The sequence below is a fragment of the Ovis canadensis genome, chromosome 23 (assembly GCF_042477335.2).
Source record: "Ovis canadensis isolate MfBH-ARS-UI-01 breed Bighorn chromosome 23, ARS-UI_OviCan_v2, whole genome shotgun sequence".
In the NCBI taxonomy this organism is placed as follows: Eukaryota; Metazoa; Chordata; class Mammalia; order Artiodactyla; family Bovidae; genus Ovis; species Ovis canadensis.
The window spans coordinates 2,855,135-2,925,033 of record NC_091267.1 but is presented as its reverse complement, the minus strand read 5'-3'; positions in this window follow the sequence as shown (position 1 = coordinate 2,925,033).

The window sequence follows — 69,899 nt, the reverse complement described above, 5'->3', positions numbered from 1 at the left end:
ACTCTTGGAATGGTGGCACGACCCTGGAGTTCCTCTCGCCTTTCCTGTGGAGAGCGCCTCCTCTTGAGATGCGACGGGAACGCCGGGAATTTTTTCCCTACGAAACATGGAAAGGATCCCTCATCTCGAGCTAGGAGGCGGAAACGGGGCTCCCCTGGATGTGTGCGGGACCCACGTGCTTCCTCTCGAGTGGAAACGGGTATGTCGGGGAACTTCTTGAGTTGCAGCAAGGGTGTGAAGGACCCTTTGGAAGTTCCAGTGGTTAGACGTGATTAGCCTCGAGAAGCCTCAGCGGAAATGGGCCTCAGCGCGCCTGGAGGGCAAAACCTCCTGGATTTTCTCGAGTTGCGGCAAGTGCTCTCGACTTACGACGGGGACCTCAGAGACCCGTTCTGGTGGCCTCAGGAAAGGCCAGTCCCCATGCGAGTTCCTCGGGGGCCTCTCGGGATTCTTCTCCCGTCGATGCCGGGGCCTAAGACCTTGTGTGGAGTCGGGCCGGAACCTGAGGATTCCTCTCCAGTGCTGACATGGATCTTGGGGTATTTCTGGAGTCTCCCCAGGGGAGTCAGTCCTCGTCTCGAATGCGGGCATGCACTTGCGCTTTCCTCCAGAGCGGTAGCAGCAGTGTCACGCAGTCCGCCGCGTGGATCAAAGAATCTATGGTTTTCCCTCGAGTCTTTCCCACGAGGCTTTCCCACGAGGCTTTCCCACAGGGCTGTCCCACGTGCACACGTGGTGGGAGTCGATCCTCGGCTTGAACGTCAAGGCAGTGCAGGGAAAACAGGTTCCTCTGGAATGGACTGACACATCTGGGGGACTCTTGGAATGGTGGCACGACCCTGGAGTTCCTCTCGCCTTTCCTGTGGAGAGCGCCTCCTCTTGAGATGCGACGGGAACGCCGGGAATTCTTTCCCTACGAAACAGGGAAAGGATCCCTCATCTCGAGCTAGGAGGCGGAAACGGGGCTCCCCTGGATGTGTGCGGGACCCACGTGCTTCCTCTCGAGTGGAAACGGGTATGTCGGGGAACTTCTTGAGTTGCAGCAAGGGTGTGAAGGACCCTTTGGAAGTTCCAGTGGTTAGACGTGATTAGCCTCGAGAAGCCTCAGCGGAAATGGGCCTCATCGCGCCTGGAGGGCAAAACCTCCTGGATTTTCTCGAGTTGCGGCAGGTGCTCTCGACTTACGACGGGGACCTCAGGGACCCGTTCTGGTGGCCTCAGGAAAGGACAGTCCCCATGCGAGTTCCTCGGGGGCCTCTCGGGATTCCTCTCCCGTCGATGCCGGGGCCTAAGACCTTGTGTGGAGTCGGGGCCGGAACCTGAGGATTCCTCTCCAGTGCTGACATGGATCTTGGGGTACTTCTGGAGTCTCCCCAGGGGAGTCAGTCCTCGTCTCGAATGCGGGCATGCACTTGCGCTTTCCTCCAGAGCGGTAGCAGCAGTGTCACGCAGTCCGCCGCGTGGATCAAAGAATCTATGGTTTTCCCTCGAGTCTTTCCCACGAGGCTTTCCCACAGGGCTGTCCCACGTGCATACGTGGTGGGAGTCGATCCTCGGCTTGAACGTCAAGGCAGTGCAGGGAAAACAGGTTCCTCTGGAATGGACTGACACATCTGGATGACTCTTGGAATGGTGGCATGACCCTGGAGTTCCTCTCGCCTTTCCTGTGGAGAGCGCCTCCTCTTGAGATGCGACGGGAACGCCGGGAATTCTTTCCCTACGAAACAGGGAAAGGATCCCTCATCTCGAGCTTGGAGGGGGAAACGGGGCTCCCCTGGATGTGTGCGGGACACCACGTACTTCCTCTCGAGTGCAGACGGGTATGTCGGGGAACTTCTTGAGTTGCAGCAAGGGTGTGAAGGACCCTTTGGAAGTTCCAGTGGTTAGACGTGATTGGCCTCAAGAAGCCTCAGCGGAAATGGGCCTCATCTCGCCTGGAGGGCAAAACCTCCTGGATTTTCTCGAGTTGCGGCAGGTGCTCTCGACTTACGACGGGGACCTCAGGGACCCGCTCTGGTGGCCTCAGGAAAGGCCAGTCCCCATGCGAGTTCCTCGGGGGCCTCTCGGGATTCCTCTCCCGTCGATGCCGGGGCCTAAGACCTTGTGTGGAGTCGGGGCCGGAACCTGAGGATTCCTCTCCAGTGCTGACATGGATCTTGGGGTACTTCTGGTGTCTCCCCAGGGGAGTCAGTCCTCGTCTCCAATGCGGGCATGCATTTGCGCTTTCCTCCAGAGCGGTAGCAGCAGTGTCACGCAGTCCGCCGCGTGGATCAAAGAATCTATGGTTTTCCCTCGAGTCTTTCCCACGAGGCTTTCCCACGAGGCTTTCCCACAGGGCTGTCCCACGTGCACACGTGGTTGGAGTCGTTCCTCGGCTTTACCGTCAAGGCAGTGCAGGGAAAACAGGTTCCTCTGGAATGGACTGACACATCTGGGGGACTCTTGGAATGGTGGCACGACCCTGGAGTTCCTCTCGCCTTTCCTGTGGAGAGAGCCTCCTCTTGAGATGCGACGGGAACGCCGGGAATTCTTTCCCTACGAAACAGGGAAAGGATCCCTCATCTCGAGCTAGGAGGCGGAAACGGGGCTCCCCTGGATGTGTGCGGGACCCACGTGCTTCCTCTCGAGTGGAGACGGGTATGTCGGGGAACTTCTTGAGTTGCAGCAAGGTTGTGAAGGACCCTTTGGAAGTTCCAGTGGTTAGACGTGATTAGCGTCGAGAAGCCTCAGCGGAAATGGGCCTCATCGCGCCTGGAGGGCAAAACCTCCTGGATTTTCTCGAGTTGCGGCAGGTGCTCTCGACTTACGACGGGGACCTCAGGGACCCGCTCTGGTGGCCTCAGGAAAGGCCAGTCCCCATGCGAGTTCCTCGGGGGCCTCTGGGGATTCCTCTCCCGTCGATGCCGGGGCCTAAGACCTTGTGTGGAGTCGGGGCCGGAACCTGAGGATTCCTCTCCAATGCTGACATGGATCTTGGGGTACTTCTGGAGTCTCCCCAGGGGAGTCAGTCCTCGTCTCGAATGCGGGCATGCACTTGCGCTTTCCTCCAGAGCGGTAGCAGCAGTGTCACGCAGACCGCCGCGTGGAACAAAGGATCTATGTTTTTCCCTCGAGTCTTTCCCACGAGGCTTTCCCACGAGGCTTTCCCACAGGGCTGTCCCACGTGCACACGTGGTGGGAGTCGATCCTCGGCTTGAACGTCAAGGCAGTGCAGGGAAAACTGTTTCCTCTGGAATGGACTGACACATCTGGGGGACTCTTGGAATGGTGGCATGACCCTGGAGTTCCTCTCGCCTTTCCTGTTGAGAGCGCCTCCTCTTGAGAGGCGACGGGAACGCCGGGAATTCTTTCCCTACGAAACAGGGAAAGGATCCCTCATCTCGAGCTAGGAGGCGGAAACGGGTCTCCCCTGGATGTGTGCGGGACACCACGTGCTTCCTCTCGAGTGGAGACGGGTATGTCGGGGAACTTCTTGAGTTGCAGCAAGGGTGTGAAGGACCCTTTGGAAGTTCCAGTGGTTAGATGTGATTGGCCTCGAGAAGCCTCAGCGGAAATGGGCCTCATCTCGCCTGGAGGGCAAAACCTCCTGGATTTTCTCGAGTTGCGGCAGGTGCTCTCGACTTACGACGGGGACCTCAGGGACCCGCTCTGGTGGCCTCAGGAAAGGCCAGTCCCCATGCGTTTTCCTCGGGGGCCTCTCCGGATTCCTCTCCCGTCGATGCCGGGGCCTAAGACCTTGTGTGGAGTCGGGGCCGGAACCTGAGGATTCCTCTCCAGTGCTGACATGGATCTTGGGGTACTTCTGGAGTCTCCCCAGGGGAGTCAGTCCTCGTCTCGGATGCGGGCATGCACTTGCGCTTTCCTCCAGAGCGGTAGCAGCAGTGTCACGCAGTCCGCCGTGTGGACCAAAGGATCTATGGTTTTCCCTAGAGTCTTTCCCACGAGGCTTTCCCACGAGGCTTTCCCACAGGGCTGTCCCACGTGCACACGTGTTGGGAGTCGATCCTCGGCTTGAACGTCAAGGCAGTGCAGGGAAAACAGGTTCCTCTGGAATGGACTGACACATCTGGGGGACTATTGGAATGGTGGCACGACCCTGGAGTTCCTCTCGCCTTTCCTGTGGAGAGCGCCTCCTCTTGAGATGCGACGGGAACGCCGGGAAATCTTTCCCTACGAAACAGGGAAAGGATCCCTCATCTCGAGCTTGGAGGGGGAAACGGGGCTCCCCTGGATGTGTGCGGGACACCACGTACTTCCTCTCGAGTGCAGACGGGTATGTCGGGGAACTTCTTGAGTTGCAGCAAGGGTGTGAAGGACCCTTTGGAAGTTCCAGTGGTTAGACGTGATTGGCCTCGAGAAGCCTCATCGGAAATGGGCCTCATCTCGCCTGGAGGGCAAAACCTCCTGGATTTTATCGAGTTGCGGCAGGTGCTCTCGACTTACGACGGGGACCTCAGGGAACCGCTCTGGTGGCCTCAGGAAAGGCCAGTCCCCATGCGAGTTCCTCGGGGGCCTCTGGGGATTCCTCTCCCGTCGATGCCGGGGCCTATGACCTTGTGTGGAGTCGGGGCCGGAACCTGAGGATTCCTCTCCAGTGCTGACATGGATCTTGGGGTACTTCTGGAGTCTCCCCAGGGGAGTCAGTCCTCGTCTCGAATGCGGGCATGCACTTGCGCTTTCCTCCAGAGCGGTAGCAGCAGTGCCACGCAGTCCGTCGCGTGGATCAAAGAATGTATGGTTTTCCCTCGAGTCTTTCCCACGAGGCTTTCCCACAGGGCTGTCCCACGTGCACACGTGGCGGGAGTCGATCCTCGGCTTGAACGACAAGGCACTGCAGGGAAAACAGGTTCCTCTGGAATGGACTCACACATCTGGGGGACTCTTGGAATGGTGGCACGACCCTGGAGTTCCTCTCGCCTTTCCTGTGGAGAGCGCCTCCTCTTGAGATGCGACGGGAACGCCGGGAATTCTTTCCCTACGAAACAGGGAAAGGATCCCTCATCTCGAGCTAGGAGGCGGAAACGGGGCTCCCCTGGATGTGTGCGGGACCCCACGTGCTTCCTCTCGAGTGGAGACGGGTATGTCGGGGAACTTCTTGAGTTGCAGCAAGGGTGTGAAGGACCCTTTGGAAGTTCCAGTGGTTAGATGTGATTAGCCTCGAGAAGCCTCAGCGGAAATGGGCCTCATCTCGCCTGGAGGGCAAAACCTCCTGGATTTTCTCGAGTTGCGGCAGGTGCTCTCGACTTACGACGGGGACCTCATGGACCCGCTCTGGTGGCCTCAGGAAAGGCCAGTCCCCATGCGAGTTCCTCGGGGGCCTCTCGGCATTCCTCTCCCGTCGATGCCGGGGCCTAAGACCTTGTGTGGAGTCGGGGCCGGAACCTGAGGATTCCTCTCCAGTGCTGACATGGATCTTGGGGTACTTCTGGAGTCTCCCCAGGGGAGTCAGTCCTCGTCTCGAATGCGGGCATGCACTTGCGCATTCCTCCAGAGCTGTACCAGCAGTGTCACGCAGTCCGCCGCGTGGATCAAAGGATCTATGGTTTTCCCTCGAGTCTTTCCCACGAGGCTTTCCCACGAGGCTTTCCCACAGGGCTGTCCCACGTGCACACGTGGTGGGAGTCGATCCTCGGCTTGAACGTCAAGGCAGTGCAGGGAAAACAGGTTCCTCTGGAATGGACTAACACATCTGGGGGTCTCTTGGAATGGTGGCACGACACTGGAGTTCCTCTCGCCTTTCCTGTGGAGAGCGCCACCTCTTGAGATGCGACGGGAACGCCGGGAATTCTTTCCCTACGAAACAGGGAAAGGAACCCTCATCTCGAGCTAGGAGGCGGAAACGGGGCTCCCCTGGATGTGTGCGGGACCCCACGTGCTTCCTCTCGAGTGGAGACGGGTATGTCGCGGAACTGCTTCAGTTGCAGCAAGGGTGTGAAGGACCCTTTGGAAGTTCCAGTGGTTAGACGTGATTGGCCTCGAGAAGCCTCAGTGGAAATGGGCCTCATCTCGCCTGGAGGGCAAAACCTCCTGGATTTTCTCGAGTTGCGGCAGGTGCTCTCGACTTACGACGGGGACCTCAGGGACCCGCTCTGGTGGCCTCAGGAAAGGCCAGTCCCCATGCGAGTTCCTCGGGGGCCTCTCGGCATTCCTCTCCCGTCGATGCCGGGGCCTAAGACCTTGTGTGGAGTCGGGCCGGAACCTGAGGATTCCTCTCCAGTGCTGACATGGATCTTGGGGTACTTCTGGAGTCTCCCCAGGGGAGTCAGTCCTCGTCTCGAATGCAGGCATGCACTTGCGCTTTCCTCCAGAGAGGTAGCAGCAGTGTCACGCAGTCCGCCGCGTGGATCAAAGGATCTATGGTTTTCTCTCGAGTCTTTCCCACGAGGCTTTCCCACGAGGCTTTCCCACAGGGCTGTCCCACGTGCACACGTGGTGGGAGTCGATCATCGGCTTGAAAGACAAGGCAGTGCAGGGAAAACAGGTTCCTCTGGAATGGACTGACACATCTGGGGGACTCTTGGAATGTGGCACGACCCTGGAGTTCCTCTCGCCTTTCCTGTGGAGAGCGCCTCCTCTTGAGATGCGACGGGAACGCCGGGAATTCTTTCCCTACGAAACAGGGAAAGGATCCCTCATCTCGAGCTAGGAGGCGGAAACGGGGCTCCCCTGGATGTGTGCGGGACCCCACGTGCTTCCTCTCGAGTGGAGACGGGTATGTCGGGGAACTTCTTGAGTTGCAGCAAGGGTGTGAAGGACCCTTTGGAAGTTCCAGTGGTTAGACGTGATTAGCCTCGAGAAGACTCAGCGGAAAGGGGCCTCATCTCGCCTGGAGGGCAAAACCTCCTGTATTTTCTCGAGTTGCGGCAGGTGCTCTCGACTTACGACGGGGACCTCAGGGACCCGCTCTGGTGGCCTCAGGAAAGGCCAGTCCACATGCGAGTTCCACGGGGGCCTCTCGGGATTCCTCTCCAGTCGATGCCGGGGCCTAAGACCTTGTGTGGAGTCGGGGCCGGAACCTGAGGATTCCTCTCCAGTGCTGACATGGATCTTGGGGTACTTCTGGAGTCTCCCCAGGGGAGTCAGTCCTCGTCTCGAATGCGAGCATGCACTTGCGCTTTCCTCCAGAGCGGTAGCAGCAGTGTCCCGCAGTCCTCCGCGTGGATCAAAGGATCTATGGTTTTCGCTCGAGTCTTTCCCACGAGGCTTTCCCACGAGGCTTTCCCACAGGGCTGTCCCACGTGCACACGTGGTGGGAGTCGATCCTCGGCTTGAACGTCAAGGCAGTGCAGTGAAAACAGGTTCCTCTGGAATGGACTGACACATCTGGGGGACTCTTGGAATGGTGGCACGACCCTGGCGTTCCTCTCACCTTTCCTGTGTAGAGCGCCTCCTCTTGAGATGCGACGGGAACGCCGGGAATTCTTTCCCTACGAAACAGGGAAAGGATCCCTCATCTCGAGCTAGGAGGCGGAAACGGGGCTCCCCTGGATGTGTGCGGGACCCACGTGCTTCCTCTCGAGTGGAGACGGGTATGTCGGGGAACTTCTTGAGTTGCAGCAAGGGTGTGAAGGACCCTTTGGAAGTTCCAGTGGTTATACGTGATTAGCCTCGAGAAGCCTCAGAGGAAATGGGCCTCATCGCGCCTGGAGGGCAAAACCTCCTGGATTTTCTCGAGTTGCGGCAGGTGCTCTCGACTTACGACGGGGACCTCAGGGACCCGCTCTGGTGGCCTCAGGAAAGGCCAGTCCCCATGCGAGTTCCTCGGGGGCCTCTCGGGATTCCTCTCCCGTCGATGCCGGGGCCTAAGACCTTGTGTGGAGTCGGGCCGGAACCTGAGGATTCCTCTCCAGTGCTGACATGGATCTTGGGGTACTTCTGGAGTCTCCCCAGGGGAGTCAGTCCTCGTCTCGAATGCGGGCATGCACTTGCGCTTTCCTCCAGAGCGGTAGCAGCAGTGTTACGCAGTCCGCCGCGTGGATCAAAGGATCTATGGTTTTGCCTCGAGTCTTTCCCACGAGGCTTTCCCACGAGGCTTTCCCACAGGGCTGTCCCACGTGCACACGTGGTGGGAGTCGATCCTCGGCTTGAACGACAAGGCAGTGCAGGGAAAACAGGTTCCTCTGGAATGGACTGACACATCTGGGGGACTCTTGGAATTGTGGTACGACCCTGGAGTTCCTCTCGCCTTTCCTGTGGAGAGCGCCTCCTCTTGAGATGCGACGGGAACGCCGGGAATTCTTTCCCTACGAAACAGGGAAAGGATCCCTCATCTCGAGCTAGGAGGGGGAAACGGGGCTCCCCTGGATGTGTGCGGGACCCACGTGCTTCCTCTCGAGTGGAGACGGGTATGTCGGGGAACTTCTTGAGTTGCAGCAAGGGTGTGAAGGACCCTTTGGAAGTTCCAGTGGTTATACGTGATTAGCCTCGAGAAGCCTCAGCGGAAATGGGCCTCATCGCGCCTGGAGGGCAAAACCTCCTGGATTTTCTCGAGTTGCGGCAGGTGCTCTCGACTTACGACGGGGACCTCAGGGACCCGCTCTGGTGGCCTCAGGAAAGGCCAGTCCCCATGCGAGTTCCTCGGGGGCCTCTGGGGATTCCTCTCCCGTCGATGCCGGGGCCTAAGACCTTGTGTGGAGTCGGGGCCGGAACCTGAGGATTCCTCTCCAGTGCTGACATGGATCTTGGGGTACTTCTGGAGTCTCCCCAGGGGAGTCAGTCCTCGTCTCGAATGCGGGCATGCACTTGCGCTTTCCTCCAGAGCGGTAGCAGCAGTGTCACGCAGTCCGCCGCGTGGATCAAAGAATGTATGGTTTTCCCTCGAGTCTTTCCCACGAGGCTTTCCCACAGGGCTGTCCCACGTGCACACGTGGCGGGAGTCGATCCTCGGCTTGAACGACAAGGCAGTGCAGGGAAAACAGGTTCCTCTGGAATGGACTGACACATCTGGGGGACTCTTGGAATGGTGGCACGACCCTGGAGTTCCTCTCGCCTTTCCTGTGGAGAGCGCCTCCTCTTGAGATGCGACGGGAACGCCGGGAATTCTTTCCCTACGAAACAGGGAAAGGATCCCTCATCTCGAGCTAGGAGGGGGAAACGGGGCTCCCCTGGATATGTGCGGGACACCACGTGCTTCCTCTAGAGTGCAGACGGGTATGTCGGGGAACTTCTTGAGTTGCAGCAAGGGTGTGAAGGACCCTTTGGAAGTTCCAGTGGTTAGACGTGATTGGCCTCGAGAAGCCTCAGCGGAAATGGGCCTCATCTCGCCTGGAGGGCAAAACCTCCTGGATTTTCTCGAGTTGCGGCAGGTGCTCTCGACTTACGACGGGGACCTCAGGGACCCGCTCTGGTGGCCTCAGGAAAGGCCAGTCCCCATGCGAGTTCCTCGGGAGCCTCTCGGGATTCCTCTCCCGTCGATTCCGGGGCCTAAGACCTTGTGTGGAGTCGGGGCCGGAACCTGAGGATTCCTCTCCAGTGCTGACATGGATCTTGGGGTACTTCTGGAGTCTCCCCAGGGGGGTCAGTCCTCGTCTCGAATGCGGGCATGCACTTGCACTTTCCTCCAGAGCGGTAGCAGCAGTGTCACGCAGTCCGCCGCATGGATAAAAGGATCTATGGTTTTCCCTCGAGTCTTTCCCACGAGTCTTTCCCACGAGGCTTTCCCACAGGGCTGTCCCACGTGCACACGTGGTGGGAGTCGATCCTCGGCTTGAACGTCAAGGCAGTGCAGGGAAAACAGGTTCCTCTGGAATGGACTGACACATCTGGGGGACTCTTGGAATGGTGGCACGACCCTGGAGTTCCTCTCGCCTTTCCTGTGGAGAGCGCCTCGTCTTGAGATGTGACGGGAACGCCGGGAATTCTTTCCCGACGAAACAGGAAAAGGATCCCTCATCTCGAGCTAGGAGGCGGAAACGGGGCTCCCCTGGATGTGTGGGGGACCCCACGTGCTTCCTCTCGAGTGGAGACGGGTATGTCGGGGAACTTCTTGAGTTGCAGCAAGGGTGTGAAGGACCCTTTGGAAGTTCCAGTGGTTAGATGTGATTGGCCTCGAGAAGCCTCAGCGGAAATGGGCCTCATCTCGCCTGGAGGGCAAAACCTCCTGGATTTTCTCGAGTTGCGGCAGGTGCTCTCGACTTACGACGGGGACCTCAGGGAACCGCTCTGGTGGCCTCAGGAAAGGCCAGTCCCCATGCGAGTTCCTCGGGGGCCTCTCGGGATTCTTCTCCCGTCGATGCCGGGGCCTAAGACCTTGTGTGGAGTCGGGCCGGAACCTGAGGATTCCTCTCCAGTGCTGACATGGATCTTGGGGTACTTCTGGAGTCTCCCCGGGGGAGTCAGTCCTCGTCTCGAATGCGGGCATGCACTTGCGCTTTCCTCCAGAGCGGTAGCAGCAGTGTCACGCAGTCCGCCGCGTGGATCAAAGAATCTATAGTTTTCCCTCGAGTCTTTCCCACGAGGCTTTCCCACGAGGCTTTCCCACAGGGCTGTCCCACGTGCACACATGGTGGGAGTCGATCCTCGGCTTGAACGTCAAGGCAGTGCAGGGAAAACAGGTTCCTCTGGAATGGACTGACACATCTGGGGGACTCTTGGAATGGTGGCACGACCCTGGAGTTCCTCTCGCCTTTCCTGTGGAGAGCGCCTCCTCTTGAGATGCGACGGGAACGCCGGGAATTCTTTCCCTACGAAACAGGGAAAGGATCCCTCATCTCGAGCTAGGAGGCGGAAACGGGGCTCCCCTGGATGTGTGCGGGACCCACGTGCTTCCTCTCGAGTGGAAACGGGTATGTCCGGGAACTTCTTGAGTTGCAGCAAGGGTGTGAAGGACCCTTTGGAAGTTCCAGTGGTTAGACGTGATTAGCCTCGAGAAGCCTCAGCGGAAATGGGCCTCATCGCGCCTGGAGGGCAAAACCTCCTGGATTTTCTCGAGTTGCGGCAAGTGCTCTCGACTTACGACGGGGACCTCAGAGACCCGTTCTGGTGGCCTCAGGAAAGGCCAGTCCCCATGCGAGTTCCTCGGGGGCCTCTCGGGATTCTTCTCCCGTCGATGCCGGGGCCTAAGACCTTGTGTGGAGTCGGGCCGGAACCTGAGGATTCCTCTCCAGTGCTGACATGGATCTTGGGGTACTTCTGGTGTCTCCCCAGGGGAGTCAGTCCTCGTCTCCAATGCGGGCATGCATTTGCGCTTTCCTCCAGAGCGGTAGCAGCAGTGTCACGCAGTCCGCCGCGTGGATCAAAGAATCTATGGTTTTCCCTCGAGTCTTTCCCACGAGGCTTTCCCACGAGGCTTTCCCACAGGGCTGTCCCACGTGCACACGTGGTTGGAGTCGTTCCTCGGCTTTACCGTCAAGGCAGTGCAGGGAAAACAGGTTCCTCTGGAATGGACTGACACATCTGGGGGACTCTTGGAATGGTGGCACGACCCTGGAGTTCCTCTCGCCTTTCCTGTGGAGAGAGCCTCCTCTTGAGATGCGACGGGAACGCCGGGAATTCTTTCCCTACGAAACAGGGAAAGGATCCCTCATCTCGAGCTAGGAGGCGGAAACGGGGCTCCCCTGGATGTGTGCGGGACCCACGTGCTTCCTCTCGAGTGGAGACGGGTATGTCGGGGAACTTCTTGAGTTGCAGCAAGGTTGTGAAGGACCCTTTGGAAGTTCCAGTGGTTAGACGTGATTAGCGTCGAGAAGCCTCAGCGGAAATGGGCCTCATCGCGCCTGGAGGGCAAAACCTCCTGGATTTTCTCGAGTTGCGGCAGGTGCTCTCGACTTACGACGGGGACCTCAGGGACCCGCTCTGGTGGCCTCAGGAAAGGCCAGTCCCCATGCGAGTTCCTCGGGGGCCTCTCGGGATTCCTCTCCCGTCGATGCCGGGGCCTAAGACCTTGTGTGGAGTCGGGGCCGGAACCTGAGGATTCCTCTCCAGTGCTGACATGGATCTTGGGGTACTTCTGGAGTCTCTCCAGGGGAGTCAGTCCTCGTCTCGAATGCGGGCATGCACTTGCGCTTTCCTCCAGAGCGGTAGCAGCAGTGTCACGCAGACCGCCGCGTGGAACAAAGGATCTATGTTTTTCCCTCGAGTCTTTCCCACGATGCTTTCCCACGAGGCTTTCCCACAGGGCTGTCCCACGTGCACACGTGGTGGGAGTCGATCCTCGGCTTGAACGTCAAGGCAGTGCAGGGAAAACTGTTTCCTCTGGAATGGACTGACACATCTGGGGGACTCTTGGAATGGTGGCATGACCCTGGAGTTCCTCTCGCCTTTCCTGTTGAGAGCGCCTCCTCTTGAGAGGCGACGGGAACGCCGGGAATTCTTTCCCTACGAAACAGGGAAAGGATCCCTCATCTCGAGCTAGGAGGCGGAAACGGGTCTCCCCTGGATGTGTGCGGGACACCACGTGCTTCCTCTCGAGTGGAGACGGGTATGTCGGGGAACTTCTTGAGTTGCAGCAAGGGTGTGAAGGACCCTTTGGAAGTTCCAGTGGTTAGATGTGATTGGCCTCGAGAAGCCTCAGCGGAAATGGGCCTCATCTCGCCTGGAGGGCAAAACCTCCTGGATTTTCTCGAGTTGCGGCAGGTGCTCTCGACTTACGACGGGGACCTCAGGGACCCGCTCTGGTGGCCTCAGGAAAGGCCAGTCCCCATGCGTTTTCCTCGGGGGCCTCTCCGGATTCCTCTCCCGTCGATGCCGGGGCCTAAGACCTTGTGTGGAGTCGGGGCCGGAACCTGAGGATTCCTCTCCAGTGCTGACATGGATCTTGGGGTACTTCTGGAGTCTCCCCAGGGGAGTCAGTCCTCGTCTCGGATGCGGGCATGCACTTGCGCTTTCCTCCAGAGCGGTAGCAGCAGTGTCACGCAGTCCGCCGTGTGGACCAAAGGATCTATGGTTTTCCCTAGAGTCTTTCCCACGAGGCTTTCCCACGAGGCTTTCCCACAGGGCTGTCCCACGTGCACACGTGTTGGGAGTCGATCCTCGGCTTGAACGTCAAGGCAGTGCAGGGAAAACAGGTTCCTCTGGAATGGACTGACACATCTGGGGGACTATTGGAATGGTGGCACGACCCTGGAGTTCCTCTCGCCTTTCCTGTGGAGAGCGCCTCCTCTTGAGATGCGACGGGAACGCCGGGAAATCTTTCCCTACGAAACAGGGAAAGGATCCCTCATCTCGAGCTTGGAGGGGGAAACGGGGCTCCCCTGGATGTGTGCGGGACACCACGTACTTCCTCTCGAGTGCAGACGGGTATGTCGGGGAACTTCTTGAGTTGCAGCAAGGGGGTGAAGGACCCTTTGGAAGTTCCAGTGGTTAGACGTGATTAGCCTCGAGAAGCCTCAGCGGAAATGGGCCTCATCGCGCCTGGAGGGCAAAACCTCCTGGATTTTCTCGAGTTGCGGCAGGTGCTCTCGACTTACGACGGGGACCTCAGGGACCCGTTCTGGTGGCCTCAGGAAAGGACAGTCCCCATGCGAGTTCCTCGGGGGCCTCTCGGGATTCCTCTCCCGTCGATGCCGGGGCCTAAGACCTTGTGTGGAGTCGGGGCCGGAACCTGAGGATTCCTCTCCAGTGCTGACATGGATCTTGGGGTACTTCTGGAGTCTCCCCAGGGGAGTCAGTCCTCGTCTCGAATGCGGGCATGCACTTGCGCTTTCCTCCAGAGCGGTAGCAGCAGTGTCACGCAGTCCGCCGCGTGGATCAAAGAATCTATGGTTTTCCCTCGAGTCTTTCCCACGAGGCTTTCCCACAGGGCTGTCCCACGTGCATACGTGGTGGGAGTCGATCCTCGGCTTGAACGTCAAGGCAGTGCAGGGAAAACAGGTTCCTCTGGAATGGACTGACACATCTGGATGACTCTTGGAATGGTGGCATGACCCTGGAGTTCCTCTCGCCTTTCCTGTGGAGAGCGCCTCCTCTTGAGATGCGACGGGAACGCCGGGAATTCTTTCCCTACGAAACAGGGAAAGGATCCCTCATCTCGAGCTTGGAGGCGGAAACGGGGCTCCCCTGGATGTGTGCGGGACACCACGTACTTCCTCTCGAGTGCAGACGGGTATGTCGGGGAACTTCTTGAGTTGCAGCAAGGGTGTGAAGGACCCTTTGGAAGTTCCAGTGGTTAGACGTGATTGGCCTCAAGAAGCCTCAGCGGAAATGGGCCTCATCTCGCCTGGAGGGCAAAACCTCCTGGATTTTCTCGAGTTGCGGCAGGTGCTCTCGACTTACGACGGGGACCTCAGGGACCCGCTCTGGTGGCCTCAGGAAAGGCCAGTCCCCATGCGAGTTCCTCGGGGGCCTCTCGGGATTCCTCTCCCGTCGATGCCGGGGCCTAAGACCTTGTGTGGAGTCGGGGCCGGAACCTGAGGATTCCTCTCCAGTGCTGACATGGATCTTGGGGTACTTCTGGTGTCTCCCCAGGGGAGTCAGTCCTCGTCTCCAATGCGGGCATGCATTTGCGCTTTCCTCCAGAGCGGTAGCAGCAGTGTCACGCAGTCCGCCGCGTGGATCAAAGAATCTATGGTTTTCCCTCGAGTCTTTCCCACGAGGCTTTCCCACGAGGCTTTCCCACAGGGCTGTCCCACGTGCACACGTGGTTGGAGTCGTTCCTCGGCTTTACCGTCAAGGCAGTGCAGGGAAAACAGGTTCCTCTGGAATGGACTGACACATCTGGGGGACTCTTGGAATGGTGGCACGACCCTGGAGTTCCTCTCGCCTTTCCTGTGGAGAGAGCCTCCTCTTGAGATGCGACGGGAACGCCGGGAATTCTTTCCCTACGAAACAGGGAAAGGATCCCTCATCTCGAGCTAGGAGGCGGAAACGGGGCTCCCCTGGATGTGTGCGGGACCCACGTGCTTCCTCTCGAGTGGAGACGGGTATGTCGGGGAACTTCTTGAGTTGCAGCAAGGTTGTGAAGGACCCTTTGGAAGTTCCAGTGGTTAGACGTGATTAGCGTCGAGAAGCCTCAGCGGAAATGGGCCTCATCGCGCCTGGAGGGCAAAACCTCCTGGATTTTCTCGAGTTGCGGCAGGTGCTCTCGACTTACGACGGGGACCTCAGGGACCCGCTCTGGTGGCCTCAGGAAAGGCCAGTCCCCATGCGAGTTCCTCGGGGGCCTCTGGGGATTCCTCTCCCGTCGATGCCGGGGCCTAAGACCTTGTGTGGAGTCGGGGCCGGAACCTGAGGATTCCTCTCCAATGCTGACATGGATCTTGGGGTACTTCTGGAGTCTCCCCAGGGGAGTCAGTCCTCGTCTCGAATGCGGGCATGCACTTGCGCTTTCCTCCAGAGCGGTAGCAGCAGTGTCACGCAGACCGCCGCGTGGAACAAAGGATCTATGTTTTTCCCTCGAGTCTTTCCCACGAGGCTTTCCCACAGGGCTGTCCCACGTGCACACGTGGTGGGAGTCGATCCTCGGCTTGAACGTCAAGGCAGTGCAGGGAAAACTGTTTCCTCTGGAATGGACTGACACATCTGGGGGACTCTTGGAATGGTGGCATGACCCTGGAGTTCCTCTCGCCTTTCCTGTTGAGAGCGCCTCCTCTTGAGAGGCGACGGGAACGCCGGGAATTCTTTCCCTACGAAACAGGGAAAGGATCCCTCATCTCGAGCTAGGAGGCGGAAACGGGTCTCCCCTGGATGTGTGCGGGACACCACGTGCTTCCTCTCGAGTGGAGACGGGTATGTCGGGGAACTTCTTGAGTTGCAGCAAGGGTGTGAAGGACCCTTTGGAAGTTCCAGTGGTTAGATGTGATTGGCCTCGAGAAGCCTCAGCGGAAATGGGCCTCATCTCGCCTGGAGGGCAAAACCTCCTGGATTTTCTCGAGTTGCGGCAGGTGCTCTCGACTTACGACGGGGACCTCAGGGACCCGCTCTGGTGGCCTCAGGAAAGGCCAGTCCCCATGCGTTTTCCTCGGGGGCCTCTCCGGATTCCTCTCCCGTCGATGCCGGGGCCTAAGACCTTGTGTGGAGTCGGGGCCGGAACCTGAGGATTCCTCTCCAGTGCTGACATGGATCTTGGGGTACTTCTGGAGTCTCCCCAGGGGAGTCAGTCCTCGTCTCGGATGCGGGCATGCACTTGCGCTTTCCTCCAGAGCGGTAGCAGCAGTGTCACGCAGTCCGCCGTGTGGACCAAAGGATCTATGGTTTTCCCTAGAGTCTTTCCCACGAGGCTTTCCCACGAGGCTTTCCCACAGGGCTGTCCCACGTGCACACGTGTTGGGAGTCGATCCTCGGCTTGAACGTCAAGGCAGTGCAGGGAAAACAGGTTCCTCTGGAATGGACTGACACATCTGGGGGACTATTGGAATGGTGGCACGACCCTGGAGTTCCTCTCGCCTTTCCTGTGGAGAGCGCCTCCTCTTGAGATGCGACGGGAACGCCGGGAAATCTTTCCCTACGAAACAGGGAAAGGATCCCTCATCTCGAGCTTGGAGGGGGAAACGGGGCTCCCCTGGATGTGTGCGGGACACCACGTACTTCCTCTCGAGTGCAGACGGGTATGTCGGGGAACTTCTTGAGTTGCAGCAAGGGTGTGAAGGACCCTTTGGAAGTTCCAGTGGTTAGACGTGATTGGCCTCGAGAAGCCTCATCGGAAATGGGCCTCATCTCGCCTGGAGGGCAAAACCTCCTGGATTTTATCGAGTTGCGGCAGGTGCTCTCGACTTACGACGGGGACCTCAGGGAACCGCTCTGGTGGCCTCAGGAAAGGCCAGTCCCCATGCGAGTTCCTCGGGGGCCTCTGGGGATTCCTCTCCCGTCGATGCCGGGGCCTATGACCTTGTGTGGAGTCGGGGCCGGAACCTGAGGATTCCTCTCCAGTGCTGACATGGATCTTGGGGTACTACTGGAGTCTCCCCAGGGGAGTCAGTCCTCGTCTCGAATGCGGGCATGCACTTGCGCTTTCCTCCAGAGCGGTAGCAGCAGTGCCACGCAGTCCGTCGCGTGGATCAAAGAATGTATGGTTTTCCCTCGAGTCTTTCCCACGAGGCTTTCCCACAGGGCTGTCCCACGTGCACACGTGGCGGGAGTCGATCCTCGGCTTGAACGACAAGGCAGTGCAGGGAAAACAGGTTCCTCTGTAATGGACTGACACATCTGGGGGACTCTTGGAATGGTGGCACGACCCTGGAGTTCCTCTCGCCTTTCCTGTGGAGAGCGTCTCCTCTTGAGATGCGACGGGAACGCCGGAAATTCTTTCCCTACGAAACAGGGAAAGGATCCCTCATCTCGAGCTAGGAGGCGGAAACGGGGCTCCCCTGGATGTGTGCGGGACCCACGTGCTTCCTCTCGAGTGGAGACGGGTATGTCGGGGAACTTCTTGAGTTGCAGCAAGGGTGTGAAGGACCCTTTGGAAGTTCAAGTGGTTAGACGTGATTAGCCTCGAGAAGCCTCAGCGGAAATGGGCCTCATCGCGCCTGGAGGGCAAAACCTCCTGGATTTTCTCGAGTTGCGGCAGGTGCTCTCGACTTACGACGGGGACCTCAGGGACCCGCTCTGGTGGCCTCAGGAAAGGCCAGTCCCCATGCGAGTTCCTCGGGGCCGTCTCGGGATTCCTCTCCCGTCGATGCTGGGGCCTAAGACCTTGTGTGGAGTCGGGGCCGGAACCTGAGGATTCCTCTCCAGTGCTGACACGGATATTGGGGTACTTCTGGAGTCTCCCCAGGGGAGTCAGTCCTCGTCTCGGATGCGGGCATGCACTTGCGCTTTCCTCCAGAGCGGTAGCAGCAGTGTCACGCAGTCCGCCGCGTGGATCAAAGGATCTATGGTTTTCCCTCGAGTCTTTTCCACGAGGCTTTCCATCGAGGCTTTCCCACAGGGCTGTCCCACGTGCCCACGTGTTGGGAGTCGATCCTCGGCTTGAACGTCAAGGCAGTGCAGGGAAAACAGGTTCCTCTTGAATGGACTGACATATCTGGGGGACTCTTGGAATGGTGGCACGACCCTGGAGTTCCTCTCGCCTTTCCTGTGGAGAGCGCCTCCTCTTGAGATGCGACGGGAACGCCGGGAATTCTTTCCCTACGAAACAGGGAAAGGATCCCCCATCTCGAGCTAGGAGGCGGAAACGGGGCTCCCCTGAATGTGTGCGGGACCCCACGTGCTTTCTCTCGAGTGGAGACGGGTATGTCGGGGAACTTCTTGAGTTGCAGCAAGGGTGTGAAGGACCCTTTGGAAGGTCCAGTGGTTAGATGTGATTGGCCTCGAGAAGCCTCAGCGGAAATGGGCCTCATCTCGCCTGGAGGGCAAAACCTCCTGGATTTTCTCGAGTTGCGGCAGGTGCTCTCGACTTACGACGGGGACCTCAGGGACCCGCTCTGGTGGCCTCAGGAAAGGCCAGTCCCCATGCGAGTTCCTCGGGGGCCTCTCGGGATTCCTCTCCCGTCGATGCCGGGGCCTAAGACCTTGTGTGGAGTCGGGGCCGGAACCTGAGGATTCCTCTCCAGTGCTGACATGGATCTTGGGGTACTTCTGGAGTCTCCCCAGGGGAGTCAGTCCTCGTCTCGAATGCGGGCATGCACTTGCGCTTTCCTCCAGAGCGGTAGCAGCAGTGTCACGCAGTCCGCCGCGTGGATCAAAGAATGTATGGTTTTCCCTCGAGTCTTTCCCACGAGGCTTTCCCACGAGGCTTTCCCACAGGGCTGTCCCACGTGCACACGTGCTGGGAGTCGATCCTCGGCTTGAACGACAAGGCAGAGCAGGGAAAACAGGTTCCTCTGGAATGGACTGACACATCTGGGGGACTCTTGGAATGGTGGTACGACCCTGGAGTTCCTCTCGCCTTTCCTGTGGAGAGCGCCTCCTCTTGAGATGCGACGGGAACGCCGGGAATTCTTTCCCTACGAAACAGGGAAAGGATCCCTCATCTCGAGCTAGGAGGGGGAAACGGGGCTCCCCTGGATGTGTGCGGGACCCACGTGCTTCCTCTCGAGTGGAGACGGGTATGTCGGGGAACTTCTTGAGTTGCAGCAAGGGTGTGAAGGACCCTTTGGAAGTTCCAGTGGTTATACGTGATTAGCATCGAGAAGCCTCAGCGGAAATGGGCCTCATCGCGCCTGGAGGGCAAAACCTCCTGGATTTTCTCGAGTTGCGGCAGGTGCTCTCGACTTACGACGGGGACCTCAGGGACCCGCTCTGGTGGCCTCAGGAAAGGCCAGTCCCCATGCGAGTTCCTCGGGGGCGTCTCGGGATTCCTCTCCCGTCGATGCCGGGGCCTAAGACCTTGTGTGGAGTCGGGGCCGGAACCTGAGGATTCCTCTCCAGTGCTGACATGGATCTTGGGGTACTTCTGGAGTCTCCCCAGGGGAGTCAGTCCTCGTCTCGAATGCGGGCATGCACTTGCGCTTTCCTCCAGAGCGGTAGCAGCAGTGTCACGCAGTCCGCCGCGTGGACCAAAGGATCTATGGTTTTCCCTCGAGTCTTTCCCACGAGGCTTTCCCAGGAGGCTTTCCCACAGGGCAGTCCCACGTGCACACGTTGTGGGAGTCGATCCTCGGCTTGAACGTCAAGGCAGTGCAGGGAAAACTGTTTCCTCTGGAATGGACTGACACATCTGGGGGACTCTTGGAATGGTGGCATGACCCTGGAGTTCCTCTCGCCTTTCCTGTGGAGAGCGCCTCCTCTTGAGATGCGACGGGAACGCCGGGAATTCTTTCCCTCCGAAACAGGGAAAGGATCCCTCATCTCGAGCTAGGAGGCGGAAACGGGTCTCCCCTGGATGTGTGCGGGACACCACGTGCTTCCTCTCGAGTGGAGACGGGTATGTCGGGGAACTTCTTGAGTTGCAGCAAGGGTGTGAAGGACCCTTTGGAAGTTCCAGTGGTTAGATGTGATTGGCCTCGAGAAGCCTCAGCGGAAATGGGCCTCATCTCGCCTGGAGGGCAAAACCTCCTGGATTTTCTCGAGTTGCGGCAGGTGCTCTCGACTTACGACGGGGACCTCAGGGACCCGCTCTGGTGGCCTCAGGAAAGGCCAGTCCCCATGCGTGTTCCTCGGGGGCCTCTCCGAATTCCTCTCCCGTCGATGCCGGGGCCTAAGACCTTGTGTGGAGTCGGGGTCGGAACCTGAGGATTCCTCTCCAGTGCTGACATGGATGTTGGGGTACTTCTGGAGTCTCCCCAGGGGAGTCAGTCCTCGTCTCGGATGCGGGCATGCACTTGCCCTTTCCTCCAGAGCGGTAGCAGCAGTGTCACGCAGTCCGCCGTGTGGACCAAAGGATCTATGGTTTTCCCTCGAGTCTTTCCCACGAGGCTTTCCCACGAGGCTTTCCCACAGGGCTGTCCCACGTGCACACGTGTTGGGAGTCGATCCTCGGCTTGAACGTCAAGGCAGTGCAGGAAAAACTGTTTCCTCTGGAATGGACTGACACATCTGGTGGACTCTTGGAATGGTGGCACGACCCTGGAGTTCCTCTCGCCTTTCCTGTGGAGAGAGCCTCCTCTTGAGATGCGACGGGAACGCCGGGAATTCTTTCCCTACGAAACAGGGAAAGGATCCCTCATCTCGAGCTAGGAGGCGGAAACGGGGCTCCCCTGAATGTGTGCGGGACCCCACGTGCTTCCTCTCGAGTGGAGACGGGTATGTCGGGGAACTTCTTGAGTTGCAGCAAGGGTGTGAAGGACCCTTTGGTAGGTCCAGTGGTTAGATGTGATTGGTCTGGAGAAGCCTCAGCGGAAATGGGCCTCATCTCGCCTGGAGGGCAAAACCTCCTGGATTTTATCGAGTTGCGGCAGGTGCTCTCGGCTTACGACGGGGACCTCAGGGAACCGCTCTGGTGGCCTCAGGAAAGGCCAGTCCCCATGCGAGTTCCTCGGGGGCCTCTGGGGATTCCTCTCCCGTCGATGCCGGGGCCTAAGACCTTGTGTGGAGTCGGGGCCGGAACCTGAGGATTCCTCTCCAGTGCTGACATGGATCTTGGGGTACTTCTGGAGTCTCCCCAGGGGAGTCAGTCCTCGTCTCGAATGCGGGCATGCACTTGCGCTTTCCTCCAGAGCGGTAGCAGCAGTGTCACGCAGTCCGCCGCGTGGATCAAAGAATGTATGGTTTTCCCTCGAGTCTTTCCCACGAGGCTTTCCCACAGGGCTGTCCCACGTGCACACGTGGCGGGAGTCGATCCTCGGCTTGAACGACAAGGAAGTGCAGGGAAAACAGGTTCCTCTGGAATGGACTGACACATCTGGGGGACTCTTGGAATGGTGGCACGACCCTGGAGTTCCTCTCGACTTTCCTGTGGAGAGCGCCTTCTCTTGAGATGCGACGGGAACGCCGGGAATTCTTTCCCTACGAAACAGGGAAAGGATCCCTCATCTCGAGCTAGGAGGCGGAAACGGGTCTCCCCTGGATGTGTGCGGGACACCACGTGCTTCCTCTCGAGTGCAGACGGGTATGTCGGGGAACTTCTTGAGTTGCAGCAAGGGTGTGAAGGACCCTTTGGAAGTTCCAGTGGTTAGACGTGATTGGCCTCGAGAAGCCTCAGCGGAAATGGGCCTCATCTCGCCTGGAGGGCAAAACCTCCTGGATTTTCTCGAGTTGCGGCAGGTGCTCTCGACTTACGACGGGGACCTCAGGGACCCGCTCTGGTGGCCTCAGGAAAGGCCAGTCCCCATGCGAGTTCCTCGGGGGCCTCTCGGGATTCCTCTCCCGTCGATGCCGGGGCCTAAGACCTTGTGTGGAGTCGGGGCCGGAACCTGAGGATTCCTCTCCAGTGCTGACATGGATCTTGGGGTACTTCTGGAGTCTCCCAAGGGGGGTCAGTCCTCGTCTCGAATGCGGGCATGCACTTGCACTTTCCTCCAGAGCGGTAGCAGCAGTGTCACGCAGTCCGCCGTGTGGATAAAAGGATCTATGGTTTTCCCTCGAGTCTTTCCCACGAGTCTTTCCCACGAGGCTTTCCCACAGGGCTGTCCCACGTGCACACGTGGTGGGAGTCGATCCTCGGCTTGAACGTCAAGGCAGTGCAGGGAAAACAGGTTCCTCTGGAATGGACTGACACATCTGGGGGACTCTTGGAATGGTGGCACGACCCTGGAGTTCCTCTCGCCTTTCCTGTGGAGAGCGCCTCGTCTTGAGATGTGACGGGAACGCCGGGAATTCTTTCCCTACGAAACAGGGAAAGGATCCCTCATCTCGAGCTAGGAGGCGGAAACGGGGCTCCCCTGGATGTGTGCGGGACCCCACGTGCTTCCTCTCGAGTGGAGACGGGTATGTCGGGGAACTTCTTGAGTTGCAGCAAGGGTGTGAAGGACCCTTTGGAAGTTCCAGTGGTTAGATGTGATTGGCCTCGAGAAGCCTCAGCGGAAATGGGCCTCATCTCGCCTGGAGGGCAAAACCTCCTGGATTTTCTCGAGTTGCGGCAGGTGCTCTCGACTTACGACGGGGACCTCAGGGAACCGCTCTGGTGGCCTCAGGAAAGGCCAGTCCCCATGCGAGTTCCTCGGGGGCCTCTCGGGATTCTTCTCCCGTCGATGCCGGGGCCTAAGACCTTGTGTGGAGTCGGGCCGGAACCTGAGGATTCCTCTCCAGTGCTGACATGGATCTTGGGGTACTTCTGGAGTCTCCCCAGGGGAGTCAGTCCTCGTCTCGAATGCGGGCATGCACTTGCGCTTTCCTCCAGAGCGGTAGCAGCAGTGTCACGCAGTCCGCCGCGTGGACCAAAGGATCTATGGTTTTCCCTCGAGTCTTTCCCACGAGGCTTTCCCACAGGGCTGTCCCACGTGCACACGTGGTGGGAGTCGATCCTCGGCTTGAACGTCAAGGCAGTGCAGGGAAAACAGGTTCCTCTGTAATGGACTGACACATCTGGGTGACTCTTGGAATGGTGGCATGACCCTGGAGTTCCTCTCGCCTTTCCTGTGGAGAGCGCCTCCTCTTGAGATGCGACGGGAACGCCGGGAATTCTTTCCCTACGAAACAGGGAAAGGATCCCTCATCTCGAGCTTGGAGGGGGAAACGGGGCTCCCCTGGATGTGTGCGGGACACCACGTACTTCCTCTCGAGTGCAGACGGGTATGTCGGGGAACTTCTTGAGTTGCAGCAAGGGTGTGAAGGACCCTTTGGAAGTTCCAGTGGTTAGACGTGATTGGCCTCGAGAAGCCTCAGCGGAAATGGGCCTCATCTCGCCTGGAGGGCAAAACCTCCTGGATTTTCTCGAGTTGCGGCAGGTGCTCTCGACTTACGACGGGGACCTCAGGGACCCGCTCTTGTGGCCTCAGGAAAGGCCAGTCCCCATGCGAGTTCCTCGGGGGCCTCTCGGGATTCCTCTCCCGTCGATGCCGGGGCCTAAGACCTTGTGTGGAGTCGGGGCCGGAACCTGAGGATTCCTCTCCAGTGCTGACATGGATCTTGGGGTACTTCTGGAGTCTCCCCAGGGGAGTCAGTCCTCCTCTCGAATGCGGGCATGCACTTGCGCTTTCCTCCAGAGCGGTAGCAGCAGTGTCACGCAGTCCGCCGCGTGGATCAAAGAATCTATGGTTTTCCCTCGAGTCTTTCCCACGAGTCTTTCCCACGAGGCTTTCCCACAGGGCTGTCCCACGTGCACACGTGGTGGGAGTCGTTCCTCGGCTTGAACGTCAAGGCAGTGCAGGGAAAACAGGTTCCTCTGGAATGGACTGACACATCTGGGGGACTCTTGGAATGGTGGCACGACCCTGGAGTTCCTCTCGCCTTTCCTGTGGAGAGAGCCTCCTCTTGAGATGCGACGGGAACGCCGGGAATTCTTTCCCTACGAAACAGGGAAAGGATCCCTCATCTCGAGCTAGGAGGCGGAAACGGGGCTCCCCTGGATGTGTGCGGGACCCACGTGCTTCCTCTCGAGTGGAGACGGGTATGTCGGGGAACTTCTTGAGTTGCAGCAAGGTTGTGAAGGACCCTTTGGAAGTTCCAGTGGTTAGACGTGATTAGCGTCGAGAAGCCTCAGAGGAAATGGGCCTCATCGCGCCTGGAGGGCAAAACCTCCTGGATTTTCTCGAGTTGCGGCAGGTGCTCTCGACTTACGACGGGGACCTCAGGGACCCGCTCTGGTGGCCTCAGGAAAGGAAAGTCCCCATGCGAGTTCCTCGGGGGCCTCTCGGGATTCCTCTCCCGTAGATGCCGGGGCCTAAGACCTTGTGTGGAGTCGGGGTCGGAACCTGAGGATTCCTCTCCAGTGCTGATATGGATCTTGGGGTACTTCTGGAGTCTCCCCAGGGGAGTCAGTCCTCGTCTCGGATGCGGGCATGCACTTGCCCTTTCCTCCAGAGCGGTAGCAGCAGTGTCACGCAGTCCGCCGTGTGGACCAAAGGATCTATGGTTTTCCCTCGAGTCTTTCCCACGAGGCTTTCCCACGAGGCTTTCCCACAGGGCTGTCCCACGTGCACACGTGTTGGGAGTCGATCCTCGGCTTGAACGTCAAGGCAGTGCAGGGAAAACAGGTTCCTCTGGAATGGACTGACACATCTGGGGGACTCTTGGAATGGTGGCACGACCCTGGAGTTCCTCTCGCCTTTCCTGTGGAGAGCGCCTCCTCTTGAGATGCGACGGGAACGCCGGGAATTCTTTCCCTACGAAACAGGGAAAGGATCCCTCATCTCGAGCTAGGAGGCGGAAACGGGGCTCCCCTGAATGTGTGCGGGACCCCACGTGCTTCCTCTCGAGTGGAGACGGGTATGTTGGGGAACTTCTTGAGTTGCAGCAAGGGTGTGAAGGACCCTTTGGAAGGTCCAGTGGTTAGATGTGATTGGTCTGGAGAAGCCTCAGCGGAAATGGGCCTCATCTCGCCTGGAGGGCAAAACCTCCTGGATTTTATCGAGTTGCGGCAGGTGCTCTCGGCTTACGACGGGGACCTCAGGGAACCGCTCTGGTGGCCTCAGGAAAGACCAGTCCCCATGCGAGTTCCTCGGGGGCCTCTGGGGATTCCTCGCCCGTCGATGCCGGGGCCTAAGACCTTGTGTGGAGTCGGGGCCGGAACCTGAGGATTCCTCTCCAGTGCTGACATGGATCTTGGGGTACTTCTGGAGTCTCCCCAGGGGAGTCAGTCCTCGTCTCGAATGCGGGCATGCACTTGCGCTTTCCTCCAGAGCGGTAGCAGCAGTGTCACGCAGTCTGCCGCGTGGATCAAAGAATGTATGGTTTTCCCTCGAGTCTTTCCCACGAGGCTTTCCCACAGGGCTGTCCCACGTGCACACGTGGCGGGAGTCGATCCTCGGCTTGAACGACAAGGCAGTGCAGGGAAAACAGGTTCCTCTGGAATGGACTGACACATCTGGGGGACTCTTGGAATGGTGGCACGACCCTGGAGTTCCTCTCGCCTTTCCTGTGGAGAGCGCCTCCTCTTGAGATGCGACGGGAACCCCGGGAATTCTTTCCCTTCGAAACAGGGAAAGGATCCCTCATCTCGAGCTAGGAGGGGGAAACGGGGCTCCCCTGGATGTGTGCGGGACACCACGTGCTTCCTCTAGAGTGCAGACGGGTATGTCGGGGAACTTCTTGAGTTGCAGCAAGGGTGTGAAGGACCCTTTGGAAGTTCCAGTGGTTAGACGTGATTGGCCTCGAGAAGCCTCAGCGGAAATGGGCCTCATCGCGCCTGGAGGGCAAAACCTCCTGGATTTTCTCGAGTTGCGGCAGGTGCTCTCGACTTACGACGGGGACCTCAGGGACCCGCTCTGGTGGCCTCAGGAAAGGCCAGTCCCTATGCGAGTTCCTCGGGGGCCTCTCGGGATTCCTCTCCCGTCGATGCCGGGGCCTAAGACCTTGTGTGGAGTCGGGGCCGGAACCTGAGGATTCCTCTCCAGTGCTGACATGGATCTTGGGGTACTTCTGGAGTCTCCCCAGGGGAGTCAGTCCTCCTCTCGAATGCAGGCATGCACTTGCGCTTTCCTCCAGAGCGGTAGCAGCAGTGTCACGCAGTCCGCCGCGTGGATCAAAGGATCTATAGTTTTGCCTCGAGTCTTTCCCACGAGGCTTTCCCACGAGGCTTTCCCACAGGGCTGTCCCACGTGCACACGTGGTGGGAGTCGATCCTCGGCTTGAACGACAAGGCAGTGCAGGGAAAACAGGTTCCTCTGGAATGGACTGACACATCTGGGGGACTCTTGGAATGGTGGCACGACCCTGGAGTTACTCTCGCCTTTCCTGTGGAGAGCGCCTCCTCTTGAGATGCGACGGTAACGCCGGGAATTCTTTCCCTACGAAACAGGGAAAGGATCCCTCATCTCGAGCTAGGAGGCGGAAACGGGTCTCCCCTGGATGTGTGCGGGACACCACGTGCTTCCTCTCGAGTGGAGACGGGTATGTCGGGGAACTTCTTGAGTTGCAGCAAGGGTGTGAAGGACCCTTTGGAAGTTCCAGTGGTTATACGTGATTAGCCTCGAGAAGCCTCAGCGGAAATGGGCCTCATCGCGCCTGGAGGGCAAAACCTCCTGGATTTTCTCGAGTTGCGGCAGGTGCTCTCGACTTACGACGGGGACCTCAGGGACCCGCTCTGGTGGCCTCAGGAAAGGCCAGTCCCCATGCGAGTTCCTCGGGGGCGTCTCGGGATTCCTCTCCCGTCGATGCCGGGGCCTAAGACCTTGTGTGGAGTCGGGGCCGGAACCTGAGGATTCCTCTCCAGTGCTGACATGGATCTTGGGGTACTTCTGGAGTCTCCCCAGGGGAGTCAGTCCTCGTCTCGAATGCGGGCATGCACTTGCGCTTTCCTCCAGAGCGGTAGCAGCAGTGTCACGCAGTCCGCCGCGTGGACCAAAGGATCTATGGTTTTCCCTCGAATCTTTCCCACGAGGCTTTCCCACGAGGCTTTCCCACAGGGCTGTCCCACGTGCACACGTGGCGGGAGTCGATCCTCGGCTTGAACGACAAGGCAGTGCAGGGAAAACAGGTTCCTCTGTAATGGACTGACACATCTGGGGGACTCTTGGAATGGTGGCACGACCCTGGAGTTCCTCTCGCCTTTCCTGTGGAGAGAGCCTCCTCTTGAGATGCGATGGGAACGCCGGGAATTCTTTCCCTACGAAACAGGGAAAGGATCCCTCATCTCGAGCTAGGAGGCGGAAACGGGGCTCCCCTGGATGTGTGCGGGACCCACGTGCTTCCTCTCGAGTGGAGACGGGTATGTCGGGGAACTTCTTGAGTTGCAGCAAGGTTGTGAAGGACCCTTTGGAAGTTCCAGTGGTTAGACGTGATTAGCGTCGAGCAGCCTCAGCGGAAATGGGCCTCATCGCGCCTGGAGGGCAAAACCTCCTGGATTTTCTCGAGTTGCGGCAGGTGCTCTCGACTTACGACGGGGACCTCAGGGACCCGCTCTGGTGGCCTCAGGAAAGGCCAGTCCCCATGCGAGTTCCTCGGGGGCCTCTCGGGATTCCTCTCCCGTCGATGCCGGGGCCTAAGACCTTGTGTGGAGTCGGGGCCGGAACCTGAGGATTCCTCTCCAGTGCTGACATGGATCTTGGGGTACTTCTGGAGTCTCCCCAGGGGAGTCAGTCCTCGTCTCGAATGCGGGCATGCACTTGCGCTTTCCTCCAGAGCGGTAGCAGCAGTGTCACGCAGTCCGCCGCGTGGATCAAAGGATCTATGGTTTTCCCTCGAGTCTTTCCCACGAGGCTTTCCCACGAGGCTTTCCCACAGGGCTATCCCACGTGCACACGTGGTGGGAGTCGATCCTCGGCTTGAACGTCAAGGCAGTGCAGGGAAAACAGGTTCCTCTGGAATGGACTGACACATCTGGGGGACTCTTGGAATGGTGTCACGACCCTGGAGTTCCTCTCGCCTTTCCTGTGGAGAGCGCCTCCTCTTGAGATGCGACGGGAACGCCGGGAATTCTTTCCCTACGAAACAGGGAAAGGATCCCTCATCTCGAGCTAGGAGGCGGAAACGGGGCTCCCCTGGATGTGTCCGGGACCCCACGTGCTTCCTCTCGAGTGCAGACGGGTATGTCGGGGAACTTCTTGATTTTCAGCAAGGGTGTGAAGGTCCATTTGGAAGTTCCAGTGGTTAGCCGTGATTGGCCTCGAGAATCCTCAGCGGAAATGGGCCTCATCTCGCCTGGAGGGCAAAACCTCCTGGATTTTCTCGAGTTGCGGCAGGTGCTCTCGACTTACAACGGGGACCTCAGGGACCCGCTCTGGTGGCCTCAGGAAAGGCCAGTCCCCATGCGAGTTCCTCGGGGGCCTCTCGGGATTCCTCTCCCGTCGATGCCGGGGCCTAAGACCTTGTGTGGAGTCGGGGCCGGAACCTGAGGATTCCTCTCCAGTGCTGACATGGATCTTGGGGTACTTCTGGAGTCTCCCCAGGGGAGTCAGTCCTCGTCCCGAATGCGGGCATGCACTTACGCTTTCCTCCAGAGCGGTAGCAGCAGTGTCACGCAGTCCGCCACGTGGATCAAAGAATCTATGGTTTTCCCTCGAGTCTTTCCCACGAGGCTTTCCCACGAGGCTTTCCCACAGGGCTGTCCCACGTGCACACGTGGTGGGAGTCGATCCTCGGCTTGAACGTCAAGGCAGTGCAGGGAAAACAGGTTCCTCTGGAATGTACTGACACATCTGGGGGACTCTTGGAATGGTGGCACGACCCTGGAGTTCCTCTCGCCTTTCCTGTGGAGAGCGCCTCCTCTTGAGATGCGACGGGAACGCCGGGAATTCTTTCCCTACGAAACAGGGAAAGGATCCCTCATCTCGAGCTAGGAGGCGGAAACGGGTCTCACCTGGATGTGTGCGGGACACCACGTGCTTCCTCTCGAGTGCAGACGGGTATGTCGGGGAACTTCTTGAGTTGCAGCAAGGGTGTGAAGGACCCTTTGGAAGTTCCAGTGGTTAGATGTGATTGGCCTCGAGAAGCCTCAGCGGAAATGGGCCTCATCTCGCCTGGAGGGCAAAACCTCCTGGATTTTCTCGAGTTGCGGCAGGTGCTCTCGACTTTCGACGGGGACCTCAGGGACCCGCTCTGGTGGCCTCAGGAAAGGCCAGTCCCCATGCGAGTTCCTCGGGGTCCTCTCGGGATTCCACTCCCGTCGATCCCGGGGCCTAAGACCTTGTGTGGAGTCGGGGCCGGAACCTGAGGATTCCTCTCCAGTGCTGACATGGATCTTGGGGTACTTCTGGAGTCTCCCCAGGGGAGTCAGTCCTCGTCTCGAATGCGGGCATGCACTTGCGCTTTCCTCCAGAGCGGTAGCAGCAGTGTCACGCAGTCCGCCGCGTGGAGCAAAGGATCTATGGTTTTCCCTCGAGTCTTTCCCACGAGGCTTTCCCAGGAGGCTTTCCCACAGGGCTGTCCCATGTGCACACGTGGTGGGAGTCGTTCCTCGGCTTCAACGTCAATGCAGTGCAGGGAAAACAGGTTCCTCTGGAATGGACTGACACATCTGGGGGACTCTTGGAATGGTGTCACGACCCTGGAGTTCCTCTCGCCTGTCCTGTGGAGAGCGCCTCCTCTTGAGATGCGACGGGAACGCCGGGAATTCTTTCCCTACGAAACAGGGAAAGGATCCCTCATCTCGAGCTAGGAGGCGGAAACAGGGCTCCCCTGGATGTGTGCGGGACCCCACGTGCTTCCTCTCGAGTGGAGACGGGTATGTCGGGGAACTTCTTGAGTTGCAGCAAGGGTGTGAAGGACCCTTTGGAAGTTCCAGTGGTTAGACGTGATTGGCCTCGAGAAGCCTCAGCGGAAATGGGCCTCATCTCGCCTGGAGGGCAAAACCTCCTGGATTTTCTCGAGTTGCGGCAGGTGCTCTCGACTTACGACGGGGACCTCAGGGACCCGCTCTGGTGGCCTCAGGAAAGGCCAGTCCCCATGCGAGTTCCTCGGGGGCCTCTTGGGATTCCTCTCCCGTCGATGCCGGGGCCTACGACCTTGTGTGGAGTTGGGGCCGGAACCTGAGGATTCCTCTCCAGTGCTGACATGGATCTTGGGGTACTTCTGGAGTCTCCCCGGGGGAGTCAGTCCTCGTCTCGAATGCGGGCATGCACTTGCGCTTTCCTCCAGAGCGGTAGCAGCAGTGTCACGCAGTCCGCCGCGTGGATCAAAGGATCTATGGTTTTCCCTCGAGTCTTTCCCACGAGGCTTTCCCACGAGGCTTTCCCACAGGGCTGTCCCACGTGCACACGTGGTGGGAGTCGATCCTCGGCTTGAACGTCAAGGCAGTGCAGGGAAAACAGGTTCCTCTGGAATGGACTGACACATCTGGGGGACTCTTGGAATGGTGGCACGACCCTGGAGTTCCTCTCGCCTTTCCTGTGGAGAGCGCCTCCTCTTGAGATGCGACGGGAACGCCGGGAATTCTTTCCCTACGAAACAGGGAAAGGATCCTTCATCTCGAGCTAGGAGGCGGAAACGGGTCTCACCTGGATGTGTGCGGGACACCACGTGCTTCCTCTCGAGTGCAGACGGGTATGTCGGGGAACTTCTTGAGTTGCAGCAAGGGTGTGAAGGACCCTTTGGAAGTTCCAGTGGTTAGATGTGATTGGCCTCGAGAAGCCTCAGCGGAAATGGGCCTCATCTCGCCTGGAGGGCAAAACCTCCTGGATTTTCTCGAGTTGCGGCAGGTGCTCTCGACTTTCGACGGGGACCTCAGGGACCCGCTCTGGTGGCCTCAGGAAAGGCCAGTCCCCATGCGAGTTCCTCGGGGTCCTCTCGGGATTCCACTCCCGTCGATCCCGGGGCCTAAGACCTTGTGTGGAGTCGGGGCCGGAACCTGAGGATTCCTCTCCAGTGCTGACATGGATCTTGGGGTACTTCTGGAGTCTCCCCAGGGGAGTCAGTCCTCGTCTCGAATGCGGGCATGCACTTGCGCTTTCCTCCAGAGCGGTAGCAGCAGTGTCACGCAGTCCGCCGCGTGGAGCAAAGGATCTATGGTTTTCCCTCGAGTCTTTCCCACGAGGCTTTCCCAGGAGGCTTTCCCACAGGGCTGTCCCATGTGCACACGTGGTGGGAGTCGTTCCTCGGCTTCAACGTCAATGCAGTGCAGGGAAAACAGGTTCCTCTGGAATGGACTGACACATCTGGGGGACTCTTGGAATGGTGTCACGACCCTGGAGTTCCTCTCGCCTGTCCTGTGGAGAGCGCCTCCTCTTGAGATGCGACGGGAACGCCGGGAATTCTTTCCCTACGAAACAGGGAAAGGATCCCTCATCTCGAGCTAGGAGGCGGAAACAGGGCTCCCCTGGATGTGTGCGGGACCCCACGTGCTTCCTCTCGAGTGGAGACGGGTATGTCGGGGAACTTCTTGAGTTGCAGCAAGGGTGTGAAGGACCCTTTGGAAGTTCCAGTGGTTAGACGTGATTGGCCTCGAGAAGCCTCAGCGGAAATGGGCCTCATCTCGCCTGGAGGGCAAAACCTCCTGGATTTTCTCGAGTTGCGGCAGGTGCTCTCGACTTACGACGGGGACCTCAGGGACCCGCTCTGGTGGCCTCAGGAAAGGCCAGTCCCCATGCGAGTTCCTCGGGGGCCTCTTGGGATTCCTCTCCCGTCGATGCCGGGGCCTACGACCTTGTGTGGAGTTGGGGCCGGAACCTGAGGATTCCTCTCCAGTGCTGACATGGATCTTGGGGTACTTCTGGAGTCTCCCCGGGGGAGTCAGTCCTCGTCTCGAATGCGGGCATGCACTTGCGCTTTCCTCCAGAGCGGTAGCAGCAGTGTCACGCAGTCCGCCGCGTGGATCAAAGGATCTATGGTTTTCCCTCGAGTCTTTCCCACGAGGCTTTCCCACGAGGCTTTCCCACAGGGCTGTCCCACGTGCACACGTGGTGGGAGTCGATCCTCGGCTTGAACGTCAAGGCAGTGCAGGGAAAACAGGTTCCTCTGGAATGGACTGACACATCTGGGGGACTCTTGGAATGGTGGCACGACCCTGGAGTTCCTCTCGCCTTTCCTGTGGAGAGCGCCTCCTCTTGAGATGCGACGGGAACGCCGGGAATTCTTTCCCTACGAAACAGGGAAAGGATCCCTCATCTCGAGCTAGGAGGCGGAAACGGGTCTCACCTGGATGTGTGCGGGACACCACGTGCTTCCTCTCGAGTGCAGACGGGTATGTCGGGGAACTTCTTGAGTTGCAGCAAGGGTGTGAAGGACCCTTTGGAAGTTCCAGTGGTTAGATGTGATTGGCCTCGAGAAGCCTCAGCGGAAATGGGCCTCATCTCGCCTGGAGGGCAAAACCTCCTGGATTTTCTCGAGTTGCGGCAGGTGCTCTCGACTTTCGACGGGGACCTCAGGGACCCGCTCTGGTGGCCTCAGGAAAGGCCAGTCCCCATGCGAGTTCCTCGGGGGCCTCTTGGGATTCCTCTCCCGTCGATGCCGGGGCCTACGACCTTGTGTGGAGTTGGGGCCGGAACCTGAGGATTCCTCTCCAGTGCTGACATGGATCTTGGGGTACTTCTGGAGTCTCCCCGGGGGAGTCAGTCCTCGTCTCGAATGCGGGCATGCACTTGCGCTTTCCTCCAGAGCGGTAGCAGCAGTGTCACGCAGTCCGCCGCGTGGAGCAAAGGATCTATGGTTTTCCCTCGAGTCTTTCCCACGAGGCTTTCCCACGAGGCTTTCCCACAGGGCTGTCCCACGTGCACACGTGGTGGGAGTCGATCCTCGGCTTGAACGTCAAGGCAGTGCAGGGAAAACAGGTTCCTCTGGAATGGACTGACACATCTGGTGGACTCTTGGAATGGTGGCACGACCCTGGAGTTCCTCTCGCCTTTCCTGTGGAGAGCGCCTCCTCTTGAGATGCGACGGGAACGCCGGGAATTCTTTCCCTATGAAACAGGGAAACGATCCCTCATCTCGAGCTAGGAGGCGGAAACGGGGCTCCCCTGGATGTGTGCGGGACACCACGTGCTTCCTCTCGAGTGGAGACGGGTATGTCGGGGAACTTCTTGAGTTGCAGCAAGGGTGTGAAGGACCCTTTGGAAGTTCCAGTGGTTAGATGTGATTGGCCTCGAGAAGCCTCAGCGGAAATGGGCCTCATCTCGCCTGGAGGGCAAAACCTCCTGGATTTTCTCGAGTTGCGGCAGGTGCTCTCGACTTACGACGGGGACCTCAGGGACCCGCTCTGGAGGCCTCAGGAAAGGCCAGTCCGCATGCGAGTTCCTCGGGGGCCTCTCGGGATTCCTCTCCCGTCGATGGAGGGGCCTAAGACCTTGTGTGGAGTCGGGGCCGGAACCTGAGGATTCCTCTCCAGTGCTGACATGGATCTTGGGGTACTTCTGGAGTCTCCCTAGGGAGTCAGTCCTCGTCTCGAATGCGGGCATGCACTTGCGCTTTCCTTCATAGCGGTAACAGCAGTGTCACGCAGTCCGCCGCGTGGATCAAAGGATCTATGGTTTTCCCTCGAGTCTTTCCCATGAGGCTTTCCCACGAGGCTTTCCTACAGGGCTGTCCCACGTGCACACGTGGTGGGAGTCGATCCTCGGCTTGAACATCAAGGCAGTGCAGGGAAAACAGGTTCCTCTGGAATGGACTGACACATCTGGGGGACTCTTGGAATGGTGTCACGACCCTGGAGTTCCTCTCGCCTTTCCTGTGGAGAGCGCCTCCTCTTGAGATGCGACGGGAACGCCGGGAATTCTTTCCCTACGAAACAGGGAAAGGATCCCTCATCTCGAGCTAGGAGGCGGAAACGGGGCTCCCCTGGATGTGTGCGGGACCCCACGTGCTTCCTCTCGAGTGGAGACGGGTATGTCGGGGAACTTCTTGAGTTGCAGCAAGGGTGTGAAGGACCCTTTGGAAGTTCCAGTGGTTAGATGTGATTGGCCTCGAGAAGCCTCAGCGGAAATGGGCCTCATCTCGCCTGGAGGGCAAAACCTCCTGGATTTTCTCGAGTTGCGGCAGGTGCTCTCGACTTACGACGGGGACCTCAGGGAACCGCTCTGGTGGCCTCAGGAAAGGCCAGTCCCCATGCGAGTTCCTCGGCGGCCTCTCGGGATTCTTCTCCCGTCGATGCCGGGGCCTAAGTCCTTGTGTGGAGTCGGGCCGGAACCTGAGGATTCCTCTCCAGTGCTGACATGAATCTTGGGGTACTTCTGGAGTCTCCCCAGGGGAGTCAGTCCTCGTCTCGAATGCGGGCATGCACTTGCGCTTTCCTCCAGAGCGGTAGCAGCAGTGTCACGCAGTCCGCAGCGTGGATCAAAGAATCTATGGTTTTCCCTCGAGTCTTTCCCACGAGGCTTTCCCACGAGGCTTTCCCACAGGGCTGTCCCACGTGCACTCGTGGTGGGAGTCGATCCTCGGTTGAACGTCAAGGCAGTGCAGGGAAAACAGGTTCCTCTGGAATGGACTGACACATCTGGGGGACTCTTGGAATGGTGGCACGACCCTGGAGTTCCTCTCGCCTTTCCTGTGGAGAGCGCCTCCTCTTGAGATGCGACGGGAACGCCGGGAATTCTTTCCCTACGAAACAGGGAAAGGATCCCTCATCTCGAGCTAGGAGGCGGAAACGGGGCTCCCCTGGATGTGTGCGGGACACCACGTGCTTCCTCTCGAGTGGAGACGGGTATGTCGGGGAACTTCTTGAGTTGCAGCAAGGGTGTGAAGGACCATTTGGAAGTTCCAGTGGTTAGACGTGATTAGCCTCGAGAAGCCTCAGCGGAAATGGGCCTCATCGCGCCTGGAGTGCAAAACCTCCTGGATTTTCTCGAGTTGCGGCAGGTGCTCTCGACTTACGACGGGGACCTCAGGGACCCGCTCTGGTGGCCTCAGGAAAGGACATTCCCCATGCGAGTTCCTCGGGGGCCTCTCGGGATTACTCTCCCGTCGATGCCGGGGCCTAAGACCTTGTGTGGAGTCGGGGCCGGAACCTGAGGATTCCTCTCCAGTGCTGACATGGATCTTGGGGTACTTCTGGAGTCTCCCCAGGGGAGTCAGTCCTCGTCTCGAATGCGGGCATGCACTTGCGCTTTCCTCCAGAGCGGTAGCAGCAGTGTCACGCAGTCCGCAGCATGGATCAAAGAATCTATGGTTTTCCCTCGAGTCTTTCCCACGAGGCTTTCCCACAGGGCTGTCCCACGTGCACACGTGGTGGGAGTCGATCCTCGGCTTGAACGTCAAGGCAGTGCAGGGAAAACAGGTTCCTCTGGAATGGACTGACACATCTGGGGGACTCTTGGAATGGTGGCACGACCCTGGAGTTCCTCTCGCCTTTCCTGTGGAGAGCGCCTCCTCTTGAGATGCGACGGGAACGCCGGGAATTCTTTCCCTACGAAACAGGGAAAGGATCCCTCATCTCGAGCTAGGAGGCGGAAACGGGTCTCCCCTGGATGTGTGCGGGACACCACGTGCTTCCTCTCGAGTGCAGACGGGTATGTCGGGGAACTTCTTGAGTTGCAGCAAGGGTGTGAAGGACCCTTTGGAAGTTCCAGTGGTTAGATGTGATTGGCCTCGAGAAGCCTCAGCGGAAATGGGCCTCATCGCGCCTGGAGGGCAAAACCTCCTGGATTTTCTCGAGTTGCGGCAGGTGCTCTCGACTTTCGACGGGGACCTCAGGGACCCGCTCTGGTGGCCTCAGGAAAGGCCAGTCCCCATGCGAGTTCCTCGGGGTCCTCTCAGGATTCCACTCCCGTCGATGCCGGGGCCTAAGACCTTGCGTGGAGTCGGGGCCGGAACCTGAGGATTCCTCTCCAGTGATGACATGGATCTTGGGGTACTTCTGGAGTCTCCCCAGGGGAGTCAGTCCTCGTCTCGAATGCGGGCATGCACTTGCGCTTTCCTCCAGAGCGGTAGCAGCAGTGTCACGCAGTCCGCCGCGTGGAGCAAAGGATCTATGGTTTTCCCTCGAGTCTTTCCCACGAGGCTTTCCCAGGAGGCTTTCCCACAGGGCTGTCCCATGTGCACACGTGGTGGGAGTCGTTCCTCGGCTTCAACGTCAAGGAAGTGCAGGGAAAACAGGTTCCTCTGGAATGGACTGACACATCTGGGGGACTCTTGGAATGGTGTCACGACCCTGGAGTTCCTCTCGCCTGTCCTGTGGAGAGCGCCTCTTCTTGAGATGCGACGGGAACGCCGGGAATTCTTTCCCTACGAAACAGGGAAAGGATCCCTCATCTCGAGCTAGGAGGCGGAAACAGGGCTCCCCTGGATGTGTGCGGGACCCCACGTGCTTCCTCTCGAGTGGAGACGGGTATGTCGGGGAAATTCTTGAGTTGCAGCAAGGGTGTGAAGGACCCTTTGGAAGTTCCAGTGGTTAGACGTGATTGGCCTCGAGAAGCCTCAGCGGAAATGGGCCTCATCTCGCCTGGAGGGCAAAACCTCCTGGATTTTCTCGAGTTGCGGCAGGTGCTCTCGACTTACGACGGGGACCTCAGGGACCCGCTCTGGTGGCCTCAGGAAAGGCCAGTCCCCATGCGAGTTCCTCGGGGGCCTCTCGGGATTCCTCTCCCGTCGATGCCGGGGCCTAAGACCTTGTGTGGAGTTGGGGCCGGAACCTGAGGATTCCTCTCCAGTGCTGACATGGATCTTGGGGTACTTCTGGAGTCTCCCCGGGGGAGTCAGTCCTCGTCTCGAATGCGGGCATGCACTTGCGCTTTCCTCCAGAGCGGTAGCAGCAGTGTCACGCAGTCCGCCGCGTGGATCAAAGGATCTATGGTTTTCCCTCGAGTCTTTCCCACGAGGCTTTCCCACGAGGCTTTCCCACAGGGCTGTCCCACGTGCACACGTGGTGGGAGTCGATCCTCGGCTTGAACATCAAGGCAGTGCAGGGAAAACAGGTTCCTCTGGAATGGACTGGCACATCTGGGGGACTCTTGGAATGGTGTCACGACCCTGGAGTTCCTCTCGCATTTCCTGTGGAGAGCGCCTCCTCTTGAGATGCGACGGGAACGCCGGGATTTCTTTCCCTACGAAACAGGGAAAGGATCCCTCATCTCGAGCTAGGAGGCGGAAACGGGGCTCCCCTGGATGTGTGCGAGACCCCACGTGCTTCCTCTCGAGTGGAGACGGGTATGTCGGGGAACTTCTTGAGTTGCAGCAAGGGTGTGAAGGACCCTTTGGAAGTTCCAGTGGTTAGATGTGATTGGCCTCGAGAAGCCTCAGCGGAAATGGGCCTCATCTCGCCTGGAGGGCAAAACCTCCAGGATTTTCTCGAGTTGCGGCAGGTGCTCTCGACTTACGACGGGGACCTCAGGGAACCGCTCTGGTGGCCTCAGGAAAGGCCAGTCCCCATGCGAGTTCCTCGGGGGCCTCTCGGGATTCTTCTCCCGTCGATGCCGGGGCCTAAGTCCTTGTGTGGAGTCGGGCCGGAACATGAGGATTCCTCTCCAGTGCTGACATGAATCTTGGGGTACTTCTGGAGTCTCCCCAGGGGAGTCAGTCCTCGTCTCGAATGCGGGCATGCACTTTCGCTTTCCTCCAGAGCGGTAGCAGCAGTGTCACGCAGTCCGCAGCGTGGATCAAAGAATATATGGTTTTCCCTCGAGTCTTTCCCACGAGGCTTTCCCACGAGGCTTTCCCACAGGGCTGTCCCACGTGCACTCGTGGTGGGAGTCGATCCTCGGTTGAACGTCAAGGCAGTGCAGGGAAAACAGGTTCCTCTGGAATGGACTGACACATCTGGGGGACTCTTGGAATGGTGGCACGACCCTGGAGTTCCTCTCGCCTTTCCTGTGGAGAGCCCCTCCTCTTGAGATGCGACGGGAACGCCGGGAATTCTTTCCCTACGAAACAGGGAAAGGATCCCTCATCTCGAGCTAGGAGGCGGAAACGGGGCTCCCCTGGATGTGTGCGGGACCCACGTGCTTCCTCTCGAGTGGAGACGGGTATGTCGGGGAACTTCTTGAGTTGCAGCAAGGGTGTGAAGGACCCTTTGGAAGTTCCAGTGGTCATACGTGATTAGCCTCGAGAAGCCTCAGCGGAAATGGGCCTCATCGCGCCTGGAGGGCAAAACCTCCTGGATTTTCTCGAGTTGCGGCAGGTGCTCTCGACTTACGACGGGGACCTCAGGGACCCGCTCTGGTGGCCTCAGGAAAGGCCAGTCCCCATGCGAGTTCCTCGGGGGCCTCTGGGGATTCCTCTCCCGTCGATGCCGGGGCCTAAGACCTTGTGTGGAGTCGGGGCCGGAACCTGAGGATTCCTCTCCAGTGCTGACATGGATCTTGGGGTACTTCTGGAGTCTCCCCAGGGGAGTCAGTCCTCGTCTCGAATGCGGGCATGCACTTGCGCTTTCCTCCAGAGCGGTAGCAGCAGTGTCACGCAGTCCGCAGCGTGGAACAAAGAATCTATGGTTTTCCCTCGAGTCTTTCCCACGAGGCTTTCCCACAGGGCTGTCCCACGTGCACACGTGGTGGGAGTCGATCCTCGGCTTGAACGTCAAGGCAGTGCAGGGAAAACAGGTTCCTCTGGAATGGACTGACACATCTGGGTGACTCTTGGAATGGTGGCATGACCCTGGAGTTCCTCTCGCCTTTCCTGTGGAGAGCGCCTCCTCTTGAGATGCGACGGGAACGCCGGGAATTCTTTCCCTACGAAACAGGGAAAGGATCCCTCATCTCGAGCTAGGAGGGGGAAACGGGGCTCCCCTGGGTGTGTGCGGGACACCACGTGCTTCCTCTCGAGTGCAGACGGGTATGTCGGGGAACTTCTTGAGTTGCAGCAAGGGTGTGAAGGACCCTTTGGAAGTTCCAGTGGTTAGACGTGATTGGCCTCGAGAAGCCTCAGCGGAAATGGGCCTCATCTCGCCTGGAGGGCAAAACCTCCTGGATTTTCTCGAGTTGCGGCAGGTGCTCTCGACTTACGACGGGGACCTCAGGGACGCGCTCTGGTGGCCTCAGGAAAGGCCAGTCCCCATGCGAGTTCCTCGGGGGCCTCTCGGGATTCCTCTCCCGTCGATGCCGGGGCCTAAGACCTTGTGTGGAGTCGGGGCCGGAACCTGAGGATTCCTCTCCAGTGCTGACATGGATCTTGGGGTACTTCTGGAGTCTCCCCAGGGGAGTCAGTCCTCGTCTCGAATGCGGACATGCACTTGCGCTTTCCTCCAGAGCGGTAGCAGCAGTGTCACGCAGTCCGCCGCGTGGATCTAAGAATCTATGGTTTTCCCTCGAGTCTTTCCCACGAGGCTTTCCCACGAGGCTTTCCCACAGGGCTGTCCCACGTGCACACGTGGTGGGAGTCGATCCTCGGCTTGAACGTCAAGGCAGTGCAGGGAAAACAGGTTCCTCTGGAATGGACTGACACATCTGGGTGACTCTTGGAATGGTGGCATGACCCTGGAGTTCCTCTCGCCTTTCCTGTGGAGAGCGCCTCCTCTTGAGATGCAACGGGAACGCCGGGAATTCTTTCCCTACGAAACAGGGAAAGGATCCCTCATCTCGAGCTTGGAGGGCGAAACGGGGCTCCCCTGGATGTGTGCGGGACACCACGTACTTCCTCTCGAGTGCAGACGGGTATGTCGGGGAACTTCTTGAGTTGCAGCAAGGGTGTGAAGGACCCTTTGGAAGTTCCAGTGGTTAGACGTGATTGGCCTCGAGAAGCCTCAGCGGAAATGGGCCTCATCGCGCCTGGAGGGCAAAACCTCCTGGATTTTCTCGAGTTGCGGCAGGTGCTCTCGACTTACGACGGGGACCTCAGGGACCCGCTCTTGTGGCCTCAGGAAAGGCCAGTCCCCATGCGAGTTCCTCGGGGGCCTCTCGGGATTCCTCTCCCGTCGATGCCGGGGCCTAAGACCTTGTGTGGAGTCGGGGCCGGAACCTGAGGATTCCTCTCCAGTGCTGACATGGATCTTGGGGTACTTCTGGAGTCTACCCAGGGGGGTTAGTCCTCGTCTCGAATGCGGGCATGCACTTGCGCTTTCCTCCAGAGCCGTAGCAGCAGTGTCACGCAGTCCGCCGCGTGTATCAAAGGATCTATGGTTTTCCCTCGAGTCTTTCCCACGAGGCTTTCCCACGAGGCTTTCCCACAGGGCTGTCCCACGTGCACACGTGGTGGGAGTCGATCCTCGGCTTGAACGTCAAGGCAGTGCAGGGAAAACAGGTTCCTCTGGAATGGACTGACACATCTGGGGGACTCTTGGAATGGTGGCACGACCCTGGAGTTCCTCTCGCCTTTCCTGTGGAGAGCGCCTCCTCTTGAGATGTGACGGGAACGCCGGGAATTCTTTCCCTACGAAACAGGGAAAGGATCCCTCATCTCGAGCTAGGAGGCGGAAACGGGGCTCCCCTGGATGTGTGCGGTACCCCACGTGCTTCCTCTCGAGTGGAGACGGGTATGTCGGGGAACTTCTTGAGTTGCAGCAAGGGTGTGAAGGACCCTTTGGAAGTTCCAGTGGTTAGATGTGATTGGCCTCGAGAAGCCTCAGCGGAAATGGGCCTCATCTCGCCTGGAGGGCAAAACCTCCTGGATTTTCTCGAGTTGCGGCAGGTGCTCTCGACTTACGACGGGGACCTCAGGGAACCGCTCTGGTGGCCTCAGGAAAGGCCAGTCCCCATGCGAGTTCCTCGGGGGCCTCTCGGGATTCTTCTCCCGTCGATGCCGGGGCCTAAGACCTTGTGTGGAGTCGGGCCGGAACCTGAGGATTCCTCTCCAGTGCTGACATGGATCTTGGGGTACTTCTGGAGTCTCCCCAGGGGAGTCAGTCCTCGTCTCGAATGCGGGCATGCACTTGCGCTTTCCTCCAGAGCCGTAGCAGCAGTGTCACGCAGTTCGCCGCGTGGATCAAAGAATCTATGGTTTTCCCTCGAGTCTTTCCCACGAGGCTTTCCCACGAGGCTTTCCCACAGGGCTGTCCCACGTGCACACGTGGTTGGAGTCGTTCCTCGGCTTTAACGTCAAGGCAGTGCAGGGAAAACAGGTTCCTCTGAAATGGACTGACACATCTGGGGGACTCTTGGAATGGTGGCACGACCCTGGAGTTCCTCTCGCCTTTCCTGTGGAGAGAGCCTCCTCTTGAGATGCGACGGGAACGCCGGGAATTCTTTCCCTACGAAACAGGGAAAGGATCCCTCATCTCGAGCTAGGAGGCGGAAACGGGGCTCCCCTGGATGTGTGCGGGACCCACGTGCTTCCTCTCGAGTGGAGACGGGTATGTCGGGGAACTTCTTGAGTTGCAGCAAGGTTGTGAAGGACCCTTTGGAAGTTCCAGTGGTTAGACGTGATTAGCCTCGAGAAGCCTCAGCGGAAATGGGCCTCATCGCGCCTGGAGGGCAAAACCTCCTGGATTTTCTCGAGTTGCGGCAGGTGCTCTCGACTTACGACGGGGACCTCAGGGACCCGCTCTGGTGGCCTCAGGAAAGGCCAGTCCCCATGCGAGTTCCTCGGGGGCCTCTGGGGATTCCTCTCCCGTCGATGCCGGGGCCTAAGACCTTGTGTGGAGTCGGGGCCGGAACCTGAGGATTCCTCTCCAGTGCTGACATGGATCTTGGGGTACTTCTGGAGTCTCCCCAGGGGAGTCAGTCCTCGTCTCGAATGCGGGCATGCACTTGCGCTTTCCTCCAGAGCGGTAGCAGCAGTGTCACGCAGACCGCCGCGTGGAACAAAGGATCTATGGTTTTCCCTCGAGTCTTTCCCACGAGGCTTTCCCACGAGGCTTTCCCACAGGGCTGTCCCACGTGCACACGTGGTGGGAGTCGATCCTCGGCTTGAACGTCAAGGCAGTGCAGGGAAAACAGGTTCCTCTGGAATGGACTGACACATCTGGGGGACTCTTGGAATGGTGGCACGACCCTGGAGTTCCTCTCGCCTTTCCTGTGGAGAGCGCCTCCTCTTGAGATGCGACGGGAACGCCGGGAATTCTTTCCCTACGAAACAGGGAAAGGATCCCTCATCTCGAGCTAGGAGGCGGAAACGGGGCTCCCCTGGATGTGTGCGGGACCCCACGTGCTTCCTCTCGAGTGGAGACGGTTATGTCGGGGAACTTCTTGAGTTGCAGCAATGGTGTGAAGGACCCTTTGGAAGTTCCAGTGGTTAGATGTGATTGGCCTCGAGAAGCCTCAGCGGAAATGGGCCTCATCTCGTCTGGAGGGTAAAACCTCCTGGATTTTCTCGAGTTGCGGCAGGTGCTCTCGACTTACGACGGGGACCTCAGGGACCCGCTCTGGTGGCCTCAGGAAAGGCCAGTCCCTATGCGAGTTCCTCGGGGGCCTCTCGGGATTCCTCTCCCGTCGATGCCGGGGCCTAAGACCTTGTGTGGAGTCGGGGCCGGAACCTGAGGATTCCTCTCCAGTGCTGACATGGATCTTGGGGTACTTCTGGAGTCTCCCCAGGGGAGTCAGTCCTCGTCTCGAATGCAGGCATGCACTTGCGCTTTCCTCCAGAGCGGTAGCAGCAGTGTCACGCAGTCCGCCGCGTGGATCAAAGGATCTATAGTTTTGCCTCGAGTCCTTCCCACGAGGCTTTCCCACGAGGCTTTCCCACAGGGCTGTCCCACGTGCACAGGTGGTGGGAGTCGATCCTCGGCTTGAACGACAAGGCAGTGCAGGGAAAACAGGTTCCTCTGGAATGGACTGACACATCTGGGGGACTCTTGGAATGGTGGCACGACCCTGGAGTTCCTCTCGCCTTTCCTGTGGAGAGCGCCTCCTCTTGAGATGCGACGGGAACGCCGGGAATTCTTTCCCTACGAAACAGGGAAAGGATCCCTCATCTCGAGCTAGGAGGCGGAAACGGGGCTCCCCTGGATGTGTGCGGGACCCACGTGCTTCCTCTCGAGTGGAGACGGGTATGTCGGGGAACTTCTTGAGTTGCAGCAAGGGTGTGAAGGACCCTTTGGAAGTTCCAGTGGTTATACGTGATTAGCCTCGAGAAGCCTCAGCGGAAATGGGCCTCATCGCGCCTGGAGGGCAAAACCCCCTGGATTTTCTCGAGTTGCGGCAGGTGCTCTCGACTTACGACGGGGACCTCAGGGACCCGCTCTGGTGGCCTCAGGAAAGGCCAGTCCCCATGCGAGTTCCTCGGGGGCCTCTCGGGATTCCTCTCCCGTCGATGCCGGGGCCTAAGACCTTGTGTGGAGTCGGGGCCAGAACCTGAGGATTCCTCTCCAGTGCTGACATGGATCTTGGGGTACTTCTGGAGTCTCCCCAGGGGAGTCAGTCCTCATCTCGAATGCGGGCATGCACTTGCGCTTTCCTCCAGAGCGGTAGCAGCAGTGTCACGCAGTCCGCCGCGTGGACCAAAGGATCTATGGTTTTCCCTCGAGTCTTTCCCACGAGGCTTTCCCACGAGGCTTTCCCACAGGGCTGTCCCACGTGCACACGTGGTGGGAGTCGATCCTCGGCTTGAACGTCAAGGCAGTGCAGGGAAAACTGTTTCCTCTGGAATGGACTGACACATCTGGGGGACTCTTGGAATGGTGGCATGACCCTGGAGTTCCTCTCGCCTTTCCTGTGGAGAGCGCCTCCTCTTGAGATGCGACGGGAACGCCGGGAATTCTTTCCCTACGAAACAGAGAAAGGATCCCTCATCTCGAGCTAGGAGGCGGAAACGGGTCTCCCCTGGATGTGTGCGGGACACCACGTGCTTCCTCTCGAGTGGAGACGGGTATGTCGGGGAACTTCTTGAGTTGCAGCAAGGGTGTGAAGGACCCTTTGGAAGTTCCAGTGGTTAGATGTGATTGGCCTCGAGAAGCCTCAGCGGAAATGGGCCTCATCTCGCCTGGAGGGCAAAACCTCCTGGATTTTCTCGAGTTGCGGCAGGTGCTCTCGACTTACGACGGGGACCTCAGGGACCCGCTCTGGTGGCCTCAGGAAAGGCCAGTCCCCATGCGTTTTCCTCGGGGGCCTCTCCGGATTCCTCTCCCGTCGATGCCGGGGCCTAAGACCTTGTGTGGAGTCGGGGCCGGAACATGAGGATTCCTCTCCAGTGCTGACATGGATCTTGGGGTACTTCTGGAGTCTCCCCAGGGGAGTCAGTCCTCGTCTCGAATGCGGGCATGCACTTGCGCTTTCCTCCGGAGCGGTAGCAGGAGTGTCACGCAGTCCGTCGCGTGGATCAAAGAATGTATGGTTTTCCCTCGAGTCTTTCCCACGAGGCTTTCCCACAGGGCTGTCCCACGTGCACACGTGGTGGGAGTCGATCCTCGGCTTCAACGACAAGGCAGTGCAGGGAAAACAGGTTCCTCTGTAATGGACTGACACATCTGGGGGACTCTTGGAATGGTGGCACGACCCTGGAGTTCCTCTCGCCTTTCCTGTGGAGAGCGTCTCCTCTTGAGATGCGACGGGAACGCCAGGAATTCTTTCCCTACGAAACAGGGAAAGGATCCCTCATCTCGAGCTAGGAGGCGGAAACGGGGCTCCCCTGGATGTGTGCGGGACCCACGTGCTTCCTCTCGAGTGGAGACGGGTATGTCGGGGAACTTCTTGAGTTGCAGCAAGGGTGTGAAGGACCCTTTGGAGGTTCAAGTGGTTAGACGTGATTAGCCTCGAGAAGCCTCAGCGGAAATGGGCCTCATCGCGCCTGGAGGGCAAAACCTCCTGGATTTTCTCGAGTTGCGGCAGGTGCTCTCGACTTACGACGGGGACCTCAGGGACCCGCTCTGGTGGCCTCAGGAAAGGCCAGTCCCCATGCGAGTTCCTCGGGGGCGTCTCGGGATTCCTCTCCCGTCGATGCCGGGGCCTAAGACCTTGTGTGGAGTCGGGGCCGGAACCTGAGGATTCCTCTCCAGTGCTGACACGGATCTTGGGGTACTTCTGGAGTCTCCCCAGGGGAGTCAGTCCTCGTCTCGGATGCGGGCATGCACTTGCGCTTTCCTCCAGAGCGGTAGCAGCAGTGTCACGCAGTCCGCCGCGTGGACCAAAGGATCTATGGTTATCCCTCGAGTCTTTCCCACGAGGCTTTCCCTCGAGGCTTTCCCACAGGGCTGTCCCACGTGCACACGTGTTGGGAGTCGATCCTCGGCTTGAACGTCAAGGCAGTGCAGGGAAAACAGGTTCCTCTTGAATGGACTGAAACATCTGGGGGACTCTTGGAATGATGGCACGACCCTGGAGTTCCTCTCGCCTTTCCTGTGGAGAGCGCCTCCTCTTGAGATGCGACGGGAACGCCGGGAATTCTTTCCCTACGAAACAGGGAAAGGATCCCTCATCTGGAGCTAGGAGGCGGAAACGGGGCTCCCCTGGATGTGTGCGGGACCCACGTGCTTCCTCTCGAGTGGAGACGGGTATGTCGGGGAACTTCTTGAGTTGCAGCAATGGTGTGAAGGACCCTTTGGAAGTTCCAGTGGTTAGATGTGATTGGCCTCGAGAAGCCTCAGCGGAAATGGGCCTCATATCGCCTGGAGGGCAAAACCTCCTGGATTTCCTCGAGTTGCGGCAGGTGCTCTCGACTTACGACGGGGACCTCAGGGACCCGCTCTGGTGGCCTCAGGAAAGGCCAGTCCCCATGCGAGTTCCTCGGGGGCCTCTCGGGATTCCTCTCCCGTCGATGCCGGGGCCTAAGACCTTGTGTGGAGTCGGGGCCGGAACCTGAGGATTCCTCTCCAGTGCTGACATGGATCTTGGGGTACTTCTGGAGTCTCCCCAGGGGAGTCAGTCCTAGTCTCGAATGCGGGCATGCACTTGCGCTTTCCTCCAGAGCGGTAGCAGCAGTGTCACGCAGTCCGCCGCGTGGATCAAAGGATCTATGGGTTTCCCTCGAGTCTTTCCCACGAGGCTTTCCCACGAGGCTTTCCCACAGGGCTGTCCCACGTGCACACGTTGTAGGAGTCGATCCTCGGCTTGAACGTCAAGGCAGTGCAGGGAAAACAGGTTCCTCTGGAATGGACTGACACATCTGGGGGACTCTTGGAATGGTGGCACGACCCTGGAGTTCCTCTCGCCTTTCCTGTGGAGAGCGCCTCCTCTTGAGATGCGACGGGAACGCCGGGAATTCTTTCCCTACGAAACAGGGAAAGGATCCCTCATCTCGAGCTAGGAGGCGGAAACGGGGCTCCCCTGGATGTGTGCGAGACACCACGTGCTTCCTCTCGAGTGGAGACGGGTATGTCGGGGAACTTCTTGAGTTGCAGCAAGGGTGTGAAGGACCCTTTGGAAGTTCCAGTGGTTAGATGTGATTGGCCTCGAGAAGCCTCAGCGGAAATGGGCCTCATCTCGCCTGGAGGGCAAAACCTCCTGGATTTCCTCGAGTTGCGGCAGGTGCTCTCGACTTACGACGGGGACCTCAGGGACCCGCTCTGGTGGCCTCAGGAAAGGCCAGTCCCCATGCGAGTTCCTCGGGGGCGTCTCGGGATTCCTCTCCCGTCGATGCCGGGGCCTAAGACCTTGTGTGGAGTCGGGGCCGGAACCTGAGGATTCCTCTCCAGTGCTGACATGGATCTTGGGGTACTTCTGGAGTCTCCCCAGGGGAGTCAGTCCTAGTCTCGAATGCGGGCATGCACTTGCGCTTTCCTCCAGAGCGGTAGCAGCAGTGTCACGCAGTCCGCCGCGTGGATCAAAGGATCTATGGTTTTCCCTCGAGTCTTTCCCACGAGGCTTTCCCACGAGGCTTTCCCACAGGGCTGTCCCACGTGCACACGTTGTAGGAGTCGATCCTCGGCTTGAACGTCAAGGCAGTGCAGGGAAAACAGGTTCCTCTGGAATGGACTGACACATCTGGGGGACTCTTGGAATGGTGGCACGACCCTGGAGTTCCTCTCGCCTTTCCTGTGGAGAGCGCCTCCTCTTGAGATGCGACGGGAACGCCGGGAATTCTTTCCCTACGAAACAGGGAAAGGATCCCTCATCTCGAGCTAGGAGGCGGAAACGGGGCTCCCCTGGATGTGTCCGAGACACCACGTGCTTCCTCTCGAGTGGAGACGGGTATGTCGGGGAACTTCTTGAGTTGCAGCAAGGGTGTGAAGGACCCTTTGGAAGTTCCAGTGGTTAGATGTGATTGGCCTCGAGAAGCCTCAGCGGAAATGGGCCTCATCTCGCCTGGAGGGCAAAACCTCCTGGATTTTCTCGAGTTGCGGCAGGTGCTCTCGACTTACGACGGGGACCTCAGGGACCCGCTCTGGTGGCCTCAGGAAAGGCCAGTCCCCATGCGAGTTCCTCGGGGGCCTCTCGGGATTCCTCTCCCGTCGATGCCGGGGCCTAAGACCTTGTGTGGAGTCGGGGCCGGAACCTGAGGATTCCTCTCCAGTGCTGACATGGATCTTGGGGTACTTCTGGAGTCTCCCCAGGGGAGTCAGTCCTCGTCTCGAATGCGGGCATGCACTTGCGCTTTCCTCCAGAGCGGTAGCAGCAATGTCACGCAGTCCGCCGCGTGGATCAAAGGATCTATGGTTTTCCCTCGAGTCTTTCCCACGAGGCTTTCCCACGAGGCTTTCCCACAGGGCTGTCCCACCTGCACACGTGGTGGGATTCGATCCTCGGCTTGAACGTCAAGGCAGTGCAGGGAAAACAGGTTCCTCTGGAATGGACTGACACATCTGGGGGACTCTTGGAATGGTGGCACGACCCTGGAGTTCCTCTCGCCTTTCCTGTGGAGAGCGTCTCCTCTTGAGATGCGACGGGAACGCCGGGAATTCTTTCCCTCCGAAACAGGGAAAGGATCCCTCATCTCGAGCTAGGAGGCGGAAACGGGGCTCCCCTGGATGTGTGCGGGACACCACGTGCTTCCTCTCGAGTGGAGACGGGTATGTAGGGGAACTTCTTGAGTTGCAGCAAGGGTGTGAAGGACCCTTTGGAAGTTCCAGTGGTTAGATGTGATTGGCCTTGAGAAGCCTCAGCGGAAATGGGCCTCATCGCGCCTGGAGGGCAAAACCTCCTGGATTTTCTCGAGTTGCGGCAGGTGCTCTCGACTTACGACGGGGACCTCAGGGACCCGCTCTGGTGGCCTCAGGAAAGGCCAGTCCCCATGCGAGTTCCTCGGGGGCGTCTCGGGATTCCTCTCCCGTCGATGCCGGGGCCTAAGACCTTGTGTGGAGTCGGGGCCGGAACCTGAGGATTCCTCTCCAGTGCTGACACGGATCTTGGGGTACTTCTGGAGTCTCCCCAGGGGAGTCAGTCCTCGTCTCGGATGCGGGCATGCACTTGCGCTTTCCTCCAGAGCGGTAGCAGCAGTGTCACGCAGTCCGCCGAGTGGACCAAAGGATCTATGGTTTTCCCTCGAGTCTTTCCCACGAGGCTTTCCCTCGAGGCTTTCCCACAGGGCTGTCCCACGTGCACACGTGTTGGGAGTCGATCCTCGGCTTGAACGTCAAGGCAGTGCAGGGAAAACAGGTTCCTCTGGAATGGACTGACACATCTGGGGGACTCTTGGAATGGTGGCACGACCCTGGAGTTCCTCTCGCCTTTCCTGTGGAGAGCGCCTCCTCTTGAGATGCGACGGGAACGCCGGGAATTCTTTCCCTACGAAACAGGGAAAGGATCCCTCATCTCGAGCTAGGAGGTGGAAACGGGGCTCCCCTGAATGTGTGCGGGACCCCACGTGCTTGCTCTCGAGTGGAGACGGGTATGTCGGGGAACTTCTTGAGTTGCAGCAAGGGTGTGAAGGACCCTTTGGAAGGTCCAGTGGTTAGATGTGATTGGCCTCGAGAAGCCTCAGCGGAAATGGGCCTCATCTCGCCTGGAGGGCAAAACCTCCTGGATTTTCTCGAGTTGCGGCAGGTGCTCTCGACTTACGACGGGGACCTCAGGGACCCGCTCTGGTGGCCTCAGGAAAGGCCAGTCCCCATGCGAGTTCCTCGGGGGCCTCTCGGGATTCCTCTCCCGTCGATGCCGGGGCCTAAGACCTTGTGTGGAGTCGGGGCCGGAACCTGAGGATTCCTCTCCAGTGCTGACATGGATCTTGGGGTACTTCTGGAGTCTCCCCAGGGGAGTCAGTCCTCGTCTCGAATGCGGGCATGCACTTGCGCTTTCCTCCAGAGCGGTAGCAGCAGTGTCACGCAGTCCGCCGCGTGGATCAAAGAATCTATGGTTTTCCCTCGAGTCTTTCCCACGAGGCTTTCCCACTAGGCTTTCCCACAGGGCTGTCCCACGTGCACACGTGGTGGGAGTCGATCCTCGGCTTGAACGTCAAGGCAGTGCAGGGAAAACAGGTTCCTCTGGAATGGACTGACACATCTGGGGGACTCTTGGAATGGTGGCACGACCCTGGAGTTCCTCTCGCCTTTCCTGTGGAGAGCGCCTCCTCTTGAGATGCGACGGGAACGCCGGGAATTCTTTCCCTACGAAACAGGGAAAGGATCCCTCTTCTCGAGCTAGGAGGCGGAAACGGGGCTCCCCTGGATGTGTGCGGGACACCACGTGCTTCCTCTCGAGTGGAGACCGGTATGTCGGGGAACTTCTTGAGTTGCAGCAAGGGTGTGAAGGACCCTTTGGAAGTTCCAGTGGTTAGACGTGATTAGCCTCCAGAAGCCTCAGCGGAAATGGGCCTCATCGCGCCTGGAGGGCAAAACCTCCTGGATTTCCTCGATTTGCGGCAGGTGCTCTCGACTTACGACGGGGACCTCAGGGACCCTCTCTGGTGGCCTCAGGAAAGGCCAGTCCCCATGCGAGTTCCTCGGGGGCGTCTCGGGATTCCTCTCCCGTCGATGCCGGGGCCTAAGACCTTGTGTGGAGTCGGGGCCGGAACCTGAGGATTCCTCTCCAGTGCTGACATGGATCTTGGGGTACTTCTGGAGTCTCCCCATGGGAGTCAGTCCTCGTCTCGAATGCGGGCATGCACTTGCGCTTTCCTCCAGAGCGGTAGCAGCAGTGTCACGCAGTCCGCCGCGTGGATCAAAGGATCTATGGTTTTCCCTCGAGTCTTTCCCACGAGGCTTTCCCACGAGGCTTTCCCACAGGGCTGTCCCACGTGCACACGTTGTAGGAGTCGATCCTCGGCTTGAACGTCAAGGCAGTGCAGGGAAAACAGGTTCCTCTGGAATGGACTGACACATCTGGGGGACTCTTGGAATGGTGGCACGACCCTGGAGTTCCTCTCGCCTTTCCTGTGGAGAGCGCCTCCTCTTGAGATGCGACGGGAACGCCGGGAATTCTTTCCCTACGAAACAGGGAAAGGATCCCTCATCTCGAGCTAGGAGGTGGAAACGGGGCTCCCCTGAATGTGTGCGGGACCCCACGTGCTTCCTCTCGAGTGGAGACGGGTATGTCAGGGAACTTCTTGAGTTGCAGCAAGGGTGTGAAGGACCCTTTGGAAGGTCCAGTGGTTAGATGTGATTGGCCTCGAGAAGCCTCAGCGGAAATGGGCCTCATCTCGCCTGGAGGGCAAAACCTCCTGGATTTTCTCGAGTTGCGGCAGGTGCTCTCGACTTACTACGGGGACCTCAGGGACCCGCTCTGGTGGCCTGAGGAAAGGCCAGTCCCCATGCGAGTTCCTCGGGGGCCTCTCGGGATTCCTCTCCCGTCGATGCCGGGGCCTAAGACCTTGTGTGGAGTCGGGGCCGGAACCTGAGGATTCCTCTCCAGTGCTGACATGGATCTTGGGGTACTTCTGGAGTCTCCCCAGGGGAGTCAGTCCTAGTCTCGAATGCGGGCATGCACTTGCGCTTTCCTCCAGAGCGGTAGCAGCAGTGTCACGCAGTCCGCCGCGTGGATCAAAGAATCTATGGTTTTCCCTCGAGTCTTTCCCACGAGGCTTTCCCACGAGGCTTTCCCACAGGGCTGTCCCACGTGCACACGTGGTGGGAGTCGATCCTCGGCTTGAACGTCAAGGCAGTGCAGGGAAAACAGGTTCCTCTGGAATGGACTGACACATCTGGGGGACTCTTGGAATGGTGGCACGACCCTGGAGTTCCTCTCGCCTTTCCTGTGGAGAGCGCCTCCTCTTGAGATGCGATGGGAACGCCGGGAATTCTTTCCCTACGAAACAGGGAAAGGATCCCTCTTCTCGAGCTAGGAGGCGGAAACGGGGCTCCCCTGGATGTGTGCGGGACACCACGTGCTTCCTCTCGAGTGGAGACGGGTATGTCGGGGAACTTCTTGAGTTGCAGCAAGGGTGTGAAGGACCCTTTGGAAGTTCCAGTGGTTAGACGTGATTAGCCTCGAGAAGCCTCAGCGGAAATGGGCCTCATCGCGCCTGGAGGGCAAAACCTCCTGGATTTACTCGAGTTGCGGCAGGTGCTCTCGACTTACGACGGGGACCTCAGGGACCCGCTCTGGTGGCCTCAGGAAAGGCCAGTCCCCATGCGAGTTCCTCGGGGGCCTCTCGGGATTCCTTTCCCGTCGATGCCGGGGCCTAAGACCTTGTGTGGAGTCGGGGCCGGAACCTGAGGATTCCTCTCCAGTGCTGACATGGATCTTGGGGTACTTCTGGAGTCTCCTCAGGGGAGTCAGTCCTCGTCTCGAATGCGGGCATGCACTTGCGCTTTCCTCCAGAGCGGTAGCAGCAGTGTCACGCAGTCCGCCACGTGGATCAAAGAATGTATGGTTTTCCCTCGAGTCTTTCCCACGAGGCTTTCCCACAGGGCTGTCCCACGTGCACACGTGGTGGGAGTCGATCCTCGGCTTGAACGTCAAGGCAGGGCAGGGAAAACAGGTTCCTCTGGAATGGACTGACACATCTGGGTGACTCTTGGAATGGTGCCATGACCCTGGAGTTCCTCTCGCCTTTCCTGTGGAGAGCGCTTCCTCTTGAGATGCGACGGGAACGCCGGGAATTCTTTCCCTACGAAACAGGGAAAGGATCCCTCATCTCGAGCTAGGAGGCGGAAACGGGGCTCCCCTGGATGTGTGCGGGACCCCACGTGCTTCCTCTCGAGTGGAGACGGGTATGTCGGGGAACTTCTTGAGTTGCAGCAATGATGTGAAGGACCCTTTGGAAGTTCCAGTGGTTAGACGTGATTAGCCTCGAGAAGCCTCAGCGGAAATGGGCCTCATCTCGCCTGGAGGGCAAAACCTCCTGGATTTCCTCGAGTTGCGGCAGGTGCTCTCGACTTACGACGGGGACCTCAGGGACCCGCTCTGGTGGCCTCAGGAAAGGCCAGTCCCCATGCGAGTTCCTCGGGGGCGTCTCGGGATTCCTCTCCCGTCGATGCCGGGGCCTAAGACCTTGTGTGGAGTCGGGGCCGGAACCTGAGGATTCCTCTCCAGTGCTGACATGGATCTTGGGGTATTCTGGAGTCTCCCCAGGGGAGTCAGTCCTAGTCTCGAATGCGGGCATGCACTTGCGCTTTCCTCCAGAGCGGTAGCAGCAGTGTCACGCAGTCCGCCGCGTGGATCAAAGGATCTATGGTTTTCCCTCGAGTCTTTCCCACGAGGCTTTCCCACGAGGCTTTCCCACAGGGCTGTCCCACGTGCACACGTTGTAGGAGTCGATCCTCGGCTTGAACGTCAAGGCAGTGCAGGAAAAACAGGTTCCTCTGGAATGGACTGACACATCTGGGGGACTCTTGGAATGGTGGCACGACCCTGGAGTTCCTCTCGCCTTTCCTGTGGAGAGCGCCTCCTCTTGAGATGCGACGGGAACGCCGGGAATTCTTTCCCTACGAAACAGGGAAAGGATCCCTCATCTCGAGCTAGGAGTCGGAAACGGGGCTCCCCTGGATGTGTGCGAGACACCACGTGCTTCCTCTCGAGTGGAGACGGGTATGTCGGGGAACTTCGTGAGTTGCAGCAAGGGTGTGAAGGACCCTTTGGAAGTTCCAGTGGTTAGATGTGATTGGCCTCGAGAAGCCTCAGCGGAAATGGGCCTCATCTCGCCTGGAGGGCAAAACCTCCTGGATTTTCTCGAGTTGCGGCAGGTGCTCTCGACTTACGACGGGGACCTCAGGGACCCGCTCTGGTGGCCTCAGGAAAGGCCAGTCCCCATGCGAGTTCCTCGGGGGCCTCTCGGGATTCCTCTCCCGTCGATGCCGGGGCCTAAGACCTTGTGTGGAGTCGGGGCCGGAACCTGAGGATTCCTCTCCAGTGCTGACATGGATCTTGGGGTACTTCTGGAGTCTCCCCAGGGGAGTCAGTCCTCGTCTCGAATGCGGGCATGCACTTGCGCTTTCCTCCAGAGCGGTAGCAGCAGTGTCACGCAGTCCGCCGCGTGGATCAAAGGATCTATGGTTTTCCCTCGAGTCTTTCCCACGAGGCTTTCCCACGAGGCTTTCCCACAGGGCTGTCCCACGTGCACACGTGGTGGGAGTCGATCCTCGGCTTGAACGTCAAGGCAGGGCAGGGAAAACAGGTTCCTCTGGAATGGACTGACACATCTGGGGGACTCTTGGAATGGTGGCACGACCCTGGAGTTCCTCTCGCCTTTCCTGTGGAGAGCGCCTCCTCTTGAGATGCGACGGGAACGCCGGGAATTCTTTCCCTACGAAACAGGGAAAGGATCCCTCATCTCGAGCTAGGAGGCGGAAACGGGGCTCCCCTGGATGTGTGCGGGATACCACGTGCTTCCTCTCGAGTGGAGACGGGTATGTCGGGGAACTTCTTGAGTTGCAGCAAGGGTGTGAAGGACCCTTTGGAAGTTCCAGTGGTTAGATGTGATTGGCCTTGAGAAGCCTCAGCGGAAATGGGCCTCATCGCGCCTGGAGGGCAAAACCTCCTGGATTTTCTCGAGTTACGGCAGGTGCTCTCGACTTACGACGGGGACCTCAGGGACCCGCTCTGGTGGCCTCAGGAAAGGCCAGTCCCCATGCGAGTTCCTCGGGGGCGTCTCGTGATTCCTCTCCCGTCGATGCCGGGGCCTAAGACCTTGTGTGGAGTCGGGGCCGGAACCTGAGGATTCCTCTCCAGTGCTGACACGGATCTTGGGGTACTTCTGGAGTCTCCCCAGGGGAGTCAGTCCTCGTCTCGGATGCGGGCATGCACTTGCGCTTTCCTCCAGAGCGGTAGCAGCAGTGTCACGCAGTCCGCCGCGTGGATCAAAGGATCTATGGTTTTCCCTCGAGTCTTTCCCACGAGGCTTTCCCTCGAGGCTTTCCCACAGGGCTGTCCCACGTGCACACGTGTTGGGAGTCGATCCTCGGCTTGAACGTCAAGGCAGTGCAGGGAAAACAGGTTCCTCTTGAATGGACTGACACATCTGGGGGACTCTTGGAATGGTGGCACGACCCTGGAGTTCCTCTCGCCTTTCCTGTGGAGAGCGCCTCCTCTTGAGATGCGACGGGAACGCCGGGAATTCTTTCCCTACGAAACAGGGAAAGGATCCCTCATCTCGAGCTAGGAGGCGGAAACGGGGCTCCCCTGAATGTGTGCGGGACCCCACGTGCTTCCTCTCGAGTGGAGACGGGTATGTCGGGGAACTTCTTGAGTTGCAGCAAGGGTGTGAAGGACCCTTTGGAAGGTCCAGTGGTTAGATGTGATTGGCCTCGAGAAGCCTCAGCGGAAATGGGCCTCATCTCGCCTGGAGGGCAAAACCTCCTGGATTTTCTCGAGTTGCGGCAGGTGCTCTCGACTTACGACGGGGACCTCAGGGACCCGCTCTGGTGGCCTCAGGAAAGGCCAGTCCCCATGCGAGTTCCTCGGGGGCGTCTCGGGATTCCTCTCCCGTCGATGCCGGGGCCTAAGACCTTGTGTGGAGTCGGGGCCGGAACCTGAGGATTCCTCTCCAGTGATGACATGGATCTTGGGGTACTTCTGGAGTCTCCCCAGGGGAGTCAGTCCTCGTCTCGAATGCGGGCATGCACTTGCGCTTTCCTCCAGAGCGGTAGCAGCAGTGTCACGCAGTCCGCCGCGTGGATCAAAGGATCTATGGTTTTCCCTCGAGTCTTTCCCACGAGGCTTTCCCACGAGGCTTTCCCACAGGGCTGTCCCACGTGCACACGTGGTGGGAGTCGATCCTCGGCTTGAACGTCAAGGCAGTGCAGGGAAAACAGGTTCCTCTGGAATGGACTGACACATCTGGGGGACTCTTGGAATGGTGGCACGACCCTGGAGTTCCTCTCGCCTTTCCTGTGGAGAGCACCTCCTCTTGAGATGCGACGGGAACGCCGGGAATTCTTTCCCTAGGAAACAGGGAAAGGATCCCTCATCTCGAGCTAGGAGGCGGAAACGGGGCTCCCCTGGATGTGTGCGAGACCCCACGTGCTTCCTCTCGAGTGGAGACGGGTATGTCGGGGAACTTCTTGAGTTGCAGCAAGGGTGTGAAGGACCCTTTGGAAGTTCCATTGGTTAGATGTGATTGGCCTCGAGAAGCCTCAGCGGAAATGGGCCTCATCTCGCCTGGAGGGCAAAACCTCCTGGATTTTCTCGAGTTGCGGCAGGTGCTCTCGACTTACGACGGGGACCTCAGGGACCCGCTCTGGTGGCCTCAGGAAAGGCCAGTCCCCATGCGAGTTCCTCGGGGGCCTCTCGGGATTCCTCTCCCGTCGATGCCGGGGCCTAAGACCTTGTGTGGAGTCGGGGCCGGAACCTGAGGATTCCTCTCCAGTGCTGACATGGATCTTGGGGTACTTCTGGAGTCTCCCCAGGGGAGTCAGTCCTCGTCTCGAATGCGGGCATGCACTTGCGCTTTCCTCCAGAGCGGTAGCAGCAGTGTCACGCAGTCCGCCGCGTGGATCAAAGGATCTATGGTTTTCCCTCGAGTCTTTCCCACGAGGCTTTCCCACGAGGCTTTCCCACAGGGCTGTCCCACGTGCACACGTGGTGGGAGTCGATCCTCGGCTTGAACGTCAAGGCAGGGCAGGGAAAACAGGTTCCTCTGGAATGGACTGACACATCTGGGGGACTCTTGGAATGGTGGCACGACCCTGGAGTTCCTCTCGCCTTTCCTGTGGAGAGCGCCTCCTCTTGAGATGCGACGGGAATGCCGGGAATTCTTTCCCTACGAAACAGGGAAAGGATCCCTCATCTCGAGCTAGGAGGCGGAAACGGGGCTCCCCTGGATGTGTGCGGGACACCACGTGCTTCCTCTCGAGTGGAGACATGTATGTCGGGGAACTTCTTGAGTTGCAGCAATGGTGTGAAGGACCCTTTGGAAGTTCCAGTGGTTAGACGTGATTGGCCTCGAGAAGCCTCAGCGGAAATGGGCATCATCTCGCCTGGAGGGCAAAACCTCCTGGATTTTTTCGAGTTGCGGCAGGTGCTCTCGACTTACGACGGGAACCTCAGGGACCCGCTCTGGTGGCCTCAGGAAAGGCCAGTCCCCATGCGAGTTCCTCGGGGGCCTCTCGGGATTCCTCTCCCGTCGATGCCGGGGTCTAAGACCTTGTGTGGAGGCGGGGCCGGAACCTGAGGATACCTCTCCAGTGCTGACATGGATCTTGGGGTACTTCTGGAGTCTCCCCAGGGGAGTCAGTCCTCGTCTCGAATGCGGGCATGCACTTGCGCTTTCCTCCAGAGCGGTAGCAGCAGTGTCACACAGTCCGCCGCGTGGATCAAAGGATGTATGGTTTTCCCTTGAGTCTTTCCCACGAGGCTTTCCCACGAGGCTTTCCCACAGGGCTGTCCCACGTGCACACGTGGTGGGAGTCGATCCTCGGCTTGAACGTCAAGGCAGTGCAGGGAAAACAGGTTCCTCTGGAATGGACTGACACATCTGGGGGACTCTTGGAATGGTGGCACGACCCTGGAGTTCCTCTCGCCTTTCCTGTGGAGAGCGCCTCCTCTTGAGATGCAACTGGAACGCCGGGAAATCTTTCCCTACGAAACAGGGAAAGGATCCCTCATCTCGAGCTAGGAGGCGGAAACGGGGCTCCCCTGGATGTGTGCGGGACACCACGTGCTTCCTCTCGAGTGGAGACTGGTATGTCGGGGAACTTCTTGAGTTGCAGCAATGGTGTGAAGGACCCTTTGGAAGTTCCAGTGGTTAGATGTGATTGGCCTCGAGAAGCCTCAGCGGAAATGGGCCTCATCTCGCCTGGAGGGCAAAACCTCCTGGATTTTCTCGAGTTGCGGCAGGTGCTCTCGACTTACGACGGGGACCTCAGGGACCCGCTCTGGTGGCCTCAGGAAAGGCCAGTCCCCATGCGAGTTCCTCGGGGGCGTCTCGGGATTCCTCTCCCGTCGATGCCGGGGCCTAAGACCTTGTGTGGAGTCGGGGCCGGAACCTGAGGATTCCTCTCCAGTGCTGACATGGATATTGGGGTACTTCTGGAGTCTCCCCAGGGGAGTCAGTCCTCGTCTCGAATGCGGGCATGCACTTGCGCTTTCCTCCATAGCGGTAGCAGCAGTGTCACGCAGTCCGCCGCGTGGATCAAAGGATCTATGGTTTTCCCTCGAGTCTTTCCCACGAGGCTTTCCCACGAGGCTTTCCCACAGGGCTGTCCCACGTGCACACGTGGTGGGAGTCGATCCTCGGCTTGAACGTCAAGGCAGTGCAGGGAATACAGGTTCCTCTGGAATGGACTGACACATCTGGGGGACTCTTGGAATGGTGGCACGACCCTGGAGTTCCTCTCGCCTTTCCTGTGGAGAGCGCCTCCTCTTGAGATGCGACGGGAACGCCGGGAATTCTTTCCCTACGAAACAGGGAAAGGATCCCTCATCTCGAGCTAGGAGGCGGAAACGGGGCTCCCCTGGATGTGTGCGGGACACCACGTCCTTCCTCTCGAGTGGAGACTGGTATGTCGGGGATCTACTTGAGTTGCAGCAATGGTGTGAAGGACCCTTTGGAAGTTCCAGTGGTTAGATGTGATTGGCCTCGAGAAGCCTCAGCGGAAAGGGGCCTCATCTCGCCTGGAGGGCAAAACCTCCTGGATTTTCTCGAGTTGCGGCAGGTGCTCTCGACTTACGACGGGGACCTCAGGTACCCGCTCTGGTGGCCTCAGGAATGGCCAGTCCCCATGCGAGTTCCTCGGGGGCCTCTCGGGATTCCTCTCCCGTCGATGCCGGGGCCTAAGACCTTGTGTGGAGTCGGGGCCGGAACCTGAGGATTCCTCTCCAGTGCTGACATGGATCTTGGGATACTTCTGGAGTCTCTCCAGGGGAGTCAGTCCTCGTCTCGAATGCGGGCATGCACTTGCGCTTTCCTCCAGAGCGGTAGCAGCAGTGTCACGCAGTCCGCCGCGTGGATCAAAGGATCTATGGTTTTCCATCGAGTCTTTCCCACGAGGCTTTCCCACGAGGCTTTCCCACAGGGCTGTCCCACGTGCACACGTGGTGGGAGTCGATCCTCGGCTTGAACGTCAAGGCAGTGCAGGGAAAACAGGTTCCTCTGGAATGGACTGACACATCTGGGGGACTGTTGGAATGGTGTCACGACCCTGGAGTTCCTCTCGCCTTTCCTGTGGAGAGCGCCTCCTCTTGAGATGCGACGGGAACGCCGGGAATTCTTTCCCTACGAAACAGGGAAAGGATCCCTCATCTCGAGCTAGGAGGCGGAAACGGGGCTCCCCTGGATGTGTGCGGGACACCACGTGCTTCCTCTCGAGTGGAGACAGGAATGTCGGGAACTTCTTGAGTTGCAGCAAGGGTGTGAAGGACCCTTTGGAAGTTCCAGTGGTTAGACGTGATTGGCCTCGAGAAGCCTCAGCGGAAATGGGCCTCATCTCGCCTGGAGGGCAAAACCTCCTGGATTTTCTCGAGTTGCGGCAGGTGCTCTCGACTTACGACGGGGACCTCAGGGACCCGCACTGGTGGCCTCAGGAAAGGCCAGTCCCCATGCGAGTTCCTCGGGGGCCTCTCGGGATTCCTCTCCCGTCGATGCCGGGGCCTAAGACCTTGTGTGGAGTCGGGGCCGGAACCTGAGGGTTCCTCTCCAGTGCTGACATGGATCTTATGGTACTTCTGGAGTCTCCCCACGGGAGTCAGTCCTCGCCTCGAATGCGGGCATGCACTTGCGCTTTCCTCCAGAGCGGTAGCAGCAGTGTCACGCAGTCCGCCGCGTGGATCAAAGGATCTATGGTTTTCCCTCGAGTCTTTGCAACGAGGCTTTCCCACGAGGCTTTCCCACAGGGCTGTCCCACGTGCACACGTGGTGGGAGTCGATCATCGGCTTGAACGTCAAGGCAGTGCAGGGAAAACAGGTTCCTCTGGAATGGACTGACACATCTGGGGGACTCTTGGAATGGTGGCACGACCCTGGAGTTCCTCTCGCCTTTCCTGTGGAGAGCGCCTCCTCTTGAGATGCGACGGGAACGCCGGGTATTCTTTCCCTACGAAACAGGGAAAGGATCCCTCATCTCGAGCTAGGAGGCGGAAACGGGGCTCCCCTGGATGTGTGCGGGACCCCACGTGCTTCCTCTCGAGTGGAGACGGGTATGTCGGGGAACTTCTTGAGTTGCAGCAAGGGTGTGAAGGACCCTTTGGAAGTTCCAGTGGTTAGATGTGATTGGCCTCGAGAAGCCTCAGCGGAAAGGGGCCTCATCTCGCCTGGAGGGCAAAACCTCCTGGATTTTCTAAAGTTGCGGCAGGTGCTCTCGACTTACGACGGGGACCTCAGGGACCCGCTCTGGTGGCCTCAGGAAAGGCCGGTCCCCATGCGAGTTCCTCGGGGGCCTCTCGGGATTCCTCTCCCGTCGATGCCGGGGTCTAAGACCTTGTGTGGAGTCGGGGCCGGAACCTGAGGATTCCTCTCCAGTGCTGACATGGATCTTGGGGTACTTCTGGAGTCTCCCCAGGGGAGTCAGTCTTCGTCTCGAATGCGGGCATGCACTTGCGCTTTCCTCCAGAGCGGTAGCAGCAGTGTCACGCAGTCCGACGCGTGGATCAAAGGATCTATGGTTTTCCCTCGAGTCTTTCCCACGAGGCTTTCCCACGAGGCTTTCCCACAGGGCTGTCCCACGTGCACACGTGGTGGGAGTCGATCCTCGGCTTGAACGTCAAGGCAGTGCAGGGAAAACAGGTTCCTCTGGAATGGACTGACACATCTGGGGGACTCTTGGAATGGTGGCACGACCCTGGAGTTCCTCTCGCCTTTCCTGTGGAGAGCGCCTCCTCTTGAGATGCGACGGGAACGCCGGGAATTCTTTCCCTACGAAACAGGGAAAGGATCCCTCATCTCGAGCTAGGAGGCGGAAACGGGGCTCCCCTGGATGTGTGCGGGACCCGACGTGCTTCCTCTCGAGTGGAGACGGGTATGTCGGGGAACTTCTTGAGTTGCAGCAAGGGTGTGAAGGACCCTTGGGAAGTTCCAGTGGTTAGATGTGATTGGCCTCGAGAAGCCTCAGCGGAAATGGGCCTCATCTCGCCTGGTGGGCAAAACCTCCTGGATTTTCTCGAGTTGCGGCAGGTGCTCTCGACTTACGACGGGGACCTCAGGGACCCGCTCTGGTGGCCTCAGGAAAGGCCAGTCCCCATGCGAGTTCCTCGGGGGCGTCTCGGGATTCCTCTCCCGTGGATGCCGGGGCCTAAGACCTTGTGTGGAGTCGGGGCCGGAACCTGAGGATTCCTCTCCAGTGCTGACATGGATCTTGGGGTACTTCTGGAGTCTCCCCAGGGGAGTCAGTCCTCGTTTCGAATGCGGGCATGCACATGCGCTTTCCTCCAGAGCGGTAGCAGCAGTGTCACGCAGTCCGCCGCGTGAATCAAAGGATCTATGGTTTTGCCTCGAGTCTTTCCCACGAGGCTTTCCCACGAGGCTTTCCCACAGGGCTGTCCCACGTGCACACGTGGTGGGAGTCGATCCTCGGCTTGAACGTCAAGGCAGTGCAGGGAAAACAGGTTCCTCTGGAATGGACTGACACATCTGGGGGACTCTTGGAATGGTGTCACGACCCTGGAGTTCCTCTCGCCTTTCCTGAGGAGAGCGCCTCCTCTTGAGATGCGACGGCAACGCCGGGAATTCTTTCCCTACGAAACAGGGAAAGGATCCCTCATCTCGAGCTAGGAAGCGGAAACGGGGCTCCCCTGGATGTGTGCGGGACCCCACGTGCTTCCTCTCGAGTGGAGACGGGTATGTCGGGGAACTTCTTGAGTTGCAGCAATGGTGTGAAGGACCCTTTGGAAGTTCCAGTGGTTAGACGTGATTGGCCTCGAGAAGCCTCAGCGGAAATGGGCCTCGTCTCGCCTGGAGGGCAAAACCTCCTGGATTTTCTCGAGTTGCGGCAGGTGCTCTCGACTTACGACGGGGACCTCAGGGACCCGCTCTGGTGGCCTCAGGAAAGGCCAGTCCCCATGCGAGTTCCTCGGGGGCCTCTCGGGATTCCTCTCCCGTGGATGCCGGGGCCTAAGACCTTGTGTGGAGTCGGGGCCGGAACCTGAGGATTCCTCTCCAGTGCTGACATGGATCTTGGGGTACTTCTGGAGTCTCCCCAGGGGAGTCAGTCCTCGTTTCGAATGCGGGCATGCACATGCGCTTTCCTCCAGAGCGGTAGCAGCAGTGTCACGCAGTCCGCCGCGTGAATCAAAGGATCTATGGTTTTGCCTCGAGTCTTTCCCACGAGGCTTTCCCACGAGGCTTTCCCACAGGGCTGTCCCACGTGCACACGTGGTGGGAGTCGATCCTCGGCTTGAACGTCAAGGCAGTGCAGGGAAAACAGGTTCCTCTGGAATGGACTGACACATCTGGGGGACTCTTGGAATGGTGGCACGACCCTGGAGTTCCTCTCGCCTTTCCTGTGGAGAGCGCCTCCTCTTGAGATGCGACGGGAACGCCGGGAATTCTTTCCCTACGAAACAGGGAAAGGATCCCTCATCTCGAGCTAGGAGGCGGAAACGGGGCTCCCCTGGATGTGTGCGGGACCCCACGTGCTTCCTCTCGAGTGGAGACGGGTATGTCGGGGAACTTCTTGAGTTGCAGCAATGGTGTGAAGGACCCTTTGGAAGTTCCAGTGGTTAGATGTGATTGGCCTCGAGAAGCCTCAGCGGAAATGGGCCTCATCTCGCCTGGAGGTCAAAACCTCCTGGATTTTCTCGAGTTGCGGCAGGTGCTCTCGACTTACGACGGGGACCTCAGGGACCCGCTCTGGTGGCCTCAGGAAAGGCCAGTCCCCATGCGAGTTCCTCGGGGGCCTCTCGGGATTCCTCTCCCGTCGATGCCGGGGTCTAAGACCTTGTGTGGAGTCGGGGCCGGAACCTGAGGAATCCTCTCCAGTGCTGACATGGATCTTGGGGTACTTCTGGAGTCTCCCCAGGGGAGTCACTCCTCGTCTCGAATGCGGGCATGCACTTGCGCTTTCCTCCAGAGCGGTAGCAGCAGTGTCACGCAGTCCGCCGCGTGGATCAAAGGATCTATGGTTTTCCCTCGAGTCTTTCCCACGAGGCTTTCCCACGAGGCTTTCCCACAGGGCTGTCCCACGTGCACACGTGGTGGGAGTCGATCCTCGGCTTGAACGTCAAGGCAGTGCAGGGAAAACAGGTTCCTCTGGAATGGACTGACACATCTGGGGGACTCTTGGAATGGTGGCACGACCCTGGAGTTCCTCTCGCCTTTCCTGTGGAGAGCGCCTCCTCTTGAGATGCGACGGGAACGCCGGGAATTCTTTCCCTACGAAACAGGGAAAGGATCCCTCATCTCGAGCTAGGAGGCGGAAACGGGGCTCCCCTGGATGTGTACGGGACCCCACGTGCTTCCTCTCGAGTGGAGACGGGTATGTCGGGGAACTTCTTGAGTTGCAGCAAGGGTGTGAAGGACCCTTTGGAAGTTCCAGTGGTTAGATGTGATTGGCCTCGAGAAGACTCAGTGGAAATGGGCCTCATCTCGCCTGGAGGGCAAAACCTCCTGGATTTTCTCGAGTTGCGGCAGGTGCTCTCGACTTACGACGGGGACCTCAGGGACCCGCTCTGGTGGCCTGAGGAAAGGCCAGTCCCCATGCGAGTTCCTCGGGGGCCTCTCGGGATTCCTCTCCCGTCGATGCCGGGGTCTAAGACCTTGTGTGGAGTCGGGGCCGGAACCTGAGGATTCCTCTCCAGTGCTGACATGGATCTTGGGGTACTTCTGGAGTCTCCCCAGGGGAGTCAGTCCTCGTCTCGAATGCGGGCATGCACTTGCGCTTTCCTCCAGAGCGGTAGCAGCAGTGTCACCCAGTCCGCCGCGTGGATCAAAGGATCTATGGTTTTCCCTCGAGTCTTTCTCACGAGGCTTTCCCACGAGGCTTTCCCACAGGGCTGTCCCTCGTGCACACGTGGTGGGATTCGATCCTCGGCTTGAACGTCAAGGCAGTGCAGGGAAAACAGGTTCCTCTGGAATGGACTGACACATCTGGGGGACTCGTGGAATGGTGGCACGACCCTGGAGTTCCTCTCGCCTTTCCTGTGGAGAGCGCCTCCTCTTGAGATGCGACGGGAACGCCGGGAATTCTTTCCATACGAAACAGGGAAAGGATCCCTCATCTCGAGCTAGGAGGCGGAAACGGGGCTCCCCTGGATGTGTGCGGGACCCCACGTGCTTCCTCTCGAGTGGAGACGGGTATGTCGGGGAACTTCTTGAGTTGCAGCAAGGGTGTGAAGGACCCTTTGGAAGTTCCATTGGTTAGATGTGATTGGCCCCGAGAAGCCTCAGCGGAAAAGGGCCTCATCTCGCCTGGAGGGCAAAACCTCGTGGATTTTCTCGAGTTGCGGCAGGTGCTCTCGACTTACGACGGGGACCTCAGGGACCCGCTCTGGTGGCCTCAGGAAAGGCCAGTCCCCATGCGAGTTCCTCGGGGGCCTCTCGGGATTCCTCTCCCGTCGATGCCGGGGCCTAAGACCTTGTGTGCAGTCGGGGCCGGAACCTGAGGATTCCTCTCCAGTGCTGACATGGATCTTGGGGTACTTCTGGAGTCTCCCCAGGGGAGTCAGTCCTCGTCTCGAATGCGGGCATGCACTTGCGCTTTCCTCCATAGCGGTAGCAGCAGTGTCACGCAGTCCGCCGCGTGGATCAAAGGATCTATGGTTTTCCCTCGAGTCTTTCCCACGAGGCTTTCCCACGAGGCTTTCCCACAGGGCTGTCCCACGTGCACACGTGGTGGGAGTCGATCCTCGGCTTGAACGTCAAGGCAGTGCAGGGAAAACAGGTTCCTCTGGAATGGACTGACACATCTGGGGGACTCTTGGAATGGTGTCACGACCCTGGAGTTCCTCTCGCCTTTCCTGAGGAGAGCGCCTCCTCTTGAGATGCGACGGCAACGCCGGGAATTCTTTCCCTACGAAACAGGGAAAGGATCCCTCATCTCGAGCTAGGAGGCGGAAACGGGGCTCCCCTGGATGTGTGCGGGACCCCACGTGCTTCCTCTCGAGTGTAGACGGGTATGTCGGGGAACTTCTTGAGTTGCAGCAATGGTGTGAAGGACCCTTTGGAAGTTCCAGTGGTTAGACGTGATTGGCCTCGAGAAGCCTCAGCGGAAATGGGCCTCGTCTCGCCTGGAGGGCAAAACCTCCTGGATTTTCTCGAGTTGCGGCAGGTGCTCTCGACTTACGACGGGGACCTCAGGGACCCGCACTGGTGGCCTCAGGAAAGGCCAGTCCCCATGCGAGTTCCTCGGGGGCCTCTCGGGATTCCTCTCCCGTCGATGCCGGGGCCTAAGACCTTGTGTGGAGTCGGGGCCGGAACCTGAGGGTTCCTCTCCAGTGCTGACATGGATCTTATGGTACTTCTGGAGTCTCCCCACGGGAGTCAGTCCTCGCCTCGAATGCGGGCATGCACTTGCGCTTTCCTCCAGAGCGGTAGCAGCAGTGTCACGCAGTCCGCCGCGTGGATCAAAGGATCTATGGTTTTCCCTCGAGTCTTTGCAACGAGGCTTTCCCACGAGGCTTTCCCACAGGGCTGTCCCACGTGCACACGTGGTGGGAGTCGATCATCGGCTTGAACGTCAAGGCAGTGCAGGGAAAACAGGTTCCTCTGGAATGGACTGACACATCTGGGGGACTCTTGGAATGGTGGCACGACCCTGGAGTTCCTCTCGCCTTTCCTGTGGAGAGCGCCTCCTCTTGAGATGCGACGGGAACGCCGGGTATTCTTTCCCTACGAAACAGGGAAAGGATCCCTCATCTCGAGCTAGGAGGCGGAAACGGGGCTCCCCTGGATGTGTGCGGGACCCCACGTGCTTCCTCTCGAGTGGAGACGGGTATGTCGGGGAACTTCTTGAGTTGCAGCAAGGGTGTGAAGGACCCTTTGGAAGTTCCAGTGGTTAGATGTGATTGGCCTCGAGAAGCCTCAGCGGAAAGGGGCCTCATCTCGCCTGGAGGGCAAAACCTCCTGGATTTTCTCAAGTTGCGGCAGGTGCTCTCGACTTACGACGGGGACCTCAGGGACCCGCTCTGGTGGCCTCAGGAAAGGCCGGTCCCCATGCGAGTTCCTCGGGGGCCTCTCGGGATTCCTCTCCCGTCGATGCCGGGGCCTAAGACCTTGTGTGGAGTCGGGGCCGGAACCTGAGTTTTCCTCTCCAGTGCTGACATGGATCTTGGGGTACTTCTGGAGTCTCCCCAGGGGAGTCAGTCCTCGTCTCGAATGCGGGCATGCACTTGCGCTTTCCTCCAGAGCGGTAGCAGCAGTGTCACGCAGTCCGCCGCGTGGATCAAAGTATCTATGGTTTTCCCTCGAGTCTTTCCCACGAGGCTTTCCCATGAGGCTTTCCCACAGGGCTGTCCCACGTGCACACGTGGTGGGAGTCGATCCTCGGCTTCAACGTCAAGGCACTGCAGGGAAAACTGGTTCCTCTCGAATGGACTGACACATCTGGGGGACTCTTGGAATGGTGGCACGACCCTGGAGTTCCTCTCGCCTTTCCTGTGGAGAGCGCCTCCTCTTGAGATGCGATGGGAACGCCGGGAATTCTTTCCCTACGAAACAGGGAAAGGATCCCTCATCTCGAGCTAGGAGGCGGAAACGGGGCTCCCCTGGATGTGTGCGGGACACCACGTGCTTCCTCTCGAGTGGAGACGGGTATGTCGGGGAACTTCTTGAGTTGCAGCAATGGTGTGAAGGACCCTTTGGAAGTTCCAGTGGTTAAATGTGATTGGCCTCGAGAAGCCTCAGCGGAAATGGGCCTCATCTCGCCTGGAGGGCAAAACCTCCTCCATTTTCTCGAGTTGCGGCAGGTGCTCTCGACTTACGACGGGGACCTCAGGGACACGCTCTGGTGGCCTCAGGAAAGGCCAGTCCCCATGCGAGTTCCTCGGGGGCCTCTCGGGATTCCTCTCCCGTCAATGCCGGGGCCTAAGACCTTGTGTGGAGTCGGGGCCGGAACCTGAGGATTCCTCTCCAGTGCTGACATGGATCTTGGGGTACTTCTGGAGTCTCCCCAGGGGAGTCAGTCCTCGTCTCGAATGCGGGCATGCACTTGCGCTTTCCTCCAGAGCGGTAGCAGCAGTGTCACGCAGTCCGCCGCGTGGATCAAAGGATCTATGGTTTTCCCTCGAGTCTTTCCCACGAGGCTTTCCCACGAGGCTTTCCCACAGGGCTGTCCCACGTGCACACGTGGTGGGAGTCGATCCTCGGCTTGAACGTCAAGGCAGTGCAGGGAAAACAGGTTCCTCTGGAATGGACTGACACATCTGGGGGACTCTTGGAATGGTGGCACGACCCTGGAGTTCCTCTCGCCTTTCCTGTGGAGAGCGCCTCCTCTTGAGTTGCGACGGGAACGCCGGGAATTCTTTCCCTACGAAACAGGGAAAGGATCCCTCATCTCGAGCTGGGAGGCGGAAACGGGGCTCCCCTGGATGTGTGCGGGACCCCACGTGCTTCCTCTCGAGTGGAGACGGGTATTTCGGGGAACTTCTTGAGTTGCAGCAAGGGTGTGAAGGACCCTTTGGAAGTTCCAGTGGTTAGACGTATTGGCCTCGAGAAGCCTCAACGGAAATGGGCCTCGTCTCGCCTGGAGGGCAAAACCTCCTGGATGTTCTCGAGTTGCGGCAGGTGCTCTCGACTTACGACGGGGACCTCAGGGACACGCTCTGGTGGCCTCAGGAAAGGCCAGTCCCCATACGAGTTCCTCGGGGGCCTCTCGGGATTCCTCTCCCGTCGATGCCGGGGCCTAAGACCTTGTGTGGAGTCGGGGCCGGAACCTGAGGATTCCTCTCCAGTGCTGACATGGATCTTGGGGTACTTCTGGAGTCTCCCCAGGGGAGTCAGTCCTCGTCTCGAATGCGGGCATGCACTTGCGCTTTCCTCCAGAGCGGTAGCAGCAGTGTCACGCAGTCCGCCGCGTGGATCAAAGGATCTATGTTTTTCCCTCGAGTCTTTCCCACGAGGCTTTCCCACGAGGCTTTCCCACAGGGCTGTCCCACGTGCACACGTGGTGGGAGTCGATCCTCGGCTTGAACGTCAAGGCAGTGCAGGGAAAACAGGTTCCTCTGGAATGGACCGACACATCTGGGGGACTCTTGGAATGGTGTCACGACCCTGGAGTTCCTCTCGCCTTTCCTGTGGAGAGCGCCTCCTCTTGAGATGCGACGGGAACGCCGGGTATTCTTTCCCTACGAAACAGGGAAAGGATCCCTCATCTCGAGCTAGGAGGCGGAAACGGGGCTCCCCTGGATGTGTGCGGGACCCCACGTGCTTCCTCTCGAGTGGAGACGGGTATGTCGGGGAACTTCTTGAGTTGCAGCAAGGGTGTGAAGGACCCTTTGGAAGTTCCAGTGGTTAGATGTGATTGGCCTCGAGAAGCCTCAGCGGAAATGGGCCTCATCTCGCCTGGAGGGCAAAACCTCGTGGATTTTCTCGAGTTGCGGCAGGTGCTCTCGACTTACGACGGGGACCTCAGGGACCCGCTCTGGTGGCCTCAGGAAAGGCCAGTCCCCATGCGAGTTCCTCGGGGGCCTCTCGGGATTCCTCTCCCGTCGATGCCGGGGCCTAAGACCTTGTGTGGAGTCGGGGCCGGAACCTGAGGATTCCTCTCCAGTGCTGACATGGATCTTGGGGTACTTCTGGAGTCTCCCCAGGGGAGTCAGTCCTCGTCTCGAATGCGGGAATGCACTTGCGCTTTCCTCCAGAGCGGTAGCAGCAGTGTCACGCAGTCTGCCGCGTGGATCAAAGGATGTATGGTTTTCCCTCGAGTCTTTCCCACGAGGCTTTCCCACGAGGCTTTCCCACAGGGCTGTCCCACGTGCACACGTGGTGGGAATCGATCCTCGGCTTGAACGTCAAGGCAGTGCAGGGAAAACAGGTTCCTCTGGAATGGACTGACACATCTGGGGAACTCTTGGAATGGTGGCACGACCCTGGAGTTCCTCTCGCCTTTCCTGTGGAGAGCGCCTCCTCTTGAGATGCGATGGGAACGCCGGGAATTCTTTCCCTACGAAACAGGGAAAGGATCCCTCATCTCGAGCTAAGAGGCGGAAACGGGGCTCCCCTGGATGTGTGCGGGACCCACGTTCTTCCTCTTGAGTGGAGACGGGTATGTCGGGGAACTTCTTGAGTTGCAGCAAGGGTGTGAAGGACGCTTTGGAAGTTCCAGTGGTTAGATGTGATTGGCCTCGAGAAGCCTCAGCGGAAATGGGCCTCATCTCGCCTGGAGGGCAAAACCTCGTGGATTTTCTCGAGTTGCGGCAGGTGCTCTCGACTTACGACGGGGACCTCAGGGACCCGCTCTGGTGGCCTCAGGAAAGGCCAGTCCCCATGCGAGTTCCTCGGGGGCCTCTCGGGATTCCTCTCCCGTCGATGCCGGGGCCTAAGACCTTGTGTGGAGTCGGGGCCGGAACCTGAGTTTTCCTCTCCAGTGCTGACATGGATCTTGGGGTACTTCTGGAGTCTCCCCAGGGGAGTCAGTCCTCGTCTCGAATGCGGGCATGCACTTGCGCTTTCCTCCAGAGCGGTAGCAGCAGTGTCACGCAGTCCGCCGCGTGAATCAAAGGATCTATGGTTTTCCCTCGAGTCTTTCCCAGGAGGCTTTCCCACGAGGCTTTCCCACAGGGCTGTCCCACGTGCACACGTGGTGGGAGTCGATAATCGGCTTGAACGTCAAGGCAGTGCAGGGAAAACAGGTTCCTCTGGAATGGACTGACACATCTGGGGGACTCTTGGAATGGTGGCACGACCCTGGAGTTCCTCTCGCCTTTCCTGTGGAGAGCGCCTCCTCTTGAGATGCGACGGGAACGCCGGGTATTCTTTCCCTACGAAACAGGGAAAGGATCCCTCATCTCGAGCTAGGAGGCGGAAACGGGGCTCCCCTGGATGTGTGCGGGACCCCACGTGCTTCCTCTCGAGTGGAGACGGGTATGTCGGGGAACTTCTTGAGTTGCAGCAAGGGTGTGAAGGACCCTTTGGAAGTTCCAGTGGTTAGATGTGATTGGCCTCGAGAAGCCTCAGCGGAAAGGGGCCTCATCTCGCCTGGAGGGCAAAACCTCCTGGATTTTCTCAAGTTGCGGCAGGTGCTCTCGACTTACGACGGGGACCTCAGGGACCCGCTCTGGTGGCCTCAGGAAAGGCCGGTCCCCATGCGAGTTCCTCGGGGGCCTCTCGGGATTCCTCTCCCGTCGATGCCGGGGCCTAAGACCTTGTGTGGAGTCGGGGCCGGAACCTGAGTTTTCCTCTCCAGTGCTGACATGGATCTTGGGGTACTTCTGGAGTCTCCCCAGGGGAGTCAGTCCTCGTCTCGAATGCGGGCATGCACTTGCGCTTTCCTCCAGAGCGGTAGCAGCAGTGTCACGCAGTCCGCCGCGTGGATCAAAGTATCTATGGTTTTCCCTCGAGTCTTTCCCACGAGGCTTTCCCACGAGGCTTTCCCACAGGGCTGTCCCACGTGCACACGTGGTGGGAGTCGATCCTCGGCTTCAACGTCAAGGCAGTGCAGGGAAAACTGGTTCCTCTCGAATGGACTGACACATCTGGGGGACTCTTGGAATGGTGGCATGACCCTGGAGTTCCTCTCGCCTTTCCTGTGGAGAGCGCCTCCTCTTGAGATGCGATGGGAACGCCGGGAATTCTTTCCCTACGAAACAGGGATAGGATCCCTCATCTCGAGCTAGGAGGCGGAAACGGGGCTCCCCTGGATGTGTGCGGGACCCCACGTGCTTCCTCTCGAGTGGAGACGGGTATGTCGGGGAACTTCTTGAGTTGCAGCAATGGTGTGAAGGACCCTTTGGAAGTTCCAGTGGTTAAATGTGATTGGCCTCGAGAAACCTCAGCGGAAATGGGCCTCATCTCGCCTGGAGGGCAAAACCTCCTCCATTTTCTCGAGTTGCGGCAGGTGCTCTCGACTTACGACGGGGACCTCAGGGACACGCTCTGGTGGCCTCATTAAAGGCCAGTCCCCATGCGAGTTCCTCGGGGGCCTCTCGGGATTCCTCTCCCGTCAATGCCGGGGCCTAAGACCTTGTGTGGAGTCGGGGCCGGAACCTGAGGATTCCTCTCCAGTGCTGACATGGATCTTGGGGTACTTCTGGAGTCTCCCCAGGGGAGTCAGT